We start from the raw sequence: 60,948 nt of genomic DNA, 5'->3' as shown, positions 1-60,948 counted from the left end.
CTGTACTTCAGGGCAGCAGCACTGAATGTGTGCAGAGAAGAGAAGGGGAAGGCATAAGAGTGTGCAGAGAGGGTTTTATTTTTTAATGACTCAGTAGCAATACAGAGTAACGGTAAACCTAGCAACTCGCTATCTTGCAACACTCCCTTTGCCCCATGCATTTTTGTCCAGTCCAACTGCATCGGTATATCGAAAGAGCTGAATTTTTAAGCAATGCTTGCTCTGAAAAGGTCTTCAATATTTGCCGTTATTTTGTTTGTTGTAATAATTTCATATTTGCACGCACTATGGACAATAACGCACCGCGGTGCAAATATTACTGTGCTGCTGTTGCACACAAACGTAGCCTCACGACAGCCCTGGAAGGTAGGTCCGTTTGATTTTCGCCATCGAGGAGCTGAAGCGGAGAGAGAAACAGAAGCTCAAAAGGCCACCCAGTACATATGGCAGAAGTGTAGGATTCGAACTCAAGACTCTCCCAAGCTTCAGCGTTGGCACGTCACCTGCGGCATCCCATTGGCTCACTCCAAAGTGTGTGTGAGAGAGGCGCGAATGTGAAGCGCTAGAAGAAGGGGCTCGACCCTCCCGGGGAGAGAAAGCAGGCGTGTGTATGGGGGGGGGGGAATTATAGAAAAGAGACAATGCCCCAGGTGGCAAGTGGCCAGTTCCTTCTTTTCCTGGACTCGAGGTCTTTTGGCTCCACTTTCTCCCAGGTTCTTTTCCTTTTGATACAAGCACACACGCTGATGCCCTTATAAAGTAATACACGCGCATGTATATCTCTCCCCCCCCAAAAGGCAAACTGCCCCTGCAAGTGGCGCGGCATGCTTCTTTCTCCGGGGCGGCGGACTATCTCTCTGCAGAGGGCAAAAAGAACCGCACCACCAGTACCAACAACAGGCGACGGACTTTTCAAGCGCTGAGTAATCTTACCCCAGGAGGAGGGCAGAGTCAAGAGATTCCACTTCGCCCCCCCCTCCCCGCCAGCACTTTGCCGGCGGCAACTCATAGGAAAGGAAGGCGCGACTCCATTGCAGCCCGCCGGAGATCAGGAGCCGAGGGTGAGTTGATCAATTTGGGGAGGGGGGGGAGACGCAGCTTGGGGGGGTGCTGGATCGGAGCGGGGAACGAGGGTATGCGCGCGAAAATGTGCGCTGCAGGCGGGGCAGCCCTGGGTTAGCCCTGAAAGCCTGCTTTGTATCGCTGTTTAGCCTTTTGCCAGGCGGGGCTGCCTTTCCACGTGGCAGCAGCTTCCTCTCTAGGCTGAGCTGGAGAGAGGGCAAAATAAGTAACTTCGGCCATGGGTGGACTCCGTCAGCCGCCAGATATTTTCGGTGTGCTGGAGTTGGGGGAAGAAGGGCCGCTCAGGCCTGTCAGAAAGCGCGAAGAAAGAGAAGGGAGTGCGTGCGTGTGTGTGTCACCCAAATGGGGGTCGGAGCCGCTGAAGGTAGCTGGAATTGGGGGAAAGGGAGGGAGGAGCCGTGCTAAAATCAATAACCCCCCCTTCGCCCCAACTCACCAATGCAGTAGTTGCTCTTGAATGGCAATAGGAATTGATGGGACTTCTAACTAAAGGGATGTCGTGGAAACGAATAAAGTGGCAGGATCTTAAGAGGGACTTGCGGGAACCTTGCCGGGGTGTGTGTTCATAAATTGGAGGGTGGGTGTCGTGGAGGAAATGGAATCCCTGGGTTAGACGCGACTGCCTTGCAGTGTTTGCGTACTGGGGGGGGGTTGATTGTCTTTGCTGCTTTTTGGGGAGGGAAGCTAGGGCGAGCATGATTTGGCTTGCATTGGGAGCAGGAGTCGTCCAGGGAACTGTGGCTTTCATAAATGGCACCCTCCCCTAATTCGAGCCCTGTTCTTTTGCAACAGCTGGATTGCCTCGACTTCATTCCAAACAGATGTTGGCTCCTTTACCTCTTAACACCTCCTTGAAGGAAGGAGATTCCACAACTTCTTGGGGCAATTCTCTCCCCCTCCCTCCGCTTTTTTGCCATTAGGGTGCATTGCCTGATGTTCTTCAACATAAACTGTACCTGGCTTGAACCTGTTCCCTTTTGTTCTCTCCCAAACTTTAGCACGGCCTTTGCATACCTGTCGCCCTCCAGCTGTTTTAGACTACAGCTCTCATCAATTGTGACTCATAGGACTGTATCTCACCTGCATGGATCTTTTCCCAGGGACTGCGCTGGCCATTTGGGTCCATAGGGGAGGAAAACCCAGTTGTGCCCCTGCACAGTAATAGTAACTGATAGTCTGCTGTGTGCACTGCTGCCCAAATCTGGCTCAACCTGGCTATTAGGCTCTCTCTGCTCAAGCTATTGAGACCCCATGATGTCTTAATGAGATAATTTCCTGTCCGGAGCCATTGCTGAGGTGGTAATGACCAGCTGGAACCTGCCCTTCTCTAAAAGCAATGTGCTTCCCAGATGGTTTCCCGCCATATGCTGGTAGGGGAAATCGGGTTTTATTCTCTCCGTAGGTGCCCATGCTTTGCGATCTCTTCCTAAAGGTTCTTCTGTCCTGGTGGAGAATTGCTCACTCCCCCTCCTATTATGGCACAAACATAGTCAAGAAAAGGTTTTTGAATCCACATTAGGAAGGTTTGCTTAGACATCCCAAACTGCCACTTTTTCTCATGGCAAACCAATTCACCCCTCACATGCTGTCATTCAGCTAATGTGTGTGGGAGAGCGATTGTAGACATGGTGTTCATACATCCTTATTTTGCATCTTGCCGACATTTAGATTGTCAGATCCTTGGGACAGGGACCTGTTTCTTTTTCTTTTGTTTATGTTAAAGTGTCATGCACACAGGTGGTACTTTAAATAATAATGAACTAATATTGAAACATCCTTCAGATATGTATATATGCCTAAATATAGAGTTTTTTAGAAGGTCGCTATCAAGGTTTGGAATAAATTATGCAACTTGTCTTTAATATTCTTAATCTTCACTTTTTTATATATGAAGAACATCAGAAGAGAGCTTGCTGGATCAGGCCAGTGGCCCATCTAGTCTATAATCCTGTTCTTTCAGTGGCCAACCAGATGCCCACGGGAAGCCCTCAAGCAGGATCTGAGCACCACAGTACTCTCCCCTCCTGCATTTTCCAGCAACTCGTATTCAGAAGCACACTGATTTATTTATTGCATGCTTATGATTTTCACAGAATTTGGGAAGCTTCTTTTTCTCTCCCAAATTCCTTTTAGCTAGAGTGACTAGCTAAAGGCAGACAAGACTAGAACTGTCTGGAAGAACACACAGCGTTCAGAAAAGCTGCACCTAGTGAAATCCCATATTCCACACAGCTGTTAGGCGTTTAGGAGCTCTGCCCTCTTGTACAATCTGATCACCCTACCTAAGAGCTGTGTGGAACAAGAAGGGAAAGCTTGATGGGCAGCAGGAGATGTCCTGTTGCAGTTGTGATGTCTGGGGCTGATGGGAGCTGTAGTCCAAAACATCTGGAGGGCAAAACTTGCCAGGTTAGCAAAGGCTGTCCTATGGCAGGCTTGGTAGACCATCAGGGGGACAGTGCAGAGTGCAACAGCCTGACCCTCCTATGTTTATTTCAGCTCCCTTCTTAGTTAACAAACACTGGTGCCCAGATGTTTTTCCAAGTTTTTCCTGCCTCCATAAGGAACAGGAATTTGCTTTCTTTTAAAATGAAATTTCAGAATCTCTGGTTTTGGGCTAGAATAACATGCATCACTGTAGCGTATTATTTATTTCACAGTGAACGCTGCTGGATGAGATACGGAGAAAATATTTATGTATTCTAGGTCTGTAAATCATATCCCTTTCTTCTATATCACAGTATACTCAGAGAGGCTGTAAATAAAAACATGGAAACCTACTTTCAGTCAAATAGTTTTACCTTCCCACTTGTCTTTTTGAGGCGACTGCCTGAGGAAAAGTATGGGGCAGGAATGGAACATTTAATCCTTGACACTCAATTCTTCCCTTAGGACACGGGGTGGGGAATCTTTTTCAGGCCAAGGGCCTGAAGAGGGTGGGGCCAGATCCAAAAGTGGGCAGGGCCAAACATGTACACAATCACACACCCTTAACACATAAACACATTATACGTATGTATATCAGTTGAGGAACGAATGGAAGGGGTATTTTAATCTCTTACCATGTGTATGCAAACACATATGCAAACACATATCCACACAGTCACACACATACAACACACTTAACACATAATCACACACACCGCCCCTTTTTTCCTCCTGTTCCACCTCCCTCTTCACAGAAATAATGCATGTGGGGGGTTTAGACAAATCCATGAATGATAAGGCTACCATTGGCTACCATCCATGATGGCAATGTTCTCCCTCTACTGTGAAAGGCAGGATGCCTCCAAATGCCTGTTGCTGGGGAGCAGTGGGGAGAGAACTGTTGCACTCAGGCTGTGTTTCTGGATTTACACTGGTTGGTCACTGTGAGAACAGGATGCTGGACTCGATGGAGCACTGCTCTGATCCAGCAGGGCTCTTCTTATGTTAGCTCCATCGTGGTGCTGGGATGGGGATGAATCCTAAAGTTTAGGGTTTTCCCACTCCACCTGGGAAACTCACAGTATCTCAAGGAGGCTGGCCATCCTTCCCTTCTTTCTGTTGAGTGGATCAGCTCCTTTCTTTTAATTCCCACAATGTTCCCTTTGTTCCACAACACATTCCTGTAATAACGCGTTTCAAGCGACAGCTGCATTCTGGCAACATTCCACAGGCAACATCTGGGTTTAAGGTTCCCTTTAAAAAAAAAACACAGCTTCCATGCTAAATCATGTGGTTGCTACATTTTATTGTTTTTCATTCTACTTTTGGAGCTATCAGCATCTCTCCCCCCTGATTGTGCATGGATTGAGTGTCCTTTCTGGATTTCATTATCAAGCTGTTTGCTTCCCGTTCTGCCTCACTACAGGAAGTTTTAAATCATTTGTGGGCTACCCTGTGTCTGGGGAACTTCAGAAGTCTCAACTCCAAACATTCAGAATCAAAAGGCTACCTTCAGAACTCAGGAGGTCAGCATAACACTTGGAGCCTTTACAAGTAAGGATAAGGTTCTGTGGTTGGGCAATCTGGCTTGTGCCCTTTTAGTTAGTCACACGAGGGAGCCAGGTTTTCAAGCTTTCCTTCACAACTTCGAATGCTTGAGCCTTCTGCTTGTTCAGAACACTTCACCTGCATTTTCTCAGTAATGCTTACAACAGTCCTTTAAGGTAGGAGAGTATTACAGTCATCTCCATGTTATAGGTAGGATCTGAGATGTAGTGAGTTGCCTGCTTAGTGAATTTATGGCAGAGGTGAGAATGAGATCTGGGTCACATCCACACTATACATTTAAAGTACATGGCTTCACCCAAAGAATCCTGGGAACTGTAGCTTACCTCTCATAGAGCCCAGCACCCTTAACAAACTACAGTTCCCAAGATTCTTTGGAGGAAGCCATGTGTTTTAAATGTATGGTGTGGCTATGACCCTGAACTAGAGACCTCCTTGCTTCACAGCTAAAGCCTTGTGCAGTTGTTCAAACTGCGCAAGGTTAACATATGTAGTTGGATTACAGCTGCAGGGCCCATTTCTGATGTATATGTATTAAATGTAATGTCTTCAGGGAGTCCATGCACATTCAGTTGTATGCACACATGCTCCATGCAGACATTTAACTGGACATGTGTAGATCCTCTCCTTGTGGGCATTCACTGAACACAGCTGGAACAACTGCACAGGACTACGGTCTCTTAGCCACTATGCTACAATAGTTTATTTGTAATTTTTATTGATTTATTACACTTCCATCCTGTCTCTCCTTCAAGAAGCTCAAGGTGGTGTGCATGGCTCCTTCACCTCATTTTATCCTCACAACAACCTTGTGAGGAAGGGAAGGCTGAGAGAAAATGACTGGCCCCAAATCAGCCAACAAGCTTGATGGCTGGGTGGAGATTGAACCCAAGTCTCCCTGCTCTAACCACTACACCGTACACTGGCTCTCAACTGCAGTTACTTGAGTTAAAAACTTGAGTGTAACCCAGCCAAAGTTGTACACCTTTTCCCCTGTTGATTTCATGTGCTTAAAACTCAGATTGTGGAGCATACAGATGTTTTCCTTCAAGGAAGTCACATTTTCCCAATACCCAAAATGCAACTTACCATTATTATTTGTCATTGTAATTTTTTTAAATTTATAATCCACTCTGTCCCTTAAGTTGTGGATGGTTATTTGTAAATAGTTCACATTTCTTTTTTAACATTCAATCCCTCTTCCTAGGGAACTCGGGGAACTGTCACTCTGTGAGAGGAGTTGAGGGTCTCCTAACAACTCTCAGCACCCTTAACAAGCTACAGCTCCCAGGATTCTTTGGGGGGGAAGCCATGACTGTTTGAAGTGATATGATCCTGCTTTAGATATATAGTGCAGATGGGACTCTAGGGAGGGTAGTTGGTGCTCTGCAGTAGAGAGCAGCTGGCAGTTCTGCTAGATGCTCTTGCTGGGAGGGTTTGCAACTTCCTTTGCAGCATTAATCTCTCTTCCTGCTGCCTGGTTGTCCTTTCCTCCTTTCAGGAGCTGTGAAGCAACTGACAGTGTGGCTAAGTTCTCTGTGGGAGAGCAAGGGGCCAGATCCTAGTAGCCAATACGTTTGTGGCTTTGGGGAGTGGATGTTCCTCCTTTCCAGTGTGAAATAATGAAACTGAGGTTATTCTACTTTGGACACATAATGAGAAGACATGATTCACTAGAAAATACAATAATGCTGGGAAAAACAGAAGGGAGGAGAAAAAGAGGAAGCCCAAACAAGAGATGGATTGATTCCATAAAGAAAGCCACATACCTGAACTTACAAGATCTGAACAGGGTGGTTTATAACAGATGATGTTGGAGGTCACTGATTCATAGGGTTGCCATAAATCGTAATCGACTTGAAGGCATATAATAACAAAAACGCCTTCCTTACTTTAACTCTGCTGGCTGTAACCTGATCTTCCACTTTTAACATTTAAAAAGCAGCAGAAAGGCGACCCCCAGCCCAAGGTATCAGCATGAAGGCAGGATGTTGCATCAGGACTGGCACTAGTATAGTGCATAGAATAGAATGTGTTGTTTTCCTGATGTCTGGATATTCATGCACTTCTTTTATTCCCAGCTAAATCATGAAGCAGCATCTCCTATTTTGCTTTACACCCAGTTACTTTCCCGTGACAAGATAAGTCCCTGGTTATTGTTGCCAGTGGGGTAGTGGATAGCACGCTCCTATAGATCTCTTCTTCACTCCAGTTTGCAAAGCTATGTGAGACCCGCAGAGTGGAGGGCCTGTGATTTTTCTCCTTAAGGTCCTCAAGTATTGCGAAGACTGCAGAGTGGGAAAAGAGATGTCAAACTCTTTTTGCTTTCAGCCTGGTCTCAGAGCCAGAAGGAAGATGGCGCCAACCCTGCTGCAGGCGTACCGCCGACGCTGGTGGATGGCCTGCACCGCAGTGCTGGAAAATCTCTTCTTCTCAGCAGTTCTGCTGGGCTGGAGCTCCTTGCTCATCATGCTCAAGCAGGAAGGATTCTACTCCTATATATGCGTAGGTGAGATGGGGTGGCGTGGGGAGTTCCAGGGCCCTGCCTGCAAGTTTATGAGGTGGGGGGAGGGTTAGACAAATTCATAAAGTTGGAGGGGGTGGGCAAAGGTAGGGCATCCTGAGCACAGCCCTCAGCAAAGAGTATCCAAAACCATCTACAAGACCCCTTCCTCACTCTCTGCTCTTTTGAGGTCGACGGGCATCGCAGGATTGTCAGGATGTTTCTGACATTTTCGAAACCGGTCAGACTTGTTCTAGCAATGGGCCTTGGTGAGAGCGGGGAGCACACTTTATGAATGAGCCTGATTGAGAATGTTGTCCTGTGAGAAGAGACTGATCAAGAGGCTCACAGCAAAAGGACGCATCAGCTTCAGCCTTGGCAGGACTAACATTCAACTGCCTGTAGCTCTACCCCAGCCTTTGGCATCTGACAGAGAGGGATTTTAGAACCCATCCTATCCTCTTGATTGTAATCTGTTTTAACTGTTTTTAATATTGTATTTTTAAATTGTCATAACCTGCCCTGGTACTTCATGGTGAAGGGCAGGGAAGAAATAAATAAACAATACACCAAATTCATGTGGATGCAGTCCCCTGCCCCCCCCCCAAGGATGTGGGGTTTGTGTGACTGACTGAAAATGGCAGAATATGCATAGCAATGCAAGGTGGGCATGTTGTTGTTATTTACATTTATATACGACCTTTCCTCCAAGGAGCTCAAAGTGGTGTACATGGTTTTTCCCTCTCCATTTTATCCTCACAACAATCCTGTGAGGTAGGTTAGGCTGAGAGGTAGTGACTTGCTCAAGGTCACCCAGTGAGCTTCATGGGGATTTGAACCCTGGTCTCCCAGGACCCAGTCCAACTCTAATCACTAAACCACAGATAGATTTATTACACTGAGGGTTCTTGAGCGCTTCCACACAATGGCTTGCCACTGCTACCACTGTGGCGCATAGAGTGGAGCACAGCATTATACGTCCACATCATGTGGAATTTACTGATGTCAGTGCCTCATGTTCTGACGGTGGATAGGGCTGATGTGGAGACATGCCACATCTTATGCAGATACAATGTGGCAGGTAGCATTGCCCATCAAGGCAGTGGCAGGCATAAGCAATCAGAGACAGGCTGTTTCGAGCATTCTCCAAATGATAACCTCATTGGACAGGAAACAATTTGCCTGCGCTAGGATAGGGTGGGCGTGAAAGTGAGGCTTATGCTGGAGAGGGAAGAATCTCTAATCCAAGTTGCCTCATTCCCTTCCCAGATGCAAATGGCACCAATGCCGCAAATGGCACCAATGCCGCAAATAGCTCAGCTGCAGCTGACTCGTCCTACTCTTGGCCCAGCTGCGTGGAACAGGAGGAGATGCTCAACCTGGGCTTCACCATTGGGTCCTTTATGCTGAGCGCCGCCACTTTGCCTCTGGGGATATTCATGGACCGGCTTGGCCCCAGGCCTCTCCGCCTGGTCGGCAGGTATGGAGCAAAGTTATAGGGCAGTAGTGGAGAACCTTTTTCAGACCAAGGGCCGCGTTCCTTTCTGGGCAACTTTTTCAGGGCTCCGTGCCGGTGGTGATGGGGGTTCAGAGGCAAAAGTAGGTGGATCAGCTGGTGTAAACGTTAGCTTTGTACAGTAGGCTAGTTTCTACACTCATGCACAGGGTGTGAAGCAGGGCCAGTGAGGGGTGTGAGCTGGGGAGAGTTCTGAGGGCCAAATAGATAGGTCTGGACTGGAGGGCTGCACCTCGCCCATGGGCTCAAAGTTCCCCACCCCTGATCTTGGGTCTGGGGCAAATCTGCCTGGCTGAAAGAATCCTCAGGTGGGGGACAGTGCACTAGGGGCCACTGGCCAGTGGGTTCTTGTTCCAAAGGCAATTGACAGGGGTTTAGAGAGAATGGTTTCCTGAAACAGAAGGGCCTCCACTGGATAGGCAGCAGGGAAACCAAGAATGGATTGTGGTTTGGGAAGTCGGGGAATATGGGTGAGGTGTTTGGGGGTGTGTGATTTCCTAAAATGGTTGTGGGGCATCTCGTTGAAGGCATAACTTAGCCCCATGCTATTCTAATTCTTATCTATTGCTTTCTCTCCAGTGCCAGCTTTGCTCTTTCCTGTTCTGTCATGGCCTTGGCTGCCTCTAACCCACCAGGTGAGACTGGCAACGTGTCACTCAAATTGGTTTACTTAAGGGTTGCAGTGTGGAGAATCTTTCCTCCTTTCTGTCTTAACAGTCCTGTAGCTGCAAAGGAGGGTGACTACAGCTTCACCCATCCTGATGGTCTCCCGTCCCATTGCTGGACCAAGCAGGACTCTTGAGCTGCCCCCATGGTAGGCAGGTGTGGATCAGGAGTGATGGGACTTGTGGAGGAGAGGTGCTGGAGAAGCTGTGGCTGCCTCCTTCCTGGCTGCAGAGATGTTAAAAAGATGGGATGCTTCTCTACATTGCAGGCTGGCAAACCGTTTGTCTACTCCATCCCTTCTCTTAGCAAACTCACGTGGGGCTCTCAAGCCCTTCTGCTGCCCCACTCCATCCTCTGTGCCTTTTCTTTCTGCCACCCCCTTCTTTGTGGCCACCACCCACCTGCTCACCACACGTTTCTGTTCTGTCTCCCCAGTTCTTTCCCCGCTGATTTTCCTTGGCCTTTCCCTCAATGGCTTTGGTGGGATCTGCCTGACCTTCACCTCCTTAACCGTAAGTATGGGGGAAAGTGACGGTGGATTAGGCCGTTTGCTATATAAAGAGATGGGAAATATGTATCTCTAAATGACCAAGTGGAAATAGCAGGAGGTACCTCTTCCATATTTGCCCCATGCACACTGAAGAGCCTTTCACACGGCTTGAGTTCAGGCTGAGCTTTAAAGCAGGGAAGTGAGACCCTGTGGCCCTCGAGATGTTCTTGGACTCCCATCAGCCCTAACTAGTGTGGCCAGTGGACAGGAATGATATGAGCTGTAGTCAAACAACCTCTGAAGGGGCCAGGGATTTCCTATCCTGCTTTAGAGCAGAGCTTGGGAAAGTTACTTTTTTTAAACTACAACTCCCATCAGCCCCAGCCAGCATGGCCACTGGATTGGGCTGATGGAAGCTGTAGTTCAAAAAAGTAACTTTTCCAAGCTCTGCTTTAGAGTCTGTCTTGCACTGTCACTTGGGTAATGATCCTGTCACAATGTCATTTCTCTCCATTTTCACAATAGCTGAATAGATCGTGAATGGCTTGGCTGTTAGTTCCACTTGAGTCAGAGGAGTAACAGTGTCCCAGGAAACCCCTTCTCAGTGTAGAGGCAGTTCTTTTCTTTGGGGAGCTGAGGAAGCCTACAGCAGCAGTGGTGCAGAACTAGCTGCTCAGCACTGCTTCCTGCAGATCATGCACTCATTCCATATGTGTAGGGTTACATTGTCAGAACTGTACATCCACTACTGCCCATGATCTGTCCTTCAGTCATACTTCAGTCAGATATAAAACCCATTGCTCAAAATAAATTATGCAAAACAAAATATGCAAATGCATATGAATATTTATTGATCTGTGTGATTTGGCTTGGGATTTGGGTTTCCCTATAGAAGAACTTCAAGACACACACACAGACAGAGTCATCACTGAACCCAGGCAATCTGCCTTCTCCCAACCTGGTGCCTTGGACTACAACTCCAATCATCCCTGACTGTTGGCCATGCTGGCTGGGCTGATGGGACTTCAGCCCAACAACATGTGCAGGGTACCAGGTTATAGAAGGCTGCAGTCAATAGATAAAGGCTTAATTTCCCCTCCTAGGGAGGCAAATGAGGACAGGGCTTCTGTATCTTTAATAACAGTGTGTATTTTGGCACCTGTAGCTTTTCGTACAGCAAGTGAAAAAAGTTGAACCTACTGAAGTTCCTGGCTTTGTACAGCTGTTAAGCATACAGAAGCCCTGCCCCTGTCATCCTAGACAGTAACTGCTACTTGTTTCCAAGGAACAGAATAACCAGCCACAAGGAAGGAAGCACACGACAATTGGCTAACAGGCAAGACATGGCAGGGGCAGGCCTGGCCTCCAAGAGGTCTTCTGTATCTTTAAAAGTTGTGCAGGGGGAAGGGAGGATTCCACCTTGTGGTTTTTCCCATTACAGCGTTGCAAGAACACCTGCGCTTGGCTGACTTTCTCTTCTCCTAAAGATACAGGATCAGTCTCAGGCCCTGAACCTGGCAACCCTAGTTAGGAACATAGGAAGTTGCCTCATATTGACAGACCATCTGCTTGTCTAGTTCAATATTGTCCACACTGACTGGCACCGACTCTGCAGGATTTCAGTCAGGGTTCTCTCCCAGCCTACCTGGAGATGCTGGGGATTGAACTTGGGGCCTTTTGCATGCAAAGCAGAGGTGCCTATCACTGAGATACAACCCTGCAGTTGCACCATACAGCACGGATCCAGTGTTTTGTAGCACAGCCACGGTGGAAAAATCTGGCTCCTAGGTAAGGATCTTCATGGATCCCCATTGTTTTTACACAAAGTCACCCCCACACTGCCATCTAGGGGCTATATTGTAAGAATCTGCATAATAAAAATAACAGATCATTTTGTGGCACTATTCTGAGATGATGGTGGATTTGACGTGCTTGCCTGTTTCAGTTGATGAGGCTACATGAGGACCTGAGCCTCTGGTCTGTGTTTTGCCATGAAGTGCTACTTCTGTGATATTTGTGGTGTACGTTGTCAGTGCACATGGATGTGAGCTGAGATTAGACAGTGTATTTCTTTGGACTGCCTATAAAAATCACTAGCACTTATGCCTCAAGTGTACATTTTTGTACAGTAGCAGCACCATGAAGCATTAGATCTGTATTTTTTTACAGATGAGTCCTGTTCAGTTTGGCACCCATTGTAGTGGTAAGTGCAGTATAAATGGCAAATGGTGAAGGCAATACACATGGATATGAGCTGCTTGTGCCTTGCCTGTGAAGGTCTTGAGGACCCATGCCTGGGATCTAGATTTTTGTGCCATAGTGGTTCTACAAGATGCTGGATCCATGATTTTCACAATGCAGTCCCTGGGCATGGATATGAGCTGTGAGTCGTTGGAAATGTTTTGAGATCTCCACGTAAAAGCCATGATGATCCATGACATCATAGAAGGGAGATCTGGGTATTAACTGCTTTTTATCACATATTAAAAAGACTGATAAAGATCAAAGGATTATTATCCAAAACATGTGAGATCTTGGTGGATCTGGATATAGGATCAGACAAGGCTAATGTCAAATGGGAATAATTTCAGACAAAATACAAGTTCATTGTTGTGTGCTACCCAATAGTGAAATGTTTACTTTATAAGAAAATGTTTTATGTGTTTTTGTGTGATGATGTAATAATATCTGTTCTATGTTTCTTCCCACTGTAAATATAATGTAACCATTTCTTCTAGGAACAACAGATGAGGCCTTGTGGGCATAACATTTTCCACAAGTTGGAAGTATTCCTCCATTGGTCATCTGGGCCAGATATCTGGGGTAATCCGTTTGGAAAATTTGCCCTACTGTGGCATCCCATAGAACAGGATGGGCGCGGAACCTTTTTCAGTGTGAGGGCTGGATTGGAACTTGCCCAACCTTCCAGGGACTGCATTCCAATGGAGGGTGGTGCAAAACAGAGAGAGAGAGAGAGAGAGAGAGAGAGAGAGAATGCACATACCTCTATTCCTCCATTGACAGAAACACACAGCGCTACATACATGCATTCACACACTCATACATACGCTCCTACACAGCAGACATGTATGCATGCAGGTGCACATACACACACGACCAGCATTTCCAGGCCCCTCCACTCCAGCAGTGGTGTGGGTGTGGGTGGCTGGAAAGATCCAACTCTATTCTTTAGAAAGGATCTGGCCACACCCTTTGGTATCTGGCTTTGCACATTGTTGGCACCGCCAGAGGATCTCTAAAGAGAGATTTTATCTACCAATCTTTGTGCTCAGCACCATGCTGCTGAGATTGGAGATCAAAGATTCCTTTGCTGCCTTTTTACTGTCAAAGAGGGCTTATCTCCCATCTTATCACCAGTGGAGATGGAGAAACTGTCCCACACCTGGGCCTGATTCTCACAATCTGAAGGTGAAGGAGTGGACCTTTCTATGGGCTGTACTACTTCTGGCTGCGAAGCAGGGTGAGGAACCTTTTTCCAGCCAGAAGGCCATATTATGTCATGGGCAACTGCCGTCTAGGGGCAGCCTGCCAGTGGTGGGTGAAGCCAGAGTCAAAAGTGAGTGTGGCCAGAAGCCAAAGTAGGTGGAGCAACAGATGAGATTCTAGCCTTTGCGCACACATCTCTCCAGTCTCCATCCAGGAAGCGAGATGCATTCTCACAGTTCAAGGACATGTTCCAGCTAGGCAAAAGAGCTCACAGGGGCCCAGAGCAGGATTACTGAGGGGTTCGACCTGGGAGTGGGCTGTAGCCTGGGGAAAGTCCTGAGGGTAAGGCAGAGAGGCTTGATGAGCCGCATTTGGTTCCGGAGCCTGAAATTCCTCATCCTTGCTTTAAAGGGACTCGCAAAACAGAATACTCCTCCACAGAAGTAAACCCACCCACATAGAAGAGAAATGTCTAGCATAGCCCCCTCCTTGACATTTGTTTCCCCTCTTTGTATAGAGGAGCACTTGGCCATGTAAGCCTCTGTCCACAATTGGACGTGGTACAGGCCAGAAAGAGGCATCTGGACGGAGGGTTGGGGCTGGGGCTGGCATCTCCATGGGATAAAAGCATGAAGAGCGAAGCAGTCTCCCCATGAGACCATCATTAAAAGCCCAGGTGTCTGTTTTCTGTGAGTCTCTCAGTCCCGCTAGGTCTCTCATATGCTTTGTTTCTCTGTGTTGGGATAATTTATGTGATTTACTGTGTCTTGATAACAAGTTAATTTGAAAACAATCTGGTCTCATAAAGCTTGGCAATGAAGCTGATGCAAATCAGCGTGGTGGAATTCAGCCCTGCAGGTGGAGACATCTCTTTGCTGTGCACGCAGGTGTCTTCTTTCCATGCTCTTGTAACATGTGAGACCTTCTCTGTTGGTTGCAGGAACGTGTGTGTGGCTGTGTTTAGGTCTACAACTTGCCTGTATAAGTGTAGGGTGTGTGTTTTGTATTGTGTCTGTGTGTGTCCTCTTCAGGTGTCAGGAGGGACTTGCAAGCTGCCTCCTTCCTGTTTTGTGAGATTCCTGGAAGTGCTGTGTGTTGAGAGTAGAGCTATGTGGGTGACATGACCTGGCCGGGGTGACCAAAGGTGTCCCTTTGCCAGCCGTGTGGAAGAGGGCCTTTTGACAGGTGCTGGCATCTCGTCATCTGGGGCTGAGAAGCACTGCACCTGCTGGAATTCTCTTGTGATTTTTTTTAAAGGCACAGGAGCCCTTTCCTCCCTTGCTCTGGTCACCGCAGCACTAGGGAAGCCTACGCTGCAAGGTCTGTGTCGTGGCTGTGACCTTGTCAGGAAGAACAACTTTCCTCTTTCACAGATTGTTTGTCCTTGTCAGGTCAAGCCAATCCATGCTGCCAGAAAGAAAGGGGAAGCAAGTGATTCTGGGGTGGGAATATCTGGCCTGGTACTTACCTCACCCCTTTTGTTGTGGGGCTTTGTGCCCTGTTGTGTAATGCTTTGGACAGGCATAGTGAATGGTGTCTGTGTGGTCTTGCATCTTTCCAGCCCTTCACAGAACACACAAGGAAAGGCGATTACTTCACTATTAGATCACAGTGCCTTTTGGAAGAGGCAGGCCAAACCACCCACAGGGTACACATACATAGGCCAGGAAGGTGGCAGCCAGCCAATGAGAAAGCAGAGCTGAGCACCCCACCCCCTTTTCTCTTGCCTTAGGCAAGGGCATGTGTTAAAGAGCTGAAGCGTGGCAGAGCCACCCTGTACTCCACTGTTTACCAAAGCCAAGTGAAGGGTTGGCACCATGCCATGTCTCAGGGCTGTTCCAAAGGTAAACAGGGAGGAAACTAGAAGGTTCTCAGTCAAAGCATATTCACCTGGAGTGGCGTGCTAGTAGCTCAGTGGGTAGAGCACATGCTTTGCATTCAGAAGGTCTCAGGTCCAGTTCCTCACATCCCAAATTAAAATGGTATCTAGGCATCAGGCTGGGAAAGGCATCTCTGCCTGAGATCTTCGATTGCCTCTGTAGTCAGAGCAGAGATAATACTGAGTAGGAGGGTTGATGGCCGGACAAAATAAGGCAACATCATATGTTCAGTTATCTCTCTGATTCTGGTGCAGCTGTTTCTGAGTAAGGATGTTCAGGATCACAGCTGCTTTCTCCCCCACCTTGCATGCTAGAGACTCTGAAATCAATGCAGAAATTGGAATTTCCCTTCTGGAACTCCGCCTCCACTCTTGGAGGCAGCATGCTTTTGAATATTTATTTATTAATTTTATTATACTTATATACCGCCCCATAGCCGAAGCTCTCTGGGCGGTTTACAGTAACTAAAAACATTAAAACAAATATTATTTAAAACAGATCTTATAAAAACAATTTAAAACACAATTTAAAATTTTTAACAGTATAAAACACATGCTAAAATGCCTGGGAGAAGAGGAAAGTCTTGACCTGGCGCCGAAAAGATAACAGTGTTGGTGCTAGGCGCACCTCGTCAGGGAAATCATTCCATAATTTGGGGGCCACCACTGAGAAGGCCCTCTCCCTTGTTGACATCCTCCGAGCTTCCCTTGGAGTAGGCACCCGGAGGAGGGCCTTTGATCTTGAACGTAGTATACGGGTGGGTTTGTATCGGGAGAGGCGTCCCATCAGGTATTATGGTCCCAAGCTGTGTAAGGCTTTATAGGTCAAAACCAGCACCTTGAATCGAGCTCGGAAATATACAGGCAGCCAGTGCAAGCGGGCCAGAATCGGTTTTATATGTTCAGACCGTCTGGTCCCTGTTACCATTCTGGCCGCTGCATTTTGCACAAGCTGCAGTTTCCGAACTGTCTTCAAAGGCAGCCCCACGTAGAGTGCATTGCAGTAATCTAATTTGGAGGTTACCAGAGCATGGGCAACTGAAGCCAGGTTATCCCTGTCCAGATAGGGACGTAGTTGGGCCACCAACTGAAGTTGGTAGAAGGCACTCCGTGCCACCGAGGCTACCTGAGCCTCAAGTGACAGAGATGATTCTAGGAGAACCCCCAAGCTATGAACCTGCTCCTTCAGGGGGAGTGCAACCCCATCCAGGACAGGTTGGACATCCACCATCCGGTCAGAAGAACCACCCACTAGCAGCATCTCAGTCTTGTCTGGATTGAGCCTCAGTTTATTAGCCCTCATCCAGTCCATTGTGGCAGCCAGGCACCGGTTCAGCACATTGACAGCCTCACCTGAAGATGATGAAAAGGAGAAATAGAGCTGCGTGTCATCAGCATACTGATGGCAACGCACTCCAAAGCTCCGGATGACCGCACCCAATGGTTTCATGTAGATGTTGAACAGCTTGGGGGACAGAACTGACCCCTGCGGAACCCCATACTGGAGAGTCCAGAGTGCTGAGCAATGTTCCCCAAGCACCACTTTCTGGAGGCGACCCGCCAAGTAGGAGCGGAACCACTGCAATGCAGTCCCTCCCACTCCCAACTCAGCCAGTCTCCCCAGAAGGATACCATGGTTGATGGTATTGAAAGCCTCTGAGAGATCAAGGAGAATCAACAGAGTCACACTCCCCCTGTCTCTCTCCCGACAAAGGTCATTATACAGGGCGACCAAGGCTGTTTCCGTGCCAAAACCAGGCCTGAAACCCGACTGAAATGGATCCAGATAATCGGTCTCCTCCAAGAGTGTCTGGAGCTGGCCTGCAACCACTCGTTCAAGGACCTTGCCCAGGAATGGAACATTTGCTACCAGCCTATAGTTATTAAGATTTTCTGGGTCCAGGGAGGGTCTCTTCAGGAGTGGTCTCACTACTGCCTCTTTCAGGCAGCCAGGGACCACCCCCTCTCACAGAGAGGCATTAATCACCTCCCTGGCCCAGCCGGCTGTTCCATCCCTGCTAGCTTTTATTAGCCAAGAAGGGCAAGGATCCAGCACAGAAGTGGTTGCACGAACCTGTCCAAGCACCTTGTCCTCAAGCTGCACCAACTGAAACTCATCCAAGAAATCGGGACAAGGATGTGCTCTGGATACCTCGCTTGATTCACCTGTTATAACACTGGAGTCTAAGTCCTGGCGGATGCTAAAGATTTTATCCTGGAAGTGCCTAGCAAATTCATTACAGAGGGCCTCAGATGGTTCTACCTTGTCCCTGGGGCCAGAGTGTAATAGCCCCCGGACAATTCTGAAGAGCTCTGCTGGGCGGCAGAGTGATGATTCGATAGTGGCAGCAAAATATTGTGGGTTTTTTTGATGCCCCTACTGCCCCTAAATACAGCTTACCATAGGCACTTACCAGTGTATAATTGCATCCACCAGGAGTTCGTCTCCATCTGCACTCAAGCCGTCTCCGATATTGTTTCATCGCTCTCAGCTCTGGGGTATACCATGGAGCCATACGAGCTCTACACAGGAGAGGGCGCTCAGGAGCAATCATGTCAACCGCCCGGGTCATTTCTGTATTCCACAGTTCAACCAGGGTTTCGACAGGCGCGCCAGCCCTATCAGCCGGAAAACTCCCCAGAGCCCTTTGGAAACCATCCGGATCCATTAGTCTCTGGGGGCGGACCAACTTAATAGGTTCCCCAACCTTGCAGAGGGGGAAAGCCACTGTAAGTCTAAACTTCAGCAAGCAGTGATCTGTCCATGACAGAGGGACTGATGTAAGGCCCCCCACATTCAGATCACCAACTCCATGGCCAGTTGCAAAAACCAGATCTAGAGTATGCCCTGCTACATGTGTTGGGCCAATGGCGTATTGGGACAGTCCCATGGTTGTCATGGAAACCATGAAATCCTGAGCCGCCCCAGATAAGGTGGCCTCAGCATGGATGTTGACATCCCCCAGAACCAACAGTCTGGGGAATCTCAACAGTACACCCGAGACCACCACCGTCAGCTCAGCTAGGGAGTCTGTTGGGCAGCGGGATGGACGGTACACCAACAGAATCCCCAGTCTGTCCCATTGACCCAACATAAGGTGCAAACACTCCAGACCAGTAGTCACTGAATACCAGTTGCTGGAAACCACAGGAGCTGGTTAAGGCTACAACCTTATTCACACTCACCTGGGAATAAGCCCCATTGAATGTACTTCTGAATAGATGTATATAGGATTGTGCTGTAACACATGTTGGACAACTAGGCTGTGATACATTTATGCTGAATATGCCTCATCTGTGGTAAATGAGAGATGTGATGATTGGGAAAATGTAGAAGATTCCTGCTTTTTGGTGCTTGAAGTGGGATGTCCTCCGTTGCAGCCTTTGGAGCTATAAATAGGGGCTTCCATGATGTTCTGTAAAGTTCTTGAATAAGGTAGTCTTTCCTTTGAAATAAAGGACTCTGGCAACCCTAATAAGAACACCTTCAAAGGAATGGCAGCAGGGCATTTCTATTAATTGCTTTCTCCTTTTGTCCCTCTTTAGCTGCCCAACATGTTTGGAAATCTACGTTCTACCTTCATGGCACTCATGATTGGCTCATATGCTTCCTCCGCTATTACGTTTCCTGGTGTTAAGGTAATGTAGCTAAAGGGTGTTGCAGCAAACTTGAATCACCCCAGCTTCCTGGTGCAGTGTGTGGAGTGTTCCCTATTACTGGGCACTCGAGGCAGCCCCTGGATGTATGCCTGTGTGCTTCTTTCCTGGCTGATGAAGACTTGATACAGAGAGGATAGGAAGATTTTTCTCTATTAAAACTGTTAGGATGGTGAAGGGAGGCATGAGGTGGGGCAGGGCAGAATCCAGAAGACATGATTCCTGTGGCAGCTTTGAATATTCTATCACAGTGGTGGAGTTTGTATGTGATGCTAAACCATGGTTTGTTCAACAATCCACAAGTTGTCTCACAGATGAGCAAACAAGCCATGACTTTTTTCTCTGACACTTGGTTCCCCCCCCCAGCTGCTCTTGCCTTGCTCATCTGTAGCTTGGTGGACAGACCATGGTTAAGCAAGACTGTTGGATTCAGACATAACACCAAATACAGTTTTAAAAAGCCATGGTTTCTAAACCAACAACTAACCTTGGCTTTACATTGTGCTTTGTTGCTAGAAAACAAACCATGGTTAGTCCCAAACCCAGCCTAACAGACTCACCACTTTGAGTAAACTAACGGCTTACCACCTAGTGCCCCCTAGATGTTGTGGGCTGCAGCTCCAATCATCCCTGAGTATTGGCCATGCTGGCTGGGGCTGAAGGGAGTTTATGCCCTCCAGATGTTGTGGATAACATGTTGACTATCCCTAGCTTAGCACTATGCGTGAACCTAGCCAATGGGGGTGGGGGAAACGTGCATGAGTCATGTGTCATCTCTCACCACTTCCAGGTTCCATGCTAAAAGATGGGATACATATTTCACACTGTGACGAGATGCACATTCTCCAATGTGTAGACAGAATGTGCATTTATCTCTACAGGAGGACTGTATGTATATTCCTTCCCTAACAGACTAACCATGGGAAGCCCCATGCTCCCCTCTTCCTGCTATGGTAAAATGTCTAAACCCACCTGAGTCTTCCTCCATTACCCTTTCTCTTGTTCCACCCTTTAATTTCTATCTCCTGTCCCTTTGCTGTTAGATGATCAATGACAGTGGAGTTTCCTTCATCACCATTATGCTCATCTGGTCAGGCCTGGCTTGCCTCATCTTCCTCAATTGCTTGATCAACTGGCCCCAGGAATCCTTCCCAGCTCCCGAGGAAGCCAGCTACACGTAAGTAGGAGCCACGTGGCAAATCAGTCCTACCTGAGAAAAGTTGCTCCTTTTCCAGTCACTTTGGGTAGATTGTCCAATAGGCACAGGGTGTTGATTTCATGGGGGTGGAAATGTGGCCATTCCAGCCACAGTATCTCTGTTACACTGAGTAGTCTTCTCTCATTTGGCACCTCTAGTAAATATTAAAATGACAGAGAGGGACACACGTATGCATGTTAAGTGCTGCAGAGCCTTCTTTGCATTCTCTTTACTCCTGCAACTGCATTGACTAGCTGTTGGCTGCGTACATTCACTACCATGTCTAGGATTTACCTGTGGAGAGCAGTGCTCTTTTATTGCTTACTAGCAGAAGTGACCAGTGTGGTGGGGCAGAGCTCCGGAGCTGTCCTCCTGACACTGCTGTCACTACAGCTTACCTGGATGGTGGTTGCGGTGGTAAGGTCGGGGCTGTGTGGATGCACTGGCAGAGCCAATCCAGCATTTCCCCCTGTGCATCCGTGCAGCCCTGCTGTGCCCTGCCCCAGCTCCATTCAGGTAAGCTGTAGCAATGCTGGTGTCGGAAGGGCAGATCTGCAGTGTTGTTTCACCACACTTCTGCTTACTGGCACATGCTGGAAGCCACATTGTTAGTGCAGTGGTAAAAGCTGTAACCTGGCTATAGTATTCCCATCGGTTGTATTGCGGAAGACAGGCAGGCATTCTAAAGTGTGGTGGAAGGGGTTTGAGCACATGTGATCTGCACTTTTGCAGGCCTGGCTCTAGGCTTGAGCCAGGGGCCCTGGGCAAAGTATCCTCTGGTGGGCTCATTTCTGTCAGTGGGCCTGGACACGATTCTGCTGTGGCAGCATACCAAATCGCACAAGGTGACTGGGTCTGACCACCCATTTAACTTCTGGCCACAATGCTTCAGAATGATCCTAGGAAAAGGGGCATTGTGGGAAATCAGAAAGGTGTCTGGTGCTGCTTAGAATGTCACGCCAGAAAAAATGAAGGGGGGGAGGGCAGGAATTAGCAGTGGGCCATGTCAACTGCCCTAGGATGCCATGTTGAACCCAGGCCCTTAGGCATTTGTGTTCAGGGGCAGGACACTTCTACCACACTTAGAATATATGTCTGTTTTCATTCTAAACAGTCCACAAATGTTGAGGCTCAAATCTCCCTCCCCCCTCAGCTCATATTTTGCTTTGGGTCTTCGGGGTTCTTCCCTACACCAGGAATGAGCAGACTTTTCGCTTGCAGGATCTACTTGTTTTTCATTAGCTTCCTGCCAATCAGCTGAAACTCTTGCATTGAGGTGTTTTGGAAGGAGGGAAGATCCCTTTTATCTGCTGCAGTTGCAAAAATTCCCATGTTAGTTTGATACTTTTGCTTTACCTTATGTGAGGTGACAGCACCACTATAGTCTTTTCCCACTCCATGCTCCTGAGATAGGAAGAAGATCAAACTGAGCAGCTTAGCTCTCGATCACAAGCTGACGGGTGACCAGTTCTATGTCCATGTGACTGCTGTGGGTCAGCGGCTGAGCCAGAGAGCACCACATCCGGATGGGGGCAAGGAGGAGCTCTACCCATCTATGCAGGACCTTTGCCGAAGGGACACAGAATCCTCTCAGCGTAAGTGCCCCCAGTTGCATCACCACCTCCACAACTCAACAACAGGAAGAAAATCCACCCCACCTTACTGAACAAAGCCTGGCTAGATTTTGGCCCCTGCACAGTCTTTCAAGGCTTCTCCCAGGCTGTTTGCAGGACTAGGGGCTTTCTGTAGGATTCAAGGCTTCCTGAGGGATGGGGTATGATGATGCATCTGGGCCTGATTTATTCTTGCAAGGCCTCAGACCTGTTGCATCAGGTTGTGTTACCCAAAGTGGCTGCTACAGCTGAGAAGAGGGCTTGGCATCTGGCTCCATCTATTGGTGGGATCGAGCAATTACATTTTCTTTTAATATTACTCCTGCTTTTATGAGGAAAAACAGCATCCAGTTTAGGGAGTGGCTGGGCTTTCTCTGCCCTTATAATGAGAAGGAATTAAACTCTAGTCTAGTAGGATTATACTCTAGCTCATGGAAGCAAATAGGACTGAAGCCCATTCCCAGTTCAATCCTACAAAACCCCTGTGACGTATTCAGGCACAGTGAATTCACTATAGACTGTCCCCTTTAAATAATACCACCTGTCTTCCCTTAGATGAGGAGAACCCCTGCTGCAGGCTTGGATTAAGAGCCTTGCCAAGGAGATGTGTATAAACTTGTAAACAGACCAGTTGAAGTTGCCAGTAACTGTCTTGAGTCTGAGTGCCAGAGCACTTGTTGATCTCTTTAAGGTGTAGCATACAAACCTGTGAGTCACATACATTCCTCCCTATCTACTAAACCGTACTTCTTCAAGAGCTGATACAACTTCCTGTATTATACAGCCACAAGAGTGGCTGTATACTATACCCAGCATGGATTTTTCACATTCCGCAATGTTAAATTGAAAATACCCCCCATGCCATTTTGCTGTCTCACATAAGCATATTTCAAAACAAAACATTACAAAACTTAATAGTCCTAAACTCAGAAACACTTGCTTAACAACTCTTTAATTTTTCCTGGTGATACACACAAAGTCAGAGATAATCGAGAGTTCAAAGTGTAAAACGAGAAATAATATCCAGACCACTGTTGGACTTTTTTCTGTAGTGGTCTCATAATTTGCTGAAATTAATTAAAAATCAGCCATGTTCACAGAGTACAAAGTTAAAACAAAAGCATGGCTGATTTTTAATTAATTTAAGAAATTTAACATTGAAGTCTATTATAACATCAGGCATGCTCAGTGTTCTAAATTGTCAGTGTTCTAAAAGCCAGACTCAGAGCTGCTTGACTTGGCTAATCAGGGAGCCACACCCATGCCAGACATTGATTCCACTTTAAACAGTCATGGCTTCCCCCACAGAATCCTGGGAAGTGTAGTTTGTGAAGGGTGCTGAGAGTTGTTAGGAGACTCCTTTTCCCATGACAGAGCTCCAGTGGCCAGAGTGGTTTAACAGTCAGCCCCTCTTCTGGGATTGTAGCTCTATGAGGGAATAGGTTCTCTCCTAGCAACTCTCAGCACCCTTCATAAACTATACTTCCCAGTATTCTTTGGGGGAAGCCATGACTGTCTTAAAGTGAAGTAAAGGTCTGGTGTGGATGTAGCCAGTGACAGTTTTGGTTTAAATTTGTGTGGCAGACTACATGTGCCTGTTGTAGAATAAAAAGGTGGGGAAAACCTTGAAAAACAATGATATTGTTCACAGATGTTTCCTTTTGGAGAGGAAAGGGGCTTTCCCTCTGCCCAGTGCCCACGCACCCAATCTCCTCCCCTCCCCCAAGTCAGTTTCACCTATCCTAAGCATGATTGCACAGGAGTAAATCCCACTGAACTCAAAAAGCATGCAAATTATCAAACCTGCTTTCTGCCCTATCCCCTCCCTTTTGCCCTTCCCCTCCCCCTTCCTTTGCTTCTCCTCCCTCCTCCCGTTCCTTCGCCTCCCCCTCCTCCACGGACATTTTTACCTATTCTAAGTATGATTGCATGGTAGTAAATCCCATTGAACTCAATAAGCATGCGGATGATCAGCCCTGCCTTTCTCTTCCAAGCTACACAGGAAGCGGATTTGGCTGTGAAAGACCTACCCAAATTGTGTTTGCAATTTTACATATTTGTAGGGCAGTACAGTATCTCAGAGAGGAAGCCAGGTTTCCTGCTCTCCTGGTGCATTCACTATAGCTGCCCAATTTTCCTGCTTTTTCAAGTTTGATAGAAATATCTGTTGGCTATAAGTATGTTCTTAAAATTTGCCTCTTAGTGAATTACAGGCTGCATTCAGACAGCAGTTTATTCTGTTTTCCCCACTTTTCCATAGCAGATAATTTCCACATTTTATATGTTCTTTCATATGTAAAAATGTAAAAGCCACTTCTGGAAATCTAGCAGAATGTAGTGGAAGTTTAGCGCTCATTTCCATGTTAATTACTTCCAGAAAAATCTGTTTGCAACCCAATTAACCCAGAAAATTGCAGGAGTAAAGTGGTGAAATTTAGGGCAGTATACAAGCATACAGTTCTTTCCTACCATTTTCACGGGGGAATCATGGGGGAACAGAAGTGTGCATATGTGGAAAGGGTGGGAGAATAGCAACATGTCCAATGGCATGCATAATAGTGTCACACCACACCCAGGCCTGGCAGTAGCGGGTGGCCAGGGTGGGCCCTGCCAAGAGCCCCTGAAGGGCCCCTTCTTAGACTGGGAGGGTGGAGCTGCACAGTCTGCATCAGCATTGGGTTGCAGGACCTAGCACCCCGATGCTGTCGTGGATCACAGAGTGGGAGCTCCCAGGCAGCACACACACACACCCTACAGGCAGTGTGGGCTTAAATAAGCCCTTCTACCCCACCTACCTACCACATCAGTGTGTCAGCATACACATCTCATGCGTTGCCTACGCATGCCTGCCATCACCCAAGATGGTGGCGGGGGCATCCCTAAGGGGTTGACACCCCTGCCGCCATCTTGGGTGATGGCAGATGTGTGTGGACAGCATGCAGGGTGTGCACACCAATGCGCTGGCAGGTGGGGTAGGCAGGCCCATTTAAGCATGACATGGGGGTATATTGGTCAGAAGCCATATTTCCATAATGCAACAGGTACTGAAGTGTGAAAGGAATGTTAGAAATCAGGACAGAAGTGCTACCATTTATAATCAGTAAAACTAACACAATAAACCCTGTGTGAATGTAGTCTTTTTTCAGTGAAACTAATGCTTTGCTATGAGAGCTTGAGATTAATCTTGCCCACCAGCTTTGTTCGTGCTTCCCACCAGCACACACAAAAAGGACTGTTCACATTGCCCCCTGTCCATGTCTTCACTGAAGCATGAGTAGGGAGAAAAGACTGCATCCAGCCAACGTGCCCCAGGTCAGCACTGGGATGGGGCGGGACAGCAAGGGAGCAATCCCATGCCCCCCTCGCAGGTTCAGTTAGCACATTAGGCCTTTGTTTTATTTTGATCTGCACTACCTTATTAGATCCTTTCGGTCACTGTGTCACAGCAAGCCTCTAAATTAGGAAGGCCTGAGATACTGCAGAATCTCCCAGCTTCCCTCAGGCCCAGCCAGCATGGCCAGTGGTCAGGGCTAATGGGCGTTGTAGTCCAGCAGCATGTGGAGGGGCCACAGGTTTCCCATCCCTGATCTGTGTTCTGCTCCTTTTGGCTACAGGCGCCATCCCCTTCCGCCGCAGCGTCTGCTCTCCCATCTTCCTGTGGAGTCTCATCACAATGGGCATGACCCAGCTGCGTGTTATGTTCTACATGGCAGCCATGAACAAGATGCTGGAGTTTGAGGTGATGGGCGGCAGGAACATGTCACTTGGTGCGGTCTGCACCCCCCCCACCTCCCTCGTGATGCCACTGCCAGAGGAGTTGAAGCGTAAAGCTGAGGAAACAGGTAGGAACTCTAGTGGGATGAGCTTGGTACAAACTTCTTAAGGGATACATGTGATAAAGATACCTTATGTTCAGCTCTCTGCCTGCCCAAGCTTTGGGTTGTTTGGGAACGTCCCTTTCCTAGGAAACACAAGCCTCGGAAAGGGACTGCCTGCCTCCTTTTAAAACCTCTTCCCCCCTTTTCTATAAACATAAAACGGTTCTCAGCCTGCTTCATAAAACTTAGTAAGTCCAATGAGCAGTTTTCCCCAGCGGCAAGATGCGAGTGTTGATGGAGCAGAATCCGCCCGTCTTGACTGATAATAGAAACTTATTAGTATTATAATCACCTTTCATGTGCATCTCAAGGCAATTTACAAACATGCCATAAAAACAGCTAAGAAGTTTTAAAAACAGTACAAAACAACAACTAAAGATAGCTTTAAACACAGTACAAAAGGAACGTCTAAGACAGAGATCTTTTCATCCAGCTGGAAAAGCTTGTTGAAGCAAAAATGCCTTCAGTTGTTTCCAGAAAGTACAGATAGTGCGCACTTGTCATATCCCGACAGGGATGCTGTTCCACAAAACAAGGGCCAGTCACACTGAAAGCCCTGCTCTTGAGTTACAGTGGAGCCGGTTTCTGATACTTGTGGGACTTTAAGGAGAAACTCTCCTGCCGAAGGCAGTGACCTTCTGGTTATATAGGGGCTAAGGCAGTCTCTCAAGTAACCTGGTCCTGAGCTGTATTCAAAGTGGAAAATGGAAAAATCAAGTGTTCTCCTAAGCGAGAAATATCAGGCTTCCTGTGTTTTGTCCAATAAAGTGGGCAACGTTGGGAGTTGGGAAAGCTGATGAGTGGTAGCTTGAGGTTTTAAAATTTTGCATTCTTCTTCTTTTTATTTTAATCTCTGATTGTAAACCACTTAGGACAGGCATTTGCCCAGAAAAGCAGCCTCAAATATTTTAAATATATTTATCTGGGTCATCTGGAGAAAGTGAGGGCCAGACCAGATCAGCTGAAAGAAATAGAATAGGCAGCAGGGATAAAGATGAAAGGATGAAATTGTGAGGATCCACCAGCCGATGACTCCAGGCTGGGTGGGTTTGCTAGTCCAAAGAATTTCACCATGGCAATTGGTAAATTCTTCCCACACTGCCTACACTGCAGTTTATGTAGGGGAGGTCCATGCAGAGGATCCTTATTATTTGTTACACGCACGTCCCACCTAGCCTCCAACAAGTTCAGAGTGGTAAGCACAGGAGGTTCCAGATAGCCATTTGGCCAGTGCTGGTTAGTTGCAGGCAAGGAACTCTTACCAGAGGCCTTCAGACTATTCTCTCATTCCTTCTCTCTTTCTCTTTGCTGGACAGTTGGCTTCTACTCTTCCATCTTTGGTGCCATGCAGTTACTGTGCCTTCTCACCTGCCCCTTCATTGGCTATGTGATGGACTGGCACATAAAGGACTGTGTAGATGGGCCAGGAAGCCTGAACAGTGCCGGATCTGCTAGGTGAGAGAGTCACAGTTTTCCCAACTTCAGAAATAGCATATATAGAACGACTAAGCCTGGATGCCAGTGCTTTTGGTGTGGGGGTGCTGGCGCACCCACAGGGGGCTGACTGTTTTCCTTTTCTCTTCCTAGAACTGAGACGAAAGGAAAGCCAACCATAGTTCGTTACCGTAAGCTCCAGAAGCTCACCAATGCTATCTGTGCCTTCGTCATCACTAATCTGCTGCTGGTGGGGTTTGGTATCACTTGCCTAATCAACAACCTCCCTCTACAGGTAACTTCTGCCTCGCTGCTCGTTTCACCCATGATGCTCCTTGGCACAGGGCATCCCTCTGATGATGTGGTGTTGCTGCCTTAGTGCGGTTTTCATGCCCTTGCTATTTCCTAATCCTGCCCTTTGTTCGATTGGCCCTGTTTGGCTTCCTTGTCTTTCTTGTTTTTGTTTTTGTTTTGTTTCTTTCTCCACAGTATGTGACCTTCATCCTTCACACCATGGTCCGTGGCTTTTTCCATTCTGCTTGTGGGAGCCTCTATGCCGCTGTGTGAGTTATGCCACTGTGTGGAATCTCTTTGCCCTCCTCACTACAAAGTGTGGTCAACACCAGCCTTGCCCAACCTGATCCCCTCCAGCTGCTGTTGGACCCTCAGCTCCCCTGAGCTTCAGCTGGCATAGCCCATGGTCAGGGATGGTGGAAGCTGGAGTTCAGCAGCGTCTGGAGGGCATCAGTGAAAGGAAGGCTAGCCTACACTGTGCTGCTTACATTATACCAGGGATGGGGAAGCCTCCACTCCACAGGCCAAATAAGGCCCCTGTTCCTCTTTCCATCTTAACTCCTAGTACCTTCAGATATGGATAAACCCCAGTTTTGCTCTGGCTCCAGTTCCCTCTCCAAAGGCTACATGGCTAAAGTGCAGGGATGGGATGGGAGAGGGGTGGATGAAATGGGAGAAACAGCCAAGTGTGCCTGTTTCCGTTTCATTCCTAGTTGCAGCTTCCTTTTTGGAGCAGCAGAACAAGACGGCAAGCTTGCTGGTGCAGATGGGGAAGAGGGAGCGCATTACATGCATTTGTAAAAGAATTGTGTGCATCTAAGTGTGTGTGTGTGTGTGTGTTTGTCACACATACTGGTAGGATTGTCTGCCACCCCAAAGTCTCATGCTGTGACATCGTGTGAAAAGCAGCTCTGCTCTCCTGCTCTGATCATTGAAAGGCCTCTCTGCTGACAGGCAAAGGAAGCTGGAAGGTATTGAAGTCATACACACAGGGAAGGAGGAGCCCTGTTCGTCAGCTTTCTTCTCCTCTTTGACGCAAGTTCTCTTTTTCCAGCGGCTGCTTATCCTCCCTAGCAGTTGGGAAGGGGAAGAGAAGGGTGGAAGGAGCTGTGATAACACATCAGTTTAAATTTCCCTTCCTAATGCTGAGCATTCAAACTGCTCCTGCTTTTCAGTAGGAGCTGTTGTTCATGCCCCTACCAACTTTTTCTATTCACACATTCCTTTTATCTAATTGTTCAAAGGCCCACATATGTGTTTCATTAACTGAGGTTTTGAAGTCCTTATACAGGCTTTGCCAACCTGGTGCCCTCCAGATGTTTCAGGCTACAGTCCAAAACACCTGGAGGGCACCTGTACAGTGAAGGTTGCTTTAAAATACTGTTTTTTAAAAATTATTTTTGGAACAATTGATTCATTTACCAAATATCTGGAAGATGTGTATATGTGTTTGTGGGTCTTAGGAGCAGAGAAAGATTGTTATTTGCTTTGGTAGCATTTTGAGTCTCACCTTCTATATACAATTTCTGATTGTTAGGTATCCATCCAATCACTTTGGAACATTGACCGGTCTACAGTCATTGATCAGTGCTGTATTTGCTCTCCTCCTGCAGCCACTCTTCATGGCTGTGGTGGGGCCACTGTGTGGTGATCCTTTTTGGGTACGTTATGGCTTCTCTGGGTAAAGACGGAGGTTACATTTTAAGAGTGATCATAGGGAGCTTTTCACTAGCAGTGTGAATCCAGTTTATACAGACATATATGCCAGCAAGTTGAATGCTAGATTGGCGAGCTGTTCCTCATACCAACAAGATGTGTCAGGCCTCAGTTTTCTTGCCCTATCCTTTGTGTATCACGCAGGCTGTGCACCTTAAAAACACACACAAAACTATGCATTTGTGCATATATACATTTACCATCCATCTTACAGAAAAAGAAACATTTTAAAAACAGTTGCAGAACTGTTCTGTCAATGTGGAAGAGGTTGGTGATGTCACGTGTGCTAAGCAATAAGTGCCTGCTGCAGCCCACTTTATGCTTTGACTCTTTCTCTAGCATGTTTGTGCAGTACAGGAAAAGGAAAAATCACATGACGGTGGCTGAGTGGGTATGCATCTGCATGTAATTATAAGTAAAGGCACCAGGATACATCCTTCTAATGTATTAATGGGGTGGTATTAATCATTTCCCTTCCCTACTCCTGCCTTCCTATTTTGGGCTGGGACTTTAATTAAAGCGAAGGTAGGACTCCACTTCGGGGGCAGGTCAGGAGGTGGAGCCACCCCTCGTCAACATTTAGCATAAATGCACATCACTGGGTATGCACCCAGCTTACTGTTCTTCCTTGCCCTTCTCCCCAGGTGAACCTTCCTCTCCTCATCTTCTCTTTCATGGGCTTCCTGCTTCCTGGCTACCTCTACTTCTACCGCCGCAGGCTCCTCCAGGAACTAGCAGCAAAAAAAGGGATTCCAGACCAGGCTAATGGCGCCCACTTGAAACTCCAGGACAGTGCAGCAGCCAATGGCTTGCTGAGCAATGACACAACTGCTATATAAGCCAGGAACGGGGAAGGTGGGGAGCTTGTGGGTGACAGAGAACAGAACGTGGAACCGGAGTGCCGAGCAGATGGAGTGAGACACTATTAGAGAAGGGAGGGGAAAATACTGTGACAATTTTATATTTGGGAACTATGAAAATAACTGAGGTGCTTTTCATTCTCAACAAATGCATATCTATATTTATATCTCTATTATATATATGTATAGAAAGAGAACTCTATTTTTTTTTTGCAGAGTATTTTAAACAGCCTTATAAGTAGATACTAGGGCATCTGTCAATGAGCATTAGAGGACTAGAATAGTTTATAAAAAGGTCTCTCTCTTGTGAAGAGGTGTCCAATCATGGTATCTGTGTCTGGTTCACACTATGTAGCCAACGCTTTACAAGCATAGCATTCTTAGGCTGTGGTGCCAAATTCCCCTTATCAGGTCCCTCCACTCCACACAGTGGTTATTGCAGATAAAATCAAAGGATGGATTAAGCCAGCCTTGCGCAGCCTGGTGCCTTCCAGATGTTTTGGACTACAACCCGCATCAGCTCAGCCAGTTGTAGATTTGGAGGGCACGAGGCTGAGAAAGGCTTAATTAAACACACACCCACATCAGTCCAAATGGAATGTTTTTCTGTTAATTGACTCTGGCTAGTTAAAGACGTTTCCTTAGCTTCCTTGTATTCTGGCAGCTGATGTTGGGGTGGCTAAAACATCGTAAATCTTCCCTTCCGTCTTCCAATCCTTCTTCACCACCGCCGCCGAACTTTATGAAAATAAGTTATCTTCTCATTAATTGTCTCCCAGAGACTAGTCTCTGATGGCTTCTTGAATTTGGTGTGTGCTTGGACCTTCTCTTGACAGCAGGTATGACAAAGGGTATAAAGTACAGAACTGATGCTGGATTACATTGAGGAAGACTAATTTAACAGGAATTGTAACAGAGGAGAATAAGAGTGTCAGTTTTAATGGCCGCCTTTTGAATGATGTCCTGGCAAGAGGGACTGTAGCTCTGCTTTCTAGAGGCTGGATTTTAGCTATTATGCCAAGTATGTTTCCAGATCCCAACAAACGATGACTTATTTATTTATATTTAAATTTCTGTTGTTGCCTTTCTACCAAAAATGGTCCTCAACACAGCTTACATCAAAATAATAAAACTGTACAATCAACAATAAAAAGAAACCAATTTTTGTTCTCCTTTATTTGCAGTATTTAAGCTTATTAGTTGCTTTACACAAGTGATTCAAAGCAACTTACAAATAATAGTAAAATACACAACACAACATATGAAACACAAAATAATTGAGAGTAACGTACAATATGAACAAATGAAGTCATAAAAACAATATCTCCATCCATTCCCTAATATAAGTCTAAGCGCTACAGACTGCTGCCAAGAGAAAATGGAGTGTGTGTGATACATAGTGTGCTACCCTGTTGCAAAGAGAAAGAATTAACACTCAAATGCCTGGGAGAAAAGAAGCATCTTCACGAAGCAAGCCTTTCCCTGGGGGAGCATTCCATAGACAGGATATTTTGAACCTGAGGCAAATTAAAACCACTAATGGCACTCGAGAGATAAAAAAGCAAGGTTTAAAATAATAAAATCTGCCGCCCTGAGCTCCTACTGGGAGGAAGGGTGGGATATACATCTAATAAATCAAATAAATAAAAGCCTGGTAGAAGCAGTAGTGTGGTGGCAAACGCAGGGTCCCTTTATGATAGTCACACCAGGCCCTCTCACAGCCATGCTCCCTCTTCCACTTTCCCTGGTCTCCCTTGCTTCTGTGTTATCTCTTGAGTCTGCACTCCGCTTCAACAGATGTTCCTAGGAGCCAATCATCATGAAAGGGAAGATTGTGTGTTAACTACAGAGAAGAGTCTTCTCAGTGGCTGACTTGCCTCCTTTCAATCTGTTTGGCTCCAATCAGTGTGAAAGGACAAGGCCTCTTCTCAGTGGCTAACATGCTCCCCGTTCATGATGATTGGCACTTACATAGGAATCTGACTGGGATCCTGCTCCCAAAAAGGTAAGAGGTCTATGACCCCCCCCCCCTGCAACCCTGGACAACTACACCCGGGTAGAAGAGACTTTTTTTTTTACCAAAGATAGCAGCTAATTGGGACTGGTGGACCTCTCTTGTGGATGAGTTCCTCAATGCCAGAGACAGCACTGAAAATATTCCTGGTGTTTTCCTGGGCAAGGATAATTTCATTGCTGATAGTGCTGGTATTTGGAGTAGTTATTCTGCAGCAGCTCTTAAATCACTGGTGTGGGGAGTGGTGGTAAGAGAAGAAACACATATAGGAGAAGGTGCTATTAAGGTATCCTGAACTCAGGCGACTTACGGCTTTAGAGATGGGGAACCTATAGCTCTCCGGATGTTGGGCTGAGGTTGATAGAAGGTGGAGTCCAGCAACAGCTGGAGGGTCACAGGCTCTCCACCCTTGGCTTTAAAGGTCAAAAGCAGCATGTTGAACTTGGCTTAGAAACAACACAGTACCCAGTGCACATTTCTTTTTAAAGGACGGATGCTACATGCAGATTGTGGCATACTCCAGCTAAAAGCAAGGCAGCCATATTTTGGACAACTAAGTATCTGAAGCATTTCCAAGGGCAGGGCTAAATATAGCACATCACAGCAGTCACTTAGGGAATGTTGTATAAATTTGTATAGATATTAGCAGAGATTGTCAACGGTCTGAGATGCTGTGTGCCAGTGTGTGCGTTTACCTAAGTACTGTAGCAGGCTTTTACCCTGCATCGATATCACTGAGACTTAAGACTTAGTAAAATAAGAAAAGCTACTTTATTTATAGAAATACATAGTAGATAGAAAGGCATACCTAGTTCTAACTAACTAAGTTGGAGGAGCAATGCCCAGGTTTGGGAGTTGCCCTCATGGCTCAGGACAGAGAGAGCAGAGACAAAGGTGTCTCCTCTCTCTCGGACAGTTGAAGAAGAAAGGAAGGGAAAGGGTGGAAGGAGGAGGGGCAGATAAGCTTCCCTGAGCATATCAGTCTCAGAGCTTGGAAGTAACTAGTTACAAGTAACAAATTACTTGTAATTCATTACTTTTTTGAGTAACGAGTGGGTAATTCCTTTACATTTTGATTGTAATAGAACTAGGAGTAATTTTACTACTTTTGTGGAGTAATTGTAACGTTTCCAGAATTACTTTTGGGCATTACTTGGGGGGAGAGCAGGGGAAGTCTTCTGCTCCTCTGATTTGTAGATGAAAATCATGTGCCTCAATCAATCACAGAATCATGGGCTTCTGTGCAGTGTCGCTCTTTCCTCATGCTCTGTGGATGGGTAGGAGGCGACAAGGGAGGAGGGGGAGAATGAGACGGGGTGGAGTGGAGAAAACAATTATTTTTAAAAAATGGGTAGTGGTGGTGAAGAATGGAGTGGAGGGAAAAAGGATCCGGAGGTCAAGAACATGGATAAAGGAGGAGAAGGAGGCAGCAGCTGAATGGAGATAAAGAACTGTGGAGGTGAAAGATGACTGTGTGTGTGTGTGTGTGTGTGTGAAAGATGACTGTGTGTGTGTGTGTGAGCGAGTGAGAGTGTGTGTGTGTGTGAGAGAGAGAGAGAGAGAGAGAGAGAGAGAGAGAGAGAATACTGTGTTTGCACTTGGCACACAAAGTGGCCTCCACCACTCTACTCTCTGGCTACTGTGCTGCATTTGCAGTATTTTAACTTTTTTGCATCTCAGGGGAAAATGTTTGCTTGAGTGAGTGTCCCTTAGTTGGTGGCAGGGCAGGGTCTGAGAGGTGGTTAAGTGAGAGATTATGCTGGCTGGCTGAGGGGGAGGGATTGCACTTGGTTTGATGTGCAAAGATCTGAGGCCTCTGCCTCCTCCCCTCTTCCCTTACCAGTGGAGAGACCACCATTGCTATCTTATGGATAAAAAGAATTAGTCTACTACCTCTGTATGTGTGTGTTTATTTTTAATGTTGTTTTAGGCTACGCAAATGTGCAGCAGCCAAGGCCAGCACCTTGTAGGCTTTTTTTTAAAGTAACTGAAATGTAATTGTAGTCATTACTTTGGAGGAAAAGTAAAGTAATCAGTTACTTTCAGAGCAATTGTAATTGTAACGGTAATCACTACATTTTTGGGCCATGTAACTGTAATTTATTACTTTTTTAAAGTAATCTTCCAAGCTCTGATCAGTCTAACAACAGAAGGAAGTTGGAGCATCACAGGTAAAGGTAGTCAAGCCTAGCCATCTGGAGGCACCTAACTCTATCTCCCTTCTGGAACATAAACAAAAGAACAAAACAGGAGTTGCTCTTGCCTCACTTCCAACAGGGAAGGCACCAGAGCGTACACAACAGTGGCCAAGTCTTTAGCCTTCAAAAAAGGGTGCAACTGGTAAATCAGCCAAAGCTAAATAAACCCCCCACACTTCTGGCAATGGCCATCACCTGGATGTGTAAACATAACGCTGAATCCAGGATCCCTCCTAAGTTGTGATTCTTTTAAAGGAGCAGGCACAGTTAATTCCCCTGATAGCACATCTCCCCACCCTTGGCAACTTCATTTTGTCTGCATTAAATTCCAGTTTATTCACTGTCATCCAGTCTATTACTGATTCATGAGACCTTCCCACACCTAATGCAGAGGGAAAGGAGAATTATAACTGAAGATCACCAGCATCCTGATGCCACCATGCCCCAGTCCCTTGAATGGCTTCTCCCAGGAGTTTCATATAGATGCTGAAAAGGAGGAGACAAGATGGGAGCTTGCAGTACAGTTCCCATAAGGGAAGAGCACTTTCTAGAACTTTGCTGTGACAGAGAATGAAACTATTTCTAACTTCTCACGCCTTCTGCCCCCAGCTTATGCAAGCACTTCAGAAGGGCACTATGGTCAACGCCTACTAAGAGGTCCAGGAGAATCAACAGGGTCCTCCTGTCACCCAGTACAATAGGGGTGGGGAACCTGTGACCCTCCAGATTTTGTTGGACTCTTAAAAACAGGTACTGGAGAAAACTACAGATGAGAAAGTGACAAAAAAGCTACATGAAACATGGTATGAAAAGACTTATTTTTAGCAGTGTGGAGTCCAAAAGCAGGCCAAAAATGTCAAAAATTCTGTGTTGGTAAATGAGAAACAATGTTAATTTCATAAACATGTTATGTTTGGTAAGGACTTGCATGGTTGTAATTCTAAGGGTCCCCAGGCCATGGTGTCATCCAAATCCATTTTAAACCTGAAAAACAGCTTTTAGAAACTACGGAAGTAACCATTCTAAAATGGAAGAAAGAAGATACAGTGATGTCAGGAAGTAGTTTAAAAAATCTACAAATATTTACATAAAATCTGTTAACGGTGGAGACAAGGCATAGCCGCTCAGGAATGCTCTTTCAATAATCTGTCTTTGCAGTCTTTTTCACCTGACTTGGGAGATAAGCATGGGTCTTATACCAGCTTCTAATGATGTAGGAATTACTCTTCAACAGCTCATGCCACAATAAATCAATATCTGAAGTGTCACAGCACTTGTTGTCATCTTGGTCTTATTTGACTAGGGAAGGCTTCTGTTTGACACACACATACGATCAGCTAGAAAAGGCAGACCGCGTTAGGCAGCAACTGACAGTGCAAGCCTAGGCATGTCTAACTCAAAGTCACACTGAGTTCAACATGACTTCTTACCAGCTAAGTGTGTTATGTTATGTTAATGTTTATTTATACCCCGCCTTTTGGCCAAAAGGCCCTCAAGGCGACTTACAGAAAAAGTAAACACAAATATAAAAATACAACAACAAGGCAATACATCAATCAAGCAATACATCAATCAAGCAATACATTGTACAAAAAAATTAATTAAATAGCAAATAACATTATATAAGTGTGGTCTGGTCCCTGCACTGCTGGCAATGAGCCTTGGTGGGACCAGTATCAAAACTAGAGTGAGATGATACATGCACCTGCTTCAGGGGCAACCTGGACAAGGGAGCAAACAGTGGCAATATTTGCAACTAGCAGTTATGTTAAGCTATGCTGTGTTTCCTTTCAGTTGGAATAAACATGCTTTTCAAGGGCGAAAATGACAAGCCAGAGCGATACCACCGGGCACTGTTGCACTCTTGGCTTAAGCCCATTCAGTTGTTAAGGAGAGAGCTCATGTCCATGCAACTCTGACCAGCTACAGCTGATTGGATTACAAGTATATAAAGCACATTTTCACGATTTTTGCACCACCACTTCTGAGTGGATTTGTTATTATAGGGCAGCAGGAACAGAGCTGGCATAAGACATTTTGCTTCTTGAGGCAAAGGACAAGAGAGCATCCCTCTCATTCCATGTATAGAAGCTGCCTGGACTGGCAGATGAATCTTACTTTGATAATGAGGTAGCATTCTTCACTTCATGTGAAGGTAGAAGACTCAATAAGGGGGTGCACAGCAGGCTGTGCCACACAGACAGAGCTCTGATTGCCAACAGAGATGAATGACCAGGGAGGTTAGGAGAAATGGGCGGGGTGGTACCTCCACCTGGGACAATTGCCCCACTCTGCCTAATGGTGCCTGAGCAGAAGGAGTGAGAATTGTAGAGATATTGCTTCTTTGCTTTTTTTGTTTTGTTTTAGCTCTCCGAGCACAGTATTTTATTTGTGGGGAAATGTAGCCTTTCCCCCCCAGACATTGCATCTGTTGCTACTGTGACTTCAGTATGAGAAGGAAAGGCCATAGCTCAGTGTCAGAAATCATGCTTTGCATGTACAAAGGCCCAAATTCACATCCAGTTAGAGGTTTTCAAGTAGCAAGGCTGGGAAAGAGCTCTGCCTGCGACCCTGGAGAGCTGCTGCCCATCAGCATAGACAGATCTGGGTTATATGAATAATTGGTCTGACTCTGTATAAGACAGCACCTTCTGCTTAATTAATTACCATCCCATCTTTCCGATCCAAAAATCCCCCAAGGCAGCTTACAAAAAACAGTATCTCTGTAGTTAACGAGGGCTCTACAGGTGTAATAGGCACCTACTGGATATTCCCTGTGACATGTTGCTTGAGTAGCAAAGCAACTTCCTCTAACCCTCCCTCCCTTTTTGGGTCCTTCTATTTTAATATATAAAATCCATCAGCCAGCAATCTTGTTACTTCCCCTCTGTCTCTTCACCATCCCACCTTTCTGCAAACCCCTTTCTTTGCTGCTTCACACACACACAGCCAGTTTATCTTTTTTCTTTTAAATGGGAGGTGATCACAGCCTGATTCTCCCTGGTCCCACTGAGTACATGGAGATAGCATATCTGATCATTCCTCTGGATAGAGGCTTGTGGGATTATCACATAGATTAAAAATGCAGTTGGGAGGCGCGTCATCTGAGCAGGGCACTAAATAAATATATGCTATGCAGGATCAGTTCTTTTGACCTCTTTTTTAGAAGACAACTATAAGAAGGCGAGGCAAGCATGCCAGTAATAGTTTAGAGTGGAAGCACACACACACAAAAATCTCACATGGGAACAGTGGAGACTGGTGGCTCCTATGTCAGTGGGGCTATGAATCCACTCCAAGTTTTAGTCTGAACTTCCACAGAGCTGTCTAAGGTGCTGATGCCTATTCCCAAAATAGATCTGGCACCATGGGCAGCTCCTTGAAAATTCAGACTAAAACCCAAATTGGATTCACCACCCCACTCACATTGGAACCACCAGTGTCCACTGTATAGGAAGCTGCTTTATACCAAGTCAGATCTTTGATCTATCTAGCTCAGTAGTTCTGAGTTAGGAGTTCTCAGACTTTCTACTGCTAGGGCCCATTTGACATGGCTGAAAACTGCTGAGGCCCACCATTCACAAAATAGTGGCAGATGGAGACATCTGGAGTTTGGCATAATCAGCGGACAATACCTGAAATATTGTCTTACCCCTTATATACCCAGTCGATCACTGCGCTCTGCAGGTGAGGGTCTCCTGCAGATACCATCTTATCAGGAGGTCCGTTCTGCACAACATAGGAAACGGACATTTAACATGGCAGCACCTACCCTGTGGAATTCCCTCCCCTTAAATATTAAGCAGGCGCCATCTCTGTAATCTTTTCAGCATATATTGAAGACCTTCCTTTTTCAACAAGTCTTTTAAGTTGAGACCTTATCCCAGTCTGCGTCTGCATTAGAATTGCTTTTTAAGATGTTTTTAAAGTTGTTTTTAAAGATGTTTTTAAGATGTTTTGTTTTGTTGTTTTTAAATATATTTTTAAGATGTTTTGTTTTAATATGTTTTTAAGTCCTGGGTTTTAGGATGTTTTAAAGTGCTTTGAGATCCTCCGTGGTGCAGAGTGGTAAGCGGCAGTAACGCAGCCGAAAGCTCTGCTCACAGCCAGAGTTCGATTCCAACAAAAGGAGGAAGTCGAATCTCTGGTAAAAGGGATCGAGGTCCACTCAGCCTTCCATCCATCCGTGGTCGGTAAAATGAGTACCTGGCATACGCTGGGGGATAAAGAAAGGCCGGGGAAGGAACTGGCAATCCCACCCCATATACGGTCTGTCTAGTAAACATCGCAAGACGTCACCCTAAGAGTCGGAAACGACTCGCACTACAAGTGCGGGGACACCTTTACCTTTACCTTTAAAGTACTTTGAATGTTTTTGTTTGCTGCCCTAGGCTCCTTTTGAGAGCCTAGGGATATAAATGTAATACATACATAAGTATAATTACTGACATCATTTTCTACTGATATTTAATCCGTTTTTAGACATTGCTAAATTTTTTGCCACAGCATTTTGCTTGTGGAAAGGAGTTCCATCAGCTTTCCTCCAGCTATGTACAGACATATGCTCTGGAGGTACAGTGACAGCCTTGCCATTTTAGGTAGAATTTGTTAATCCAGAGGCGCTAAGTGGAGAAGGCCTTTTCTTTTATACTTTTCCTTTCCCAACCCAACATGTCTCTCAAAGATCTTTTTTAACATCCTCCTGTAATTTCTTCTCCAATTCTCCTTTCTCACTCAACTTTTATCTTATCCCCCCTCCCCAAAAGCCCCAACTCTCTGCCAGTTTCTTTCATACCTCCTCCCTGGCCCATTTACATTCACTTTCCCCGCTATAACAGCTTTTCTCTCTTATCTCCTTTTCTATTCCCACTTTGTTCATATACTATACTATACTATACAAATTGTACTATACTATTACTAAATATTGTCCTTTTATCTTACTTTCTGATTTCCTTCAACATCGCCTCTGGCCCTTTTCTCTCAGAGGCATGAGGCCTGCCTTCTACCCCTTGTGCCCCCCCAAACCCTCTCTGTCTCCCAGCCACTTTTACCCAGCATGCAACGAGTTGCTGGTACTGGCAATGGTCCAATCAAACGGCTAAGCCGTGGCTATGGGACGAGGCAGGCTATGGCACTGAGGCTCATCCGAAAGTAGCCAAGGCCCACTGGTGTGCCCCTGGCCCATTGTCAGAGAAACACTGGCCTGTACCGATGGGCAGCGACTGTTTGGAGTTCCAGACAGGGGATATTCCCAGCCCTACCTGGAGATGGCAGGGATTGAACCTGGGCCATTTTGCATGGAAAGCAGATGCTCTACTGAGGAGCTATGGCCCTTTCCCTGTGGACCACTTCATTCATTTACATCTATAATTCATACCCAGCACCTTCAATGTGACAGCTAATACAGTCCATCATCTCATTCTTGGTGAATGAGATAAAGAGGAAACAGATTAGCAACCTTTATAACATGTGGGTAGGCTCTGAAAAAGGGAAGATAAATATTTTTCATTTCAGGTGCTTGAAATAGACAAGTCAGGTCTTGTTTTGAAAAAATAGATAACCCCCATGATTAATGAAAAACTTAGTTTGCAGGAACATTTGACAGTATCTTTCAAAAACTGTCTCTCTCCCACAACACACACCCTTGTTTTCTATAAGTAGCAATGCTGGGAAAATGTCAAGCAGCTTTGCTCTGGTTTCCATTATTCATAACAGCTCGATTGAACTGAAAGGCAAAGCATCAGAAGAAAATTCTTTCAACAGAGGGCACAATTAATTTGGCAAACTGGTGGCTACAAAAGACAGGAGACCTAGAACCCGAAGATTTAAAAGAGACTAGGGATAAGACTTTCATCAGCACAGGAAGCATTATCAGGGTTTAATGCAATAATCATTCAGTGTTAATTACAGAATTAGAGTAACTATATTCCAAAACAGAGAGTGCTTCTTCCATTGAAAGGGTCTGAAACAACATGATATTCAGGAGTGATTTTTATTTCCAAACTGTGATTAGAGAGGCTATGCCTGTGGAAATTACAGCTTCTTTGGAATATGGTCACCCAGTAGAGCAGGGCTGGGAAACCTCAGCCCTGGGGAGGACGGCCTCTCCCTAGGCAAGCCCCTTCTTGGCACACCCCTCACTGGCCCTGCTCTATACCCTTTTGCTCAGCTGGAATATGTTCTTGAACTGTGACAATACTTCTTGCTTTCCTGGATGGAGAAGTGTGTGTATAGAAATCTGGCTTTTGCATGGCTAGAATGTAAGCTACTCTACTACACAGGTAAGAGTCACACCTCTTGTCCCACCCACTTTTTGCCTCAGGTCCTGCCCACCACTGACATGCAGCCCCTAATGTAGTCCTCAGGCTGAAAAAGGTTCCCCACCACTTCTGCAGAACATAAAACGAACCCCCCCCATTGTACACAACTCTTATACGTGTTTTTTTAATTAAGCTGCATAGAAATGTACATAAATTGAGCAGTAGGGCCACTGCAGAAGCATACTCACCGTGACTGAGGCAGAAGTACCAGCTTCTCTCCATGGTCCAATTCAGGGGAAACCAGTTCGGCCAGTTTCCTGTAGAAGTGGTGGTGTTCAGTGCTTTAAACAAAGAGGCAGAAAGCCAGGGGTGGGATGGGATGGAATGATTGCAGGGTCAATCAGAATTCAAAATGAAGGCAAGTTCAGCTATTTTTGCAACGTGGAAGGGGAAGATCAGAACTCACTGCACAACAGAAAACAAATGTCCTGATCCCTCTTTATGATGTGTCTGTATAGGGTTTGGAGGCTAGTGGATGAAGTCACAATACCAAGTGACAGGGCAGTGACTAATGTTGTGGTACAGGCAATAGTTAGAATTAGACTTTCTTCCTAAATACGTGCTATATTTGATCAGTAAAACATTTTCCTCAATCTGTCCCAAGGTCTCTTTTCAGTTCTATAAAACTGTGCTACAGGAGGAAACGTGGGGCCTGGGGCATTTCCTCCTTTCAGCCAAAGTAGATGGCTGAGCTCACAGGAGACGTCACATCCACACCATGCAAATAAGCACTCTTATACCACTTCAACAGTCATGGCTTTCTCCAAAGAATCCTGGGTAGTTTGCTGGGCGTTGTTAGGAGACCTTTAACAAACTACAGTTCCCAGGATTCTTTGGGGGAAGCCATGACTTTTAAAGAGGTATAAGAATGCTTTAAATGCAAGGTGTGGATGAGTTATGTCACTTCAGTCAGGCCATCACTTTTATATATGACTATAAGATAGGGTTGCCAGGTCAGAAAACATCCCAAACCCTGAGATTTATGGGAGGGTAGTGATGTCACAGGGCAGGCCCAAATAATGTCACAGGGGTAGGCCTGAGTGATGTCACAGGGTGGGCCCTAGTTATGTCATTAAGTATGATACATTAAGCATCAACCATAGTTGCTTGGAGCATACAATTCAAACAAAATGGGAGCACTCAAAGAGTAAAGATGGATGCCCCTGAAGGCTGTGATTCTAAACATACTAAGCCCCATAGAACTCAATAGGACTTACTTCTGAGTAGATATAGTTTGGATTGTGCTGTTGGTAAAACTTGATTAGGGATCCTCTGCAAAGATATTCATATCCAAGCAGGGCTGACAACCCCCTCCCTGGAATGCCCTGGCCTACCTTTTAACATAGCTGCTCCTAACTTCTTTACAGATTTGACTCTTCGCTTCAGAAAGAGGTCTGAGAAATGAGTAAGAGTAAGAAGATTCTCTACCCTTTTCTGTCTACCCTGTGGGCTGCTATAAACTCACTTTGACAGCCAACCCAATTCCACTGAGTAATAATTGACAGAGAGAAAACACACATGGTTTGGTCTACCTTCACAGGCAACAGACTGGGGATAATCACCACACTTCCCAGTATGTGAATTCTCTTTCACCACTATTGGCCAAGAAACAAACAGCCATGCAACCAACAAAGTGCATCATCGGTGAGTTTAAGGGGGTTGAGCTGAGCACATGGAACCACTGTTGTTGCTTCTATGGATGTAAGGGAGTGAGGTTAAAGGTAAATTAAATGCAAATAGAAAAAGAAAAGTCAGTGATGATTCCTAAATGCAATACCATACCAACCACAACAAGATTCCTCTGAGTAAGGCAGAAAACTCAGTATCCCACAATCAGTCAGGATGCCTCACCAAAAACCAAAACTAAAGAAATCCTGGCAGCCAGTCAGCCAAAGTCACGAGTTCTGTCAAGAGTGAGACCCTATCAGCACATAATACCTCTGCTCTGAAATTTACACTGGTTGCTGATTTGCTAAGGCCAAGTTCAAGGTGTGCTTTCCATGCTACAGGTGCCACATAGTACTTATTCTGCTCTTGTAAGAAATCAGTCCATTTGTGTCCTAATGCTTTGTCCTATGCTTTGGAACTCCCTGCCTATTGACATTAGGCAGACGCCTTCATTGTTCTCTTTGCAGCACCTGCAAAAACATTTTTGTTTAGGCAAGCCTACCTAGGCATGTAGAAGCTATTATGTCTTTTATCTGTTTTTAACTCATTGTTCGTTTTATTATTTTGAATGTTTTAAAATACCTGTCTTTAACTGCTTTTGCCAATAATTTTATTTTAATTCCTTCAGTAAATCGCTTTGAGATTTTTTACAATAAAGCGGTATATAAATGTTGTAAATAAAATGCATGAATAAGTTTTGGATTTACTGTGGCCCGTGGGTCTCTTTCAATTTTTAAGAACAAAGCAATCTGCCTTATATCAACTCAGGCCATTTGGTAACATCTAGCTCAGTATTGATCACATGGACTACCATTGACTCTCCAGGATTCCAGGCACTAGTATTTTCAAGAAATTGAATTTTGGACCTTTGCATGCAAAGCATATGTCCTGTCACTGAGCTACAACCCTTCCCCATTTAAAAACATATCTTTTAAAATTGTTCTATTCACTAAAGAACGCACATCCTACCTAGGACAGATGCACACCATTCATTTAAAGCACATTCAACACACAGTTGAAGCACATGAATCACACCACAGAATCATGGGAACTGTAGTTTGTTAAGGTTGGAGGGAACTATAACTGTGAGGGGGAATCTACACTTCCCAAGATTCTTTATGGGAAGTCATACACTTTAAATAAGTATTGGATGTGCTTTAAACATATTGTGTGGATCTACTTAATAAACATTGCCTGCACGTAAATAATTTTAATTAATTTTTAAAAATGAAAATAAACTATTAAGTTCACAGGGTGACCATGGCCTACTCATCATCTCTCAGCCTTATCTGCCCCTCTGGATGAAAGCAACAGAGGGGAATTATGACTACTCCAAGGAAGAAGGGCACACTTAAAATATAGAGAAAACAATAATGTACAATCATAGTGTGAAATCAAATAATTATTGGGACATAGCATACTGTATTTATATAAACAGGACTGCCAAAGATGTTTATTATTTACACAACCTGCAAAGATATTTATAGTTGCAATCCTATGTTTGTTTACTCAGAACTAAGTCCCAATGTATTCAATGGGGGTTACTTAGAGAAGTGTGCACAGAACTGCAACCTCAAGTGATAAGGAATTTCACTCACCCAACCCAAAATTCAGAATCATGCCACTTTAAACTGTTTTGTTTGTTTGTTTATACTTGTTTTTATGGTTATCGGATTTTAAAGGGATTTATTTCTCATTGTGAGCTGCCTTGGTTTCCAGTTGGCAACCCTACCTCACAGGGTGTTGGAAAGACTCCATACACACACACACACACTAGAGATGTAAAAATACATACAACCCATTAGTTTATTGTCAAAACCAGTTGGTCATTGCAGAACATTAAAAAAAATCAGTATTAGTTTCCTACATAATAAAAGCAGTGACACCTATGTAAGCCCTGCCTAATTTCTTTAAAAATAGTATTGGATGGAGAAAGATTTGTAGCACAAACACAGTTCTTTGCTATGTTCACACAAACGTCCCATTAATTTACAGCACAACCCTAACTATGTGTAATCAAAAGTAAGTCCTATTGAATTCAATGTGGTTTACTCTGGGTATGTGGGATTAATACTGCAGCTTTACTCCCAGAAAAGCAAGTATTGGATTAAAGTTTCATATAGGGTTTTCAAAACACTGTCCTTTTCAACAGCCCAGGAAAATTTAAACTTGTTTGACTCCTGCACGCAAGAGAGAAAAAGACTGAAAACTATATACTTATTCAATTTATGAGATTTTCAGATAAACAGGAAAAAACAAGAGTTTCCTTGCCTTGAAATGGGGTCTAGTTACTGCCTTAATCCCTTGTCAATCATAACTCTGACTTCACTTACTGGTAAACCTGACAGGGCAGGGTTAGAGCAGCCAGCTACGTGCTCATTTAACAGAAGTGGGGGGGAGGGACTAACATATTGGTGTATATCTTGTGAACCAGGCCACCTAGAAACTTACTTTTTTTCAAAATGAAAGCTGAGAGTCCGGAGATTAAGGTGACTAACCCAAAAACCTGGAGAGAACCCCAAAAATCCAGAGTCTCCAGGTGAAAACAGGAGATCTTGAAACCTTAAATAAGAACCTGTCCATTGTGAAGCTGCATTAGGCCACATTCACACCATATGTATATTTCACTATTATTCCGCTTTAAACAGTCTTGGCTTCCCCCAAAGAATCCTGGGAAGTGTAGTTTGTGAAGGTTGCTAAAAGTTGTTAGAAGACCCCTATTCCCCTCACAAAAGCTACAATTTCCAAAGTGGTTTAATAATCAATTCCTCTCCCCGGTGAACTCTGGGAACTGCAGGTCTGTGAGGGGAATAAAAAGGTAAAGGTGTCCCCGCACTTGTAGTGCGAGTTGTTTCCGACTCTTAGGGTGACATCTTGCAATGTTTACTAGGCAGACCGTATATATGGGGTGGGATTGCCAGTTCCTTCCCTGGCCTTTCTTTACCCCCCAGCATATGCCGGGTACTCATTTTACCAACCACGGATGGATGGAAGGCTGTGTGGACCTTTGTTGGAATCAAACTCCGGCCGTGAGCAGAGCTTCGGCTGCGTTACCGCTGCTTACCACTCTGCGCCACGGAGGGTCTTGTGAGGGGAATAGGGGTCTCCTATTCTTAATAGGAGTCTTAATCTCTTCAGAGACAATATGAGAAAAGGGTGTAGACCCTTACAAGGCACACTGCCTGTCTGAGTAACTGAGCCCAATCTCTGGCTATTATGCAAAACAAACCAATATTTTACTCAGACGCATCTGGGCCTCATCTGTGTCAGACCACAATGGTTCAAGTTTAAAGGTGCTAAAAGATGCTAAAGAAACAGTTCAACACACAAGGCGAGAATTAGCAGAGGCTTTGATAAGAACAGAAGAACATAGGTGAAATCTCACAGATCTCAAAAAGGCCGACATCATTGTCTCTTGGTCTCTCTTAGTGTTGCAACTAAGCAGCGGCCCTGACCTAGCAGGTGTCATGAAAGGGTAGGTGGGTTGCTAAGATGAGAGTTGAAGATGTGCTGTTCTAAAAAAGAAAAAAGGTTTCTATTTGAAAGGAAGCAGCTTCTGCAGCTGTAGATCAGCCAGAGACAGAAGCGGGAAGCTATTGAGGTTTACTTTGAAAAGGGGGGGGGGAGAGGATGGCAGCCCTTTCTTGCCATTATAGTTCTATAACTGCGCCAGATTAAAGATGGTAGGAGCCCCCAAGGTATTTGGTTTTGCACACAGTGAGAAGCTCATTTCAATTAAAAGAACCCTGCTTTGGCTTGTGTGGCTTCCTCTATGTATTTTTAACATCTGATTAAATCACCAGCTGGCAGACTTCTACACTTTATGGTACATTATAGTTAACCAAAAAGACCTGTGTGAAGCATACTGGTATATGTTGCGTAGTTATTTCTTTTAACTGTCAGCCAGGCAGAACTGTTGCTTAGCATTCAGCCCTGCTGCAAAGAACGTTCTTATACACCATTATAGCATCGTGGACAAGAGGGTGAGCCAGGAAGTCCTGTAAGATTCTGTCCCTTCTTGCCATGACTGCCCGATGAGGTAGGCCAGGAGGTCCTGCAGCAGACTCCAGGAGGCCATCAGGCTGGTGCCATTGATGTGCATCGCCCATGGCCATGACTGCACAGAATATTTCTCTGCTGCTGCAAAAGCAGCAGCACAACTCACCACCCTTCTGGATGGCACCCCAGATAGCATTTTAGTGGCAGGCAGGCCACAGTGCCACTTTTCTATGGGAACAACTACTATGCATTGTGGCCACCCACCATCTTAATTTACCCAAAATGCAATGTCCTGATCTATAGATCTATGAAATCAATAGATTATGTACATATAGGCTGTGTGTTATAGATTTCATAGATTTATTTATTTATATCCCACTCTTCCTCACAGAGAAGCCCAGGCTGGCAAACATAAAAACCAAACAATTCAACAAGGAAAGGATGGTAGCCTCTCTACAGATGGGTGTCAAGCTTCAAAAGTGGCACCACTCACCATTAAAATGGCCATTCAGGAGTGCAGTGAGTGGCTATCTGATGGTGAGTGGCCCTCAGTCAGTGCCCATCCTATATGCCAGTGATGCAAGGAAGGTCTCCCTCTAATATGCTGCCACTGTGTTTCTCTTTCTCCCTCTCCACTTGGACAGAAGTCAAATCTCAAGAATCCAAGAAAATCAGTTATTGGGGAAAGAGAGAGAGAGAGAGCATCCAGCTTTCACCCCAGAACAAAACAGCTTCCTTTTCTCTCAAAATCCCTTAGACACACACAAGTAGTGAGGAGTCAGATGGTTAGGCACATGAGGTGGTGGTGGTAGATTTCTCTGACCCTGATACAAACAAATGTGCAAGCCCCAGCAGCCAATTTTAGGAGGGTTTATTAGGAATATGTTTAACAGAATAAAGGGAAAAGGCAGAAGACTGGTTTATGAGAATAAGCAATATAAGAAAGCTTATTTCCTGGAGTCAAAACACACACATTACACTACCATCACCTCAATAGTAAACACGTGTAGGAACATCAGCCGTCAATGGTGGTGAGAGATGATGAGAAACCAAACAGTAGGCACTTCATTCTGTATTTATGGGATTCAGGGCCTGCCCTGCTGACAGGGGTTTCTGCAGGGGCTGGGGGGAAATGAATTGAAGCTGCAGATTCCCATTCTAACTGATTAATAAACATAGTGAGTTTAACAGCTTTTGGGAGAACAAACCTCTGCCTCTATGAAATGGTGGTTGAAGGAACTTTATGTTTTATCAAGAGACAAATGTGGTTAGGTTAGGTTTCCATGATAATTCCTCCGTTCAAATATCACCTCGTTCATAAACTCACTAACAAGACTTATCTTCTCTCAGCCTCATCTCCAAATTATGGCCTAAATTATTTGCTAGTTTTAGAGGGCTGTTGTGGGGATTGCTTAGGTAACAGATGTGTGGCATGCTTTGAACAGTTGAAATGCACCCCATAATCATCAGTATTGGCAGATCTACTATGGGACCCCAAGCAGCATACATGATTCCCCTCCCCTGCATTTTACCCTGATACAACAACTCTTTGAGGATGAAATATAGTGACCGGCACAAGGTCTCCTAGTGAGCTTCATGGCAGAGCGGGGATTTGCACCTAGATTTTCCCAGCCCTAATCCAGCACTCTAACCACTACAGTACAATGGCTCCCACTATTGGAATATTATGGCCATTTCTCTCTTCTCCGTACCATTTCTAATGTAAATAACTCTTTGTGTTTTCATCTCCATTGCCTATGGTGATGTAAGCACAATATGATACTTTCGAGGTGTATATTGTATATTCCAACATGTTTTGTGAAAGCTGCTCATCCAACTCCTATATGGTTCCTTCCCTTGCCAGTTCTCTCAAGAGGACACCAAAAGGCTTTGAATTCAGTGTGCTGTGGGCCCATTCTAACTGATTAATGAACATAGCAATTTAGGAAAATTGCTTTATGCTGAATCAGACCTCTGGTACATCTGCGTCAGAGTCAGTATGGCCTACACTGGCTGGCAGCGGATCGTCACGGTTTCAGACAGGGAACATTCCCAGTCCTTCCTGAAGATGCTGGGGACTGAACCTGAGACTGTTTGTATGCAAAGCAGATGCTCTACCAGTGAACTATGGCCCTAATCTCACATGTGAAGTACATGTAACCCTAGATTTAAATTAGGTGTGGTTTATTGGTTGGAAGACATATCTCCATGAACATTCAAGAGAGATTCTGTGCCTTTAACAGATGCCAGTTTCACTTCTCCCCCTACACAGAGATGCAGCAAGGAGGCAAAGTGCACTTATGGAGCTTCCCACTTTGCTGGATTAATAATTCCCCCACAGTGATTAGGAAAACAGATCTTTTTATTGGTAGTTTGGGAATGAGGGTTGACATTTGCTCAAGGGAAAGAAGAATTTAGCACAAAGTTTTTAAAGTGACCATTCCAGGCCCTCAAGATTGAAGAGTGGCTGAGAAGAAAGACATGAAAACCTCAGAGCATAAACATACGGATCCTCCTGGGGAATGGCCTCCGGCTGTAAACGGATGTTTCTTGGCCAGAGGGAGAGCTAATGCTGCTACAGTAGGCAATGCCAGCAGGAAGATATAAAGCCTCTCCACAGCCCCGTTAGAGACCTATAAGAGAAAGAGTCAAAGGTAGTAACACAGCAAGGTGATGATACAATTTACTAGGGTTGTGCATCGGCTGTGTGTACATCCTGAATTACAAGGTGTAGCACAGTAATTCAGGGAAGGTTCTAACATTTCAGCCAGATTGCATAATTAACAAGGGACCTTGAGTCATATCAGGGCCTCTCTAACCTTTTGAATCATTCAGTGGCCTCTGCTGTCCAAAAAATACATGGCTGTCCACCCCCCACCCCCCTGACAGGAAACCATGCTGACTGAGGAAATGCTCAGAGCTGAAGAGGGAAGGTGGTGGGTGGGCGAAGGGGGATACTATTTTGTTTTGATTGACAAGTCTGTTTTCCCCCACAATGAATCATTTCCCCAGGGCATTCCAATCACAGTTTGGGGGACAGATGAAAACTAATTTGTTTTTTACGTGGATCTGTGTCTTCCCCTATGCAAGGTCGCAAAATCAGAGGGTGGGAATAGAAGTCTACCCCCACCAATAACCCTTGGGGTAATAGGATCTTTGCTGGGGAGGTGACATTTCATCCACCCTGGTCTTTCCTAGACAGCCATGGTTTCCCCCCACAATCTCTATGATTCCTACTGTACCCACCCCAAAATGGTAAAGCCTATCCCGGCTGGAGAACCACTGCAACTATCATTCTGAAATATGGCAGACTTCAAAATTTAAAGGCGCCCTGCATGAAAATCCCTGGATGTACCTGCCTACAATTTGGCAGGCTTAATCCATTCTCAAGGGGCTCCTATGCATGCACATTTCATTCACTTCTGTGAAAAGGAAAAAGTTATAGCTGTTTTTAGATTCCCCATTATGGTGGATGGGAAAATGGGGTTTTGTTTTTAACAGATCTAATTTGGTCCCAAATAATTCATAGAATTGGAAAAACACAGATGGCTCCAAAACAGATTGGGCTGCTTCTCAAAGCTACAGATAGGGATATAAGTTGAATCTTGTGGCTGGTGCACATCCCTGCCATTGACAGTAAAGGGTATATTCTGTCAAATTGTCCCAATAGGGTAGCGGGGGCTCATTTTTTGGTAGTCACCAAAGCCCTTGGATACATGGAAAATTGTTTCCTGTAGCCAAGGAAGTTGTACTCTCCACATTTCACTAGGTAAAATGGGAACCTTACCTGTTTTCTTACAGACTGTGTAGATTCCCAGAGCAGTGCCATAGGCAAAGCTCTTAGCAACCAGGAGCAGGAAAATGAGCTGCCCTGTGTGAAGGCTGATTTGAATCTCAGAGAGGCTTGAAGCTGATGTGGGAGAAAATGGAGAGAGCCAGTTACAGCAGTAATAGGAATCCGAAGCCTACCCACCTCCACAAAGATGGACATTTCAGACTAGTATTTCAGAGGAGCCTGAAAGGGTTCCCTCCCTCCCTCCCGCAACATTCAAAACTGAAGGCTAGAATCCTATGCATATTCCTTTGTTTTTGTAAACTGCCCTGAAGGTTCTGCTGAATGACAGGGCATATATTTTAGATAAATAAATAAGTCCTAGGGCTGCCAGGCCCTACCATTAGGCAGAATAAGACAACTGCCAAAATCAGGCTGGGTGTCATGAAAAGGCAGCAAACAGTTATTTATTGTTGTTATGTCTGTACTCCCACAGAGAGTAGCTTGTAGGAATTTCTGCCTCAGGTTCCAGAACAAATTGGCTCGCCTTCAGTATTATGCATCTTGCTCTCTCTGTGTGTGTGTGTGTGTGTGTGAGTGCGCACACGTGTGCACGTTTCTTCCAACTCTCAGCATACATGAAAGAGTTAGCAATGATTTAGGGGTGCTTCAAAGGACACTTAGGAAAAGTAAAAATGCTCAACCTCAGGGAGAAACCAACATCCAATCATGAGAAGGTTTTGTCTTCCAATCCCTTCCTCTCTTTGTTTGTTTATCAGGGTGGCTTTCACAAATCCATATTAAAACAACATTGTAAAATACAAAATTACAATCAGAAAACAGCAAAGAAAAATGTATCTGTCTTGATCATTTGTTCCAGAGTAAAAGTTTACTGTTTTTCCTTTAAATCAGGCCTGTATTCTGAACAGCACCCTTTGAAAACCAAGAGGAAGGGTGCTTCACCTCCCACATGTTGTGGGATCTCCAACCTGGCACACTTAATTGCCACTTGCTCTGCCTGTTCTTGCTTACTTGACTGCTGGCTCAATTCAGTTTTCACCCGATCTTCGGCCGTTGCAAAGTCCCCTTGCGCCACTTGGCATGAGTACTCATGGCTCTCCTGCCACTCTGCAGCTGTCATGCTCAGGCGACTGGAAATCCCAAAGTTGCAGCTGCCCTGCAGGGTGCGGACTGGGTCGGTGGCAACGGCTAGGCGAGGCACCTCTTGGTCATCACGTTTCCATTTCACATCCATGGGCCATGGATAGGAAAAGCCCTGGGCCACACAAACAAGGGTGATGTGGTTCTTATGGCACAAGGGGCCCAGGAGATGGGCACTTGGTGATGGGTGTGGCGGTTTCTCTTCACAAGCTGGATCTGCAAAGAGAGAAGAGGATTTACTTGTTCCACATGGGCATCTAATAAAGAGGAGGCCCCAGCCAATCTAGCCCTGTGATCAGGAGAGTGGGTGGCCAGGAAAGGAGTACATCTGCTAACAGCAAGGCCACACTTGGTGCCTTCAAAGTCACTCGTATAATGCCACATGACATTGCTTGAATGAGTGGTTACTTCCACATGACTTAATACTGATTCAATACAACTTTTTAATCTAGGCAGGGAACTAAAAAAAGCAGGGTGCTTTTTAAAAGGTAGATTTAAAAGGTGCAACAGTGATCTTAATTTAAGTATATTAGGCTGCAATCCTATACATGGAAGTAAGTGTAAGAAGTACATGAAAGGCAGGATTGTTGCAGCCAAGGTTAGTTAACCCTGAGATGTGATTTTCTATAGGTGGCATCTCTCTGCTTCAATTGGGAGGTTAATAATAATAATCCTTCCACATAAGTGTCTGAAAGCAATGTAAGAAAAAACAGCTAAAACTGTTAAATACAATACAAAAAAAAACAATTTACTTTTAAAAAACCCAATATAAAATAAACAGCCTTGGCAGTGGATGCCATGTCCTTCTGTTGTGTCTGCTTTTTAAAATATGTCTACACTGCCCTGCTCTAGTTTAAATAGCATCAGATTTTTTAGGTTCTCCTCAAGGTTTTTATGTGAAAGATAAACAGAGTCAAACTACTGAGAACCCTAGTTGATAAAACTGGATCAAATACTTGTTGCTCAGAATTGATTAGAGTGAAGTTTTATCTTAATTGCAAAATGAGTTGTTTCAAAGCCAGCTTTTTAAAAAACTAGATGCAACAATGGTGCAGCTAGGGTTTCATGTCACAGCTGAAGTCTAGAGTCCTGCTGCCACCCCATAAAAACTGCCTGATGGATCAGGCCAGTGGCCCAGCTAGTCCAGTATCATGTTCTCAGAGTGGCCCATGGGAAGCCTGCAAGCTAAATCTGAGCCAAGAGCACTCTCCCCTCCTGCAGTTTCCAGCAACTGGTATTTGGAAGCATACCGCCTCTGACAATGGAAGTAGAACATAGCCATTGTGTTAGTAGCCAAGTGACCACCCTGAGAGTGGCAAATGATGAGGCCCCACATCAGCCCTTGGGCCAGCATGGTCATACCATGGCCCACTGAGGGTGACAGTTGTTGCCACAGCATCCTTATTTTAAATATATATATAGTCATTGGGTAAATGGCCAGTTACACACATAGCTACAGATGCTTACTTTATTATTTTTATTTAAATATCTAATATCAGTTCCTGGTGTGGTGTAGTGGTTAAGGTGTTGGATTATGACCTGGGAGACCAGGGTTCGAATCCCCACACAGCCATGAAGCTCACTGGGTGACCTCGGGCCAGTCACTGGCTCTTAGCCTCATGAAAACCCTATTCATAGGGTCACCATAAGTTGGAATCGACTTGAAGGCAGTACATTTACATTTTACCACAAAATGATGCTTATTCCGAGGTAAATGTGTTAAGTATCTATGCAGCAGAAACAAAACTCATTTTATTCCTGCAGTCCTGATGGTGCTATGATTTAGGAGAGTTTAAAATGTTAAACGGCACATGCTCAGAAGCATCTTTTTTAAAAAAAAAATTGGAGCATTTTCTTTTTCTTTTTTTCCTTGTTTGGATTTTGCTCTAGGATTGTCAGGAATGTAGACGCAGGTGTAAACCATGGAATGGTGGAGGGAAAGGAATTGTGTGTATCACAACTGAAGGAAGTTGTACGATATACTGTGTAGAACAGTTTCGCAATATACGCCATCAAATCATTATGTCCAGGGTCTAAAATTATCTAACTGCCTCACTGCTTTGAAACAAAAAGGCCGACTCTGAATGTCACAGCTCTCCGGGTCCAGAGCAGACCTCGTAAGAGTGACAAACGCACCTGCCAGCCCCGTTTCCCTTCCTTGCTCTAACTAATGAGGATTTGTCTGAAGATTCTAGCCCTCATGAAGGCAGAGAAAGTGTTTCCTATTCTAGAGCACCAGCTTTCATTGGCCCAGCGAAGGTGGTAAATTCTGGTTTTCCTAGGGGACTGCAATTTTTGCTCCCCCCCCATCTGCCCCTGGAGCTCCGGTAACTTTCTTCTCGCAAGGCCATTTCTCTTTCTAGCGGATGCACATTTCTTTAGGCTCCGAGTCGTTTCCCGGCTGTCGGGTTCTGGCCTGGCTGCTAGACACTCCCTGACGAGCTGCCGTATACAAAGGTGCTACTTCGGCTCCAATCTCCCCCCTTCTAAGAACCCCAACCCCTTTATTTTGAACTGATGCAAAGCCAGAAAGGCAAGTATCCATTCCCCCTGAAACCGACGTGAACTATCAAGGACGACTGCAGAAATATTTTTTTGGGGGGCGGGGAGGTCTATAAATTGTTACTACAGGTCATAGACAACCCACTCCATCCACCATTACATTTAGAACTGGGGCGTGCGGGAGCGCTCCCTTGCCGCCGCCCCGACCCATGTGAACTGTCGCTCCAGCCATTCGGAGCAAAGGGGCAGCGTTTTTGTTACTCCTAAGGCCTTTTTCTTTTCTTTATTTCTTTTTAAAGGAGATCTGCGGGGAGTTGGGGGGGGGCTCGTGGCAATGGGCGGATTCGGGCTCCCTCCTCTCTAGCCATTTCATAAGGATAAGATTTTGTGCCTTGTGGGGGACAACCTCGATCTGCTAATAAGAACTTACAGGACTAGCACCCCCATATAAAATAACTTCCCCGTGGCGATTCCACTACATCTTGATCCACTGCTCTGCCCCACCCGTCGAAGAGACTAAAGCAGCCAGCCTTGTTCTAATGGAATTTAATAAGATTGGGTTAAGCGATTGGGGAGGGCGCGGGGGCGGGGAGAAGAGGCGAAGGTGATGAGAGTCCCCCCCCCTTCCTCTTACACCGAAGGAAGGTCCGAGCGCCTTTCAGACTGACCTTTAACGAGGAGCTGCGTCCCGGTATCAGCGAAATAAGCTTGGTCTCACGGCGCTGCCACCTCACAGGGCACCTTTGCAAAATCTCCCAGGCCGCCCCTAGCCCTCCAGAAGGCTCCTTTCTCGCCCTCTCCCCGACCTTGCTCTCCGAGGGCGGAGTGGCCCAGCTCGGCGGCGGTTCCATCCGAAGGCAGCCAAGAACCAGGCCCTCAAGGGCTACTCAAGTCCCTCAGTACTGCCCAGTGCCCTGGAGGATTGGGCCGGGGAGTAGGGGGCATCTTTCCAGAGAGAGGGAGAGAGAGAGAGACCCTCTCGACCTCCCCAGGGCACAGTCCCACTAAATCCAACCTATCCAACCCGAACGGGCTCCGCTTTCCTGGGGTTGCCGCTTCGCTTTGAGGATTTTCCCATGGGCCCCTCAATCGCCAAGGCCGTCGAGTATTGGACGCGACGTGTATCACCGTGCGCGCTGTTGGCACAGCAGGACGCGGCGCGACTAAAACTCTCTCTCCGCTTTCTCTTCCCTTTTCCTGCCGCTCCTGCCAATCTAACCCTGAGCTGCTCGGGCGACCCTCACCCCACGCCGGAACCAGCCAGCCAGCCGTCCTGGGGAGAGGAAGATTCGTCTTAACTCAGTTTTTCCATCCAGAACCTGCTCCATGATCAGACCTTTCTGCCTTTGTCTGGAAAGAGCACTCATCTGTAGGCAGAACAGCACTGTTAAGCTGTGATCCTAGAACCATTTATAAGTGGGAGTAAGGCTTATGGAATAGAATGGGACTTCACTTCTGAATGACATGTATAGGATTGCACGTCTTCATGGAAGCGCAAAGTAGAGTTGCCAGCTTTTTCTTACTTACACCTTACTCCTGTGCCTTTAGCAGTAACTGGCTGGTGTGACACACACGAGATTAAGCAGGCAGACCTTTCTTCAGTCCTAGCCTCTGCTTCCATCCCACTGGCACCCGAGTTCCACATTTGCTCCCGATGCAGCTTGATTCCATGCAGAGTTAGGCACGCCTGGACTCATTACTGATTTCACCATTTTGGAAACAAACAAACAAAGAAGGGGGCTGTGTAGGAAAACAGATGGCAGGGAAAGAGTTAACTGTCTCACTCTCTTTTATAAAACAACACACTCCTTTATCTTCTATCCAGATTATTCCAGGGAGGAAAGAGTTAGTTGTGTGTTTCCGTGAAGGCAGTCCATTTCCATTTTTTTTCAAGGAACCCAAGTTTTTATTTTTCTCAGGGCAGGTTACTGTAAAGGCGCTCCCTGCCATTGTATCACGGTGCTCCCTGTATACCCACAGTGGTAGATTGCTTTGCAGAAACTCCCTAGACTAGAGTCTAGCCAGGTTTACTCCAAATGAAGTTCCCTTAAATTCAATGGGCCTCACTCCCATAAGTACTACCCTTTCCGTGTGCGCACCTGGTAGGCCTCCTGTACCTTAAACAGCTGCCTAACAGACAGAGATTCAACAGGTACAACTTTGAAAGGCAACAGTATCTTGGAGAGAAAGAGGGTTGGCAACACTTAAGCAGCCTTCCCTAACCTGGTGCCCTCCAGATGGTTTGGACTACAATTCGCACTAGCCCCTAGGAATATGAATATGGACGTTCCATTCTGCTGTAATGGCTAATAGCCATAGAAATGCCTCTCCTTCATTAATTTGTCAATTCCATTTTTTAAGCCAACCCCAGCATCCAAGCCTGGACCCGTTCCCCTAGGACAGAAGCCTCACTGAACTCAGCGGGACTTACTTCTGAGAAGACTTGTAGATGAGCCTGTTGATACCACATCTTGTGGAACTGAACCCCATGTTAAGCAGGCATTGTGTGAAGAAATACTTCGTTTTGGTTATCCTGAACCTATTGCCAATCAATGTTACTGGATTATCCCAAGTTCTAGTGTTATGAGAGAGGGAGAGAATTATGTGTAAAAAACAAGTACTCAGTCTCTGTTGATTCTAGAACAAAATGTGCAGCTCTTGTAAAGGAGGAAAGCAGAGAGGTCTGATTAAGACTTTAAATATTGGGAACTCGTAAAACTGGGTGTGAATTGAGCCCAAGCTACACATTACATCATTCACCAAAAGTGTGTTTTAAGCTGGCCACTTCTATTTTGAAGAGAAAGCACCCCTATGTGGACCCAATCCAGAATGTGCTACAAATCTGGATTGGGTCGGCATCTGTTTCCTGCCAATACTCCTCCACTCCTCCAGCAACATGCACTTTAGGGGGAAAATAGCAGGGTGTTGTATAATGTTTCCAGCATCACTGCGGGACTCTGATCTGGATGGTGGCCCCAAGGCTGCTTTTTCGTCAAAATAAAAGCAGCCACTTTAGGCTCACCTGTTTAAAAGTGTATATAGTGCTTAGCATTGTACAGTCATGAGAGTGGCTGTATACTATAGCCAGCATGGGTTTTTCGCATTCCGCAATGTTAAATTGAAAATACCCCCCTTACCATTCTGATGCTTCCAATAAGCTCATTTCAAAACAAAACATGACAAAACTTATAGTCCTGAACTCAGAAACGCTTCCTTAACAACCCTCTAAGTGTTGGACTTTTTTTCTGACAGTGTTCTCATAATTTATTGAAATTAATTAAAAATCAGTCATGTTCACAGAGTACCTGTAATCCGTGCCCCATACTCTGACCTTCATCTTCTGCAGTTTAAAAGCTAAAAAATGCCTGGCTGATTTTTAATTAATTTAAGAAATTTAGCATTGGAGTCAATGATAAGCATGGGCATGCTCAGTAAGAACCAAAGTCAGTGTTCTAAAAGCCAGACTCAGAACTGCTTGGCTAATTGTGGCCGTACCCATACCAGACCTTTATTTCACTTTAGACAGTCATGGCTTCCCCCATAGAATCCTGGGAAGTATAGTTTGTGAAAGGGTGCTGAGAGTTGTTAGGAGACTCCTATTCCTCTGACAGAGCTCCAGTGGCCAGAGTGGTTTAACAGTCAGCTCCTCTTCTAGGGATTGTAGCTCTGTGAGGGGAATAGGGCCTCTCCTAGCAACTCTCAGCACCCTTCACAAACTACTGTGTAGTTTGGAAGAATTTGGTAACATGTTTCTCTGAGCATATGGTGAGTGGTGGCAACACTTGCCATCTCCTACCCTGGGCTCCTGCTGGGAGGAAGGGTGGGATAGAAATCAAATAATAAATAAATAAATAAATATGGAGAATTACATTTTTGTATGTTTGTTGGTGTTTTTACTTTGCTACTTTTCTGTTACTACTCTTTCTGCAGAGAATCTAACCTAGAAAATTATATTTCTCTCATTATTCATCCTAGAAATCTGTGTCAAATTTATTTTTATTAATTTCAAAGCTTTTTCTTGGTCAGTGTCATATGAGGATAAAGACAGCCTTTTGTGTTTCAAACTAGAGGTTATGTTCTATTTCTATTTTGGGTGCATTAACAGTTGAATCTGAACCTTCAGTTTGATGTAAAATCAGACTGATTACAATATGTTGCTACTTAAGCAATGAATCTAGCTGTGCGAAAAAAACAAACTTGCCCTGCCCAAGATGCTATGCTTAAACTACTCCACTTAAGGAAAGGTGGGCATGGTCAATTAAAAACATAGAGCACACCTAGAAATTTGCTAGAATATGTTTCACCTCCCACTGTTTTTTCTTATTTTATTTATTTATTTATTTATTAAATTTATATACCGCCCGACTAGCAATAGCTGTCTGGGCGGTGAACATAAAATAGCATAAAAATACAATGAATAACAAAATAATACTAAAATACAATCAACAATCCAATACAATAAACATTTTTAAAAGTAAATCAGTGTAACTTAAAATGCTTCAGAGAATAGGAAGGTTTTGACCTGGCGCCGGAAGGAGAGCAGAGTCGGCGCCAGGCGTACTTCCTCGGGGAGACTGTTCCATAGTTCGGGGGCCACCACTGAGAAGGCCCTAGATCTTGTCATCACCCTCCGGGCCTCCCTGTGAGTTGGAACCCGGAGGAAGGCCTTCGTAGCAGAACGTAGTCTTGTGCAGACTGAGACACTCCTCATGTCCACTGGAAACTATTCTGCAGAATAGTCAGTGCCGTTATTCCACAATTGTTTTTGGAGTTTTTTAGTATTGCAAAGTGTTGCTTCACATATGCACAGAAACAGAAGCAAAAGAAACTGATTTACTATAGGAAACTTCAGTAAAATGGCAAAGTAAATCCAACATATTTAAAGTGATGATCTGAATTGTACCAACTGTCTTAATATTGTTGCTTCCTCCCTGCTAACACAAGATCAGCACAACACATGTCTTGTTTCTGTTATTTGGGCTGATTGCAGGTGTTGCCACCACTCACCATATGCTTAGAGGCACATGTTACCAAAGTCTTCTAAGCTACACAGGAAATGAATTGGACTGTGAAAGACCCAACCCAAATTGCATATTTATACATTTATAGGGTAGTACAGTCAGAGAGGAGGTCAGGTCTTCTGCTCCCCTGGTGCATTCACTGTAGCTGCCCAATTTTCCCGCTTTTTAAAGTTTGATAGAAATATCTGTTGGCTATAGGTCTTAAACCGCAAGGTTTTTTTGCCTATTAGTGAATATTGTTTGATCTTAAATTGCCATCTTAATCTGGCAGGATCCAGGGCTTTTACCTACTAGATGGGCAAAAGTTTAACAGTGGAATATTTAGTCACAGCATTTTGCATGCTAGAAAAGGTAACTTTTGTTTTGTTTTACCTTCCACCCAACTGATAAACACACAGGAGTCCTTATAAGAAACATCTTGGAGGGAGGGAAGGTCTTGAGCTCTGTAGCTCTGGGATTCAGACAAGAGGCAGAGAAATAGGGTATACTGTCAGGCATCCTGCTTATTCAGCATTCATCCTGCTTTGCTTGCACAAAGCCTACAAGGTGGTTATACAATGCCTGGTCTTTATGGAGCATTTGTTTATGGGATGTTTTATGACAATGAACATTCATCCTGATCTCATCCTGATTTACTTGTGGGGTGTTTGCACATCTTCCTGTTAATCATTTGTTCATCCCATACTTTTCAATCCATTCCCCGGTCATTTTCTTAACTGCAACAAGTCCAGTTGTTTTTTAAAGTGGATTTGTTGCACTAGGGTAGCAAATCCACTTTAAAGAGCCCATTAATTCACTTTAATTACTCAAATGGAGAGTTCCAGGATGCAATTGAATCCCTCTCACAAAATACAAGGCTGGAGGTGTCCAGCAACTGGAAACATTTGATGGAGTGACACATCTGATGGAGTAAGACAGGGAGAAGCAGGTGCAAAAAGACTTGTTTGTGGGATAGGTGGACTGTGTCTTGTGGATTTCAGCTCTGTGAAGGTTCTTAGGATGCGGATCTCAGCATTAGCACATCTGTTCACCCCAGATATGTCGACAATGAGACCCTCTGCATGCTGTTGGCATGGGGAAGTGTAGTGGTGTTTGAACAGAGCTGGCTAAGTGTGTCCTGACAGCTAGCCTGCAAGTGCGGAGTGATGCTGAGAAAATGCTGCGAGCATGTGCAGCAGGCGTATTATTGCCTGACAAGTCAGTTTTATGCCAGATCCTCTTGCTGCTAGACTCACTGTGTCCTTTGCAGCACAGAGATACAGCCCTGTGTCAGTAGACTGGAGGTCCTTTAAGTTAATACTTGATTTTCTGCCCTCCCGTTTGCCACTCAGACGACTGTTCAGATCACCATTTGGAATATCCAAGGTGTCAAATGTACTGAAAGTCCCGAGGTGCTGAAGCTCTGTCTGTCCAGGGAGTTGGCGGTACCAGTAGAAATAATAGTTGTCTTCATTGACAGTACAAGTCAGCTCCAGGGTCCCACCTTGTGGGTGGCTGGCAAGTGGTGGTTGCTGGATCACTTTCACTCCGGAATCTCCAGCTACTAGACCTAAGAGGAGATAAATTGGTAAAAGAAGATCACCATCAGTGGACTGTGGACATATCACAGGGAAAACAGAGAGGGCACCAGATGGCCCTGTCCTAGCAGGGGCATCTAAATATTAGTTGAGAGTCCAAATGTTCCCCTGCCCTCATATCCCCAGCTACTTACCACATTGCAGGGCCCAGAGGGAGAAGAGCAGGTGTTGGAAGACCTCACAGTGTGGCTGAACCAGCGGAGCTGCCATCTGAGCCTTGAACCAACTGCAAGTGTGGGGAGGAAATGGATATTGCTGACTTCCTGCTCTCCCCTCTCCCTCCTCTACTCCTCCTGAAGCAAGACCAGTGGCTGAAACTGTTTTTATTTGTATATTTAGTTTCTGTTTTCCATTGAAAAACAGCTTGGCAGAAATCATGAGCAAACAGTCATCCGTTAAGGCAGCAATTCACACCAATTCATGAATGGTAAAATGATCTTGATATATTCAAGAAATGATATATGATGACACAGCAATTATACTTTCCTGGGA

At 45.4% G+C, this 60,948-nt stretch overlaps 1 protein-coding gene and 1 gene segment (V, D, J or C); one reads left to right on the top strand and one right to left on the bottom strand.

Moving 5' to 3' along the window:
- Positions 1-605: 605 nt before the first annotated feature.
- On the top strand, positions 606-31,377 carry SLC43A1 (solute carrier family 43 member 1). Of its 8 annotated transcripts, none has more exons than XM_061609634.1 (15): positions 977-1,061; positions 4,934-5,033; positions 7,405-7,582; positions 8,846-9,056; positions 9,672-9,727; positions 10,194-10,270; positions 19,121-19,213; positions 20,275-20,408; positions 21,843-22,024; positions 25,657-25,884; positions 27,237-27,375; positions 27,508-27,649; positions 27,844-27,917; positions 29,186-29,309; positions 30,009-31,377. In XM_061609634.1, the coding sequence occupies exons 3-15, from the start codon at positions 7,429-7,431 to the stop codon at positions 30,201-30,203; spliced, it is 1,809 nt and encodes a 602-aa protein (XP_061465618.1). In that variant the 5' UTR covers positions 977-1,061; positions 4,934-5,033; positions 7,405-7,428; the 3' UTR covers positions 30,204-31,377. The 8 variants fall into 8 exon arrangements, 7 of the variants coding, with proteins under 7 accessions (XP_061465621.1, XP_061465618.1, XP_061465616.1 ...); XM_061609632.1 differs by having other exon boundaries at positions 4,934-5,061; XM_061609633.1 differs by lacking the exon at positions 977-1,061 and adding an exon at positions 1,360-1,447 and having other exon boundaries at positions 4,934-5,061.
- Positions 31,378-48,773: 17,396 nt separating this feature from the next.
- Positions 48,774-60,948, bottom strand: part of LOC133378237 (immunoglobulin heavy constant gamma 4-like) — a 15,918-nt gene continuing 3,743 nt past the window's right edge. Inside the window, 3 exon segments of the C gene segment in view lie at positions 48,774-49,056; positions 50,211-50,333; positions 51,228-51,572. Of these exon segments, the coding sequence occupies positions 49,049-49,056; positions 50,211-50,333; positions 51,228-51,572 (476 nt within the window).

The sequence above is a fragment of the Rhineura floridana genome, chromosome 2, assembly GCF_030035675.1.
Source record: "Rhineura floridana isolate rRhiFlo1 chromosome 2, rRhiFlo1.hap2, whole genome shotgun sequence".
Classification (NCBI taxonomy): domain Eukaryota; kingdom Metazoa; phylum Chordata; class Lepidosauria; order Squamata; family Rhineuridae; genus Rhineura; species Rhineura floridana.
Note: the sequence above shows the minus strand (reverse complement) of the source record. Positions and strands in the feature narration are given on the sequence as shown.

Bases quoted from the DNA above. Each gene is read 5' to 3' on its own strand.
- SLC43A1 (XM_061609631.1), top strand. From the start codon at position 1,301: ATGGGTGGACTCCGTCAGCCGCCAGATATTTTCGGTGTGCTGGAGTTG. The intron at 9,728-10,193 runs GTGAGACTGGCA...CTGTCTCCCCAG, and splicing joins GGCTGCCTCTAACCCACCAG to TTCTTTCCCCGCTGATTTTC. The intron at 29,310-30,008 runs GTACGTTATGGC...CCTTCTCCCCAG, and splicing joins TGTGTGGTGATCCTTTTTGG to GTGAACCTTCCTCTCCTCAT.